The sequence below is a fragment of the Leucoraja erinacea genome, chromosome 24, assembly GCF_028641065.1.
Source record: "Leucoraja erinacea ecotype New England chromosome 24, Leri_hhj_1, whole genome shotgun sequence".
In the NCBI taxonomy this organism is placed as follows: domain Eukaryota; kingdom Metazoa; phylum Chordata; class Chondrichthyes; order Rajiformes; family Rajidae; genus Leucoraja; species Leucoraja erinaceus.
Window position 1 is genome coordinate 32,863,085 of NC_073400.1, and position 70,809 is coordinate 32,933,893.

Genomic DNA, 70,809 nt, shown 5'->3' on the forward strand with positions numbered 1-70,809 from the left:
TCGTGGTGATTTAAGTTTGTGGGAGTTCGTCCTCGGTGGAGCCGGACGTGTAGACTTGGTGTGTACAGCGCCCGCCATTCACTGCTCTCTGTCTCTGTGTGCCTGCCTGAATCACACATGCGTGATGCCATTGTGTCGTCAGGGTCTGTGGCGAGAAGGACCTGACGACTCCCCGCCTGTCCCATCCCTTCCCCTCTGCTTGCCTGACCCAGCTGAGTTCCTCCAGCACTTTGTGCTTTGCTCAAGATTTCCGCCCCGTCAGGTTTGGTTGTGTTCTCTGTTATCTGCCTGGCGGTGCAGGAGATGACACTTAACTGCCAGAGGCATTTCGCGTCCAGATTCCCTTCAGGAAATTCCCTCCGGCCCTGACCATCGCCATCCACTCCTCATCGCAGACCTTTGAACTATCCATCAGATCATTGTGACAGGAGCAGAATTAGGCCAGTCGGAGCCATCGATTCTACTCCTCCATTCATCATGGCTGAATCATCTCTCCCGATCCTAACCCCCCCTCTCCTGCTTCTCCCCATAACCCCTGACGCACCCCGCACTAATCAGAATCTATCTATCTCTGCCTTAAAATTACCCCACTGACTTGTGGCCTCCACAGGCCGTCTGTGGCAATGATTCCACAGATTCACCAACCACCCTCTGGGCTAAAGACACATTTTTTAATTAATCTGTGTTTTCAGTTTAGTTTGGTTGTCCCGTGTAGCAATGTACACAGTGAAAAGCTTTTGTTGCGTGCTAATCAGTCATCTGGAAAGACATACATGATTACAATCGAGCCATCCACCGTGTACAGATGAGCATGAACGTTTAAGAGGAATAACGTTTAGTGCAAGTAAAGTCCGATCAAGGATAGTCCTGAGGGTCTCCAATGAGCTTAGATAGTAGTTTCAGGACCGCTCCTCAGTTGGTGAAGTTACGGTTGCAGTTGGCCATATACACAGCGGAAGAAACCTGTCCCTGAATCTGGAGGTGTGTGCGTGTGTTTTCACACTTCTGTACCTCTTGCCCGATGGGAGAAACATAGAAAATAGGTGCAGGAAGAGGCCATTCGGCCCTTCCAGCCAGCACCACCATTCATTGTGATCATGGCTGATCGTCCCCAATCAATAACCCGTGCCTGCCTTCTCCCCGTATCCCTTGACTCCACTAGCCCCTAGAGCTCTATCTAACTCTCTCTTAAATCCATCCAGTGATTTGGCCTCCACTGCCCTCTGTGGCAGGGAATTCCACAAATTCACAATTCTCTGGGTGAAAAAGTTTTTTCTCACCTCGGTCTTAAATGGCCTCCCCTTTTATTCTAAGAATGTGGCCCCTGGTTCTGGACTCGCCCAACATTGGGAACATTTTTCCTGCATCTAGCTTGTCCAGTCCTTTTATAATTGTATATGTTTCTCTAAAACTTCCCTTCATCCTTCTAAACTCCAGTGAATACAAGCCTAGTCTTTTTGGTGGGAGAGGGGAGAAGAGGGAGTGGCCGGGGTGAGACTGGTCCTTGATGATGCTGCTGGCCTTGTCGAGGCAGCGTGAGGTGTAGATGGATCCTGTATCTGTACACTGTGGACGGCTCGATTGTAATCATTGATAGTCTAGTCTTTGACTGGATCGCTTGCAAACAAATGCTTTTCACTGTACCTCAATACACGTGACAAGATTAAACAATTCTAAACATAGAGGTGTATAAAATCATGAGAGGAATAGATCGGGTGGCCTGCACAGAGTCTTTTGCCCAGAGTAGGGGAATCGAGGACCAGAGGACACAGGTTTAAGGTGAAGGGGAAAAGATTCAATAGGAATCTGAGGGGTAACTTTTTCACACAGTGTATGGAACGAGCTGCCAGAGGAGGTAGTTGAGGCGGGGACTATCCCATTGTTTAAGAAATAGTTGGACAGGTACATGGATAGGACAGGTTTGGAGGGATATGGACCAAGTACAGGCAGATGGGACTAGTGTAGATGGGGCATGTTGGCCGGTATGGGCAAGTTGGGCCGAAGGGCCTGTTTCCACACTGTATCACTCTATGATTCTATCCCAACTGTTAGCAGTTAGACGAGTGTAGGAAGATAGACAAGACACAAAATGCTGGAGTAACTCAATGGGACAGGCAGCATCTCTGGAGAGAAGGCAGGAGAATGGGGTTGAGACCCTACATGGATAGAACAGGTTTGGAGGGATATGGGCCAAACGCAGGTAGTTTGACTCGTGTAGCTGGGACATGTCGGCCGGTGTGGGTCAGTTGTTTCCGTGCTGTGACCCTCTGTGACCCCGTTAAGGGGCTGTCCCACTGTACGAGTTCACCCAAGAGTTCTCCCGAGTTTTAAAAAAAAATCAAACTCGTGGTAAGGAGGTAGAATGTACGTCGGAGCTCGGGACGTCTCTTAGCGGCTCGTAACGCTAACGGCAGGTACTCGGGAAACGCGTGAAGTTTTTTCGACATGTTGAGAAATGTCCACGAGAGCCCCGAGTACCCACAAGCGGCCATTACCGTAATTCCCCGAGTTCGAATCAGGGGAAACTCGGGCGAACTCTTGAATTAGCTCGTACAGTGGGACAGGACCTTTACTCTGTGTGTGTGTCTCTCCCCGTGTCTCCGTGTGTCCAAGTTGGGGAAGCCCAGAACAAGGGGTCACACAGTTTAAGGATAAAGGGGGAAATCTTTTAGGACCGAGATGAGAAAAACAATTTTCACACAGAGAGTGGTGAATCTGTGGAATTCTATGCAACAGAAGGTCAGTTCATTGGCTATATTTAAGAGAGAGTTAGATGTGGCCCTTGTGGCTAAAGGGATCAGGGGGTATGGAGAGAAAGCAGGGATGGGATACCGAGTTGGATGATCATATTTAATGGCGGTGCAGGCTCGAAGGGCCGAATGGCCTCTACTCCTGCACCTATTTTTCTATGTCTCTATGTGTGTGTCTTCCTCTCCCCTCAGTGACTCTGTGTCTCCGTATCCGCTCCCCGCAGTGTGGCCGTGTGCGTGCGTGCGTGTGTCTGTGCGGGGGGGAGGGGAGTTGATGCGGTACAACCCACGTGAGGTGTACCGCCTGAACGCCGTGGCTCATGGCCCAGTTTGACGGTGGGCTCTTCCCGGCCTGTGGTTTGGCTCCATCGAGAGAACAAACGCTTCCAGATTCCTTGAAACACCCACCACCCGCCACAGCCACCACATGCGATGAGAACACCATCTTCAAGGTGAGTCTCCACGTGTAACCCCGCTCACTCTGATGTGGCCCGCAACTCCTACTCACCCCACCGTTCCAATAGTGGTCAGGATTAGAGGCCCATTCGTGCCTTCAAACCAGCACTCGCCATTCAATGATCATGGCTGATCTCCCCCAATCATACCCCATTCCTGCCTGTCCGCCATATCATCGCTCCTTACTCCCGCTATCTTTAAGGCCCTATCTAGCTCTCTCTTTGAAAGCATCCAAGAACCGGCCTCCACCCTGCACTCAGCATCGAACTCCACAGACTGCCCAACTCTGGAATTACTCTGGTGAATCTCTGGAATTCTCTGCCACAGAAGGTAGTTGAGGCCAGTTCTTTGGCTATATTTAAAGGGAGTTAGATGTGGCCCTTGTGGCTAAAGGATCAGAGGTATGGAGAGAAGCAGGTACGGAATACTGAGTTGGATGATCGCAGCCATGATCATATGAATTGGACACGGTGCAGGCTCGAAGGGCAATGGAACCCTCTGCACCTAATTTTCATTGCTTCTATGTCCAGAAACAGAACCTTTCCCGAAAATGCTCCGTTCAAACTTTGGTGCTATCCACGACCGAACTCTGCACATCCTTCCTGCCCCTTTTTCTCAGAAACCTTTTAATCTTCCCCTGTGATAGATGGCCTCTCAGTGCCTTTCTGCCCTACCCTCCCTCCTTCTCCCGTCGTTCATAATCCCACCACTCTTACTCCTTCCCAGTGCCCTTCTCCCATTCAAAACCATCCCTCCTCCCACCCCTCCTTCTCTGGAGTGTGCCACTCCCTGAAACCCCTTTGACCACAATCCCTCTCACTCTTCCTATTAGCTCTCCCTGTGATAGTGGCCCTCTGTCCTCCAGAATCGACCTCCTGGGTCTCCGGCCCTGTTCTCCCCTACGCTGCGACCACGCGGTGACTCTACACTCTCTTGGCGTGTGCACCTCTCCCTTCTTTCTCTTTCCAGATCTTTCCACCCCTCCTTGTCCCCATTTCCTTGTTCGACCCTGAACCTCTCTTCTCCCGCCATCAACTTTCCATAGTGGTCTCTCCTTCCTCCTCTCTCCCCTCCAAAGTGTGTTCGATCTCAGATCCCTTCTTTTACTGTGAGTCGTCTGCTTCTCGACGGATTCTCCCACTTCCGTTTGGGACCTAACTCTCGCTCCAACTTTCTCATCCCCCTCATCCCTGCTTTCTTTGCCTCTGCAGAAGCTGTGGGCCACAGCACCCCAAAAGGTATAGTTAGAACCCGCCTCTTCCCTCAATGCTGTCCTCTCCTTCAGGGTTTCTCCTCCCGATTCTTCCCCTTTTCCCTCGGCCTCCATTCCTAGTAGCTTTGCCCACTAGAGCCCTCATCTAGCTCTCTCTTGAAGCACCCAGAGAGCAACGCCTCCACCCGCCCCCAGCATGCAGAGAATTCCACAGACTCACCACTCTCTATGACTAAGAGGAAAGTGTTGCCTTCGTCTCCGTTCTACCATGGCGACCCCCTTATTCATAAACTGTGTGCCCCTGGTTCTGAGTTGCTCCCAGCTTTTTTCGGGTCCAGGCAGCATTTGAAACCAGCAATTCTGCAGTTCCTGCCCACCCCACAGCGTAGAAAACCTAGATGCAGGAGGCCGGCCATTCGGCCCTTTAGACTGCAGCCCATATCCCTGATTTGCCTTCCCAGGCCCCCTAGTTTCCTTAAGTCAACTAAGAAATCTAAACTTCTCTCTTGAAAACAATCCAGTGAATTGTCCTCCACTGCCTTCTGTGGCAAGAGAAATCCACAGATTCAGCAACTCTTTGGGTGGAAAAAGTTACTGTCACTGCTGCTGGTTATTGGCAGCACAGCCCACAATGTCCGTGTTGGAGTAACTCAGCGGGTCAGGCAGCATCTGTGGAGAACATGGATAGGTGACGTTTCACAGAGTGCTGGAGTAACTCAGCGGGTCAGGCAGCATCTGTGGAGAACATGGATAGGTGATGTTTGGATCGAGACCCTACTTCTGAGGAAAGGTTACAACCCAAAACGTCACCTATCTATGTTCTCCACAGATGCTGCCTGACCCACTGAGTTATGGTGCAGCAGCATCTATGGAGCTAAGGAAATAGGCAACGTTTCGGGCCGAAACCCTTCTGGAAATAGGCAACGTTTCGGGCCGAAACCCGGAAGGGTTTCGGCCCGAAACGTTACCTATTTCCTTAGCTCCATAGATGCTGCTGCACCCGCTGAGTTACTCCAGCACTCTGTGAAACGTCACCTATCCATGTTCTCCACAGATGCTGCCTGACCCGCTGAGTTACTCCAGCACTCTGTGTCTATACGTGGTCTTGCCACTGTGTTTGGCATGGACACTGTGGGCTGAAGGGCCTGTCCTTGTGCTGTTCTATGGTCTGGGGAGTTGGCGAGCGGTGGGGGGGGGGGGGGAGGGGGGTGACTCTGGGTCGCCGGGGGTTAACGGTTCTGGGTGGGACCTGCAGGCGTGGGCTGTGGAGACAGGGAAGTACCAGGAGGGCATTGACGAGCCCGACCCGGCCAAGTGGAAGGCCCAGCTCCGCTGCGCACTGAACAAGAGCCGGCGAGTTTAACTGGTATACGATGGCACCAAGGAGGGTGCCCATGAACCCACTGAAGATCTACCAGTTGTGTGATATCCCCCACAGCGGTGCCCAGCGGGGCCCACGTCCCCCCAATAAGCAACCCAGGTGGTACTCAATTCACTCACTCCCCCTCCTCCCCTCTCTCCCTCCCCCTCCCCTCACTCTCCCACCTCCTCACTCCCCCTCTCCCCCCCTCACCTTCCCATCCCCCTCCCCCCTCCCCTCCACCACCTCCCTCCCTCCCTCCCTCTGCCCCACTCTCCCCCCCTCCCCCAAGATGAACTCCCACCTCTCCCCTCCACTCCCCCAACCCCCCCCTCCCCTCTCCCTCTCCTCCCCTCTCCCCCCTCTCCCCCCTCACTCTCCCACCCCCTCCCTTCCCCCTACACGTACCTGTCCAGTGTCCGTCCCCTCCACTGCCCCCCTCACTGACCTGTTGCCGTGGGCCCCACAGGGTCGGTTCCCTGGGAGGACAATGACGTGGACCTGGAGGACGAGGAGGACGAGGACGTGGGATCATCGCCGCCCCAGGTGGAGGTGAGCGACGGGAACGTTGCGCAGAGCTCGGCCCAGCCCGTATGCCCCAATATATGCCCCATTTCTGCAACTGGGTTAGCACCGGCAAGATGGGCCGAAGGGGGTCCCTGTATATGTGTGTGTGTCTCTGTGTGTGTCCCTGTGCTGATCTGCCCTTTCTTTTACACAGATGCAAGAGAGTTTCCCCTTTCTCAACTTAAATGGTAAGTTTCTGCGTTATTGCCGTGACTCTAATCTGTGGCCGTGCCCTCTGACCCTTGAACTAATGCAGGGTCTCGGCTCCAAACATTGTCATTCCCCCTCCCCAGATGCTGCTTGTCCCGCTGAGTCTCACCTGCAGATAGTGTTGTGTTGCTGTTGACTGAGGTTAGAATGGAACTGTCAGCGGGTCAGGCAGCATCTGTGGAGAACATGGATAGGTGACGTTTCACAGAGTGCTGGAGTAACTCAGCGGGTGCAGCAGCATCTATGGAGCTAAGGAAATAGACAACTTTTCGGGATGAAACCCTTCTGGAAATAGGCAACATTTCGGGCCGAAACCCAGAAGGGTTTCGGCCCGAAACGTTGCCTATTTCCAGAAGGGTTTCATCCCGAAAAGTTGTCTATTTCCTTAGCTCCATAGATGCTGCTGCACCATAACTCAGCGGGTCAGGCAGCATCTGTGGAGAACATGGATAGGTGACGTTTCACAGAGTGCTGGAGTAACTCAGTGGGTCAGGCAGCATCTGTGGAGAACATGGATAGGTGACGTTTCACAGAGTGCTGGATAAACAGAGATAGAATGTAGTCGGAGACAGTCAGGCTGGTGGGAGAACAAGGATGGGGGAGGGATGGAGAGAGGGGGAAAGCAAGGGCTACTTGAAGTTAGAGAAGTCAATGTTCATACCGCTGGGGTGTAAGCTGCCCAAGTGTAATATGAGGCGCTGTTCCTCCAATTTGCGCTGGGCCTCACTCTGACAATGGAGGAGGCCCAGGACAGAGAGGTCAGTGTGGGAATGGGAGGGGGAGTTGAAGTGCTGAGCCACGGGGAGATCAGGTAGGTTAAGGCGGACTGAGCGGAGGTGTTCAGCGAAACGATCGCCGAGCCTGCGCTTGGTCTCGCCGATGTACAGGAGTCCACACCTGGAACAGCGGATACAGTAGATGAGGTTGGAGGAGGTGCAGGTGAACCTCTGCCTCACCTGGAAAGTCAGTCGGGGTCCTTGGGATGGAGTCGGGGGTGGGGGGGTGGGGGTGGGGTGGGGTGGGTGTTGTGGGGGAGGTGGGGTGGGGGGGGGGGGGGGGAGAGTGGGGGGGGAGCAGTTAGCGTTGGCTTCAGCTTCTCGCAAGTTGTATCAACGATTTATCCACGGAAAACAACTGTGGCTTACACTGGCCAATGGCAGGCAGCAAGAGTGGGCAGTTCTAGGACTAGAGGTCGCAGCCTCAGAATTAAAGGACGTTCCTTTAGGAAGGAGATGAGGAGGAATTTCTTTAGTCAGAGGGTGGTGAATCTGTGGAATTCTTTGCCACAGGCGGCTGTGGAGGCCACAAGTCAGTGGATATTTTTAAGGCAGAGATAGATAAATTCTTGATTAGTACGGGTGTCAGAGGTTACGGGGAGAAGGCAGGAGAATGGGGTTAGGAGGGAGAGATAGATCAGCCGTCATTGAATGGTGGAGTAGACTCGATGGGCCGAATGGCCTAATTCTGCTGCTATATCACTTATGAAGATGGTGCGACGTGTCTGCGGGGAGCGAGGAGCAGACATGATGATGAAACTCTTGTAACGTCAGCTCGCCCCGTTATGGGAAGGGTCGACACAAAACGCTGGAGTAACTCAGCGGGACAGGCAGCATCTCTGGGGAGAAGGAATGGGTGACGTTTCTTTAGACGCGAGTCTGGACCTGAAGGGCCACCCATTCCTTCTCTCCAGAGATGCTGCCTGTCCCGCTGAGTTTTCTTCCTGGTGTGTCTACAAATGGGTGAATGGGAGGTAAACTAGGCGGTGTTGTGATGTGTCGGGGTCGGCTGCCAGAGCCACGGTGGGTGCAGGGGTCAGTGAAGGTTCATGTTGAGCGGTGTTGGTGACTTGTTGTCACGTTCCTGTGTCCAGACTCCCCGATGCCCCCAGCGAGTGAGTCCAGCTGTTCCCCCAGTGAGTGGATCAAGGCCGACCCTGACCTCATCCTCCACCAGGATCCACCCCTGCTCACAGAGATGTTCAGCACCCCAGAGACATGGCATCAGCTCGCTGCCCAGTAAGTACCGCAATGGACCCCCCCCCCTCCAACACTACCCCCCCCCCCACTGCCCCAGCCCACTGCCCCCCCTCCCACTACTCCCGCCCAGCCCCCCCCACTACCTCAGCCCACCCCCTCAAAAAAAAAAAAACCTCCCACACTACCCCCCCCCTCATTGCCCCAGCCCACCCCCCCCCTCACTCCTCACTGCCCCCCCCCCCTCACTGCCACAGCCCACCCCCCCCCCCCTCACTGCCCCATCCAACCCCCCTCCACTACCACACTACCCCCCCCCCCCCTCCCCCCCTCACTACCCCCCCACCCCCTCCACACTACCCCCCCCCCCCCCCTCCACTGGCCCCCCAGGCCCCCCACCCTCCACACTACCCCACCCCCCCCCCCTCACACTCACTGCCACAGCCCCCCCCCCCCTCACTGCCCCCCCCCCTCACTGCCACAGCCCCCCCCCCCCCCCTCACTGCCCCAGCCCACCCCCCCTCCACACTACCCCCCACCCCTCATCTGCCCCCCCCTGCCCCTCCCCCCCACTGCCCCAGCCCACCCCCCCCTCTCACACTGCACCCCCCCACCCCCCTCCCACTACCCCCCCCCCTCACTGCACCAGCCCACCCCCCCCCCCCCCACTGCCCCCGCCCACCCCCCCTCACTGCCCCAGCCCACCCCCCCCCCACATGCACCCACCACCCCCCCCCCCCCCGCACCCCCCCCCCCCCCCCCCCCAGCCACACTACCCCCCCCCCCCTCACTGCCCCCCCCCTGATCCACACAACTACCCCCCCCCCCTCACTGCCCCCAGCCCACCCCCCTCCCCCCCCCCACACACTACCCCCCCCTCACACCACCCCCCCCCCCCGCCCACAGGCCACCCCCCCTCCACACTACCCCCCCCCCCCCCCCTCCACCCCCCCCCCCCCCCCCCCCCCCCCCCCCCCACCCCCCCCCCTCCCCCCCCCCCCCCACACTACCCCCCCTCACTGCCCCCCCCCCTCAACCACTACCCCACCCCACTCCCCCTCCACACTGCCCCCCCCTCACTGCCCCCATCCCACCCACCCTCCACTCATTGCCCCAGGCCAACCCCCCTCCACACTACCCCCCCTCCACACTACCCCACCCCCCACCCAGCCCACCCCCCCTCCCCACTACCCCCCCCCCTCACTGCCCCAGCCCACCCCCCCTCCACACTACCCCCCCCCCCCCTCACTGCCCCAGCCCACCCCCCCCTCCACACTACCCCCCCCCCCCCCCCCCTCCCCTCCACACTACCCCCCCCCCCCTCTTGCCCCAGCCCACCCCCCCCCCTCCACACTACCCCCCCCCCCCATTGCCCCAGCCCACCCCCCCTCCACACTACCCCCCCCCCTCCACCACACTACCCCCCCCCCCCACACTACCCCCCCCCCTCCACACTACCCCCCCCACCCAGCCCACACTACCCCCCCCTCCACACACTACCCCCCCCCCTCCACACTACCCCCCGACCTAGCCCACCCCCGCACCCAGCCCCATCCTGCATCCCCCCCCACCCAACCCCCCCCTCCACACTACCCCCCCCCCCCCCTCACTGCCCCAGCCCAACCACCCTCCACATTACCCCACACCCAGCCCCACCCCCATCCTGCATCTACCCCCCACCCCGCACCCAGCCCCACCCCCATCCTCCCCATCCACCCCCCACACCCAGCCAACTCCCGCCTCCCAGCCCACCGTCTGTACAGAGTTTGTACGTTCTACCCAGGACCACGTGGGTTTTCTCCAGGTGCTCTGGTTTCCTCCCACATAGAAACATAGACAATAGGTGCAAGAGTAGGCCATTCGGCCCTTCGAGCCAGCACTGCCATTCAATGTGATCATGGCTGATCATCCCCAATCAGTACCCCGTTCCTGCCTTCTCCCCATATCCCTTAATTCCGTTAGCCCTAAGAGCTAAATCTAACTCTCTCTTGAAAACATGCAGTGAATCGGCCTCCACTGCCTTCTGTGGCAGAGAATTCCGCAGATTCACAATTCTCTGGGTGAAGAAGTTTTTCCTCAACTCAGTCCTAAATGGACTATCCCTTATTCTTAAACTGTGTGGCCCCTGGTTCTGGACTCCCCCAACATCGGGAACATGTTTCCTGCCTCTAGTGAGTCCGTGCCGACCAGCGATCCCCGCACACTAACACTATCCCACACACACTGGGGACAATTTACAATTTTACCGAAGCCAATTAATGAACCTACAATCCTGCACGTCTTTGGAGTGTGGGAGGAAACCGGAGCACCCGGAGAAAACCCACGCAGGTCACGGGGAGAACGTGCAAACTCCGTACAGACAGCGCTGGTAGTCGGGATGGAACGCGGGTCTCTGGCGCTGTGAGGCAGCAGCTCTACCCGCTGCTGCCTACACACTTGAGCCCCGGGGTGGAAGCTGTGATCTGATTGTCCTCTCGTTGTTGTTGCCGCTAGTGACGGACCTGGAGATCCAGTTCCAATACCGAGGCAAGGAGCTGGGACCCCCCCTCACCGTCAGTAACCCTCAGGGCTGCCGCCTGTTTTACGGTGACCTGGGCCCCATGCTCAACCAGGAGGAGCTGTTCGGCCCCGTCTCGCTGGAGCAGATCCGCTTCCCGGCCACGGACCACATCGTCAACGAGAAGCAGCGCCTCTTCACCAACCGCCTGCTGGACGTGATGGACCGCGGCCTGATTCTGGAGGTCAGCGGGCACGCCATCTACGCCATCCGTCTGTGCCAGTGTAAGGTGTACTGGTCAGGTCCCTGCGCTGGGGGCAGCGCCATCCCGCACGTTATCGAGCGACAGAAGAAGGTCAAGCTCTTCTGCCTGGAGACATTCCTGAGCGGTGAGTTTAATCTATCATCATCTTGCGAACAGCGCGCACAGTCTAAAGATGCAGCACAACTTGGTATACAACGCTAGGTTGATTGTATCCGGCAAAACCACGTGGAGGTTGCAATCTCCCACCCCAGTCTAGTCCATGAGGGATAGGAACAGAATTAAACATAGAAGCATTCAGTAGTCAATAGACAATAGGTGCAGGAGTAGAGGCCATTCGGCCCTTCGAGCCAGCACCGCCATCCAATGTGATCATGGCTGATCATCCACAATCAGTACCCCGTTCCTGCCTTCTCCCCATATCCCTTGATTCATATAAGATTGTTAAGGGCTTGGACACGCTGGAGGCTGGAAACATGTTGGGAGAGTCCACAACCAGGGGCCACGCACAGTGTAAGAATAAGGAGTAAGCCATTTAGAACGGAGACGAGGAAACACTTTTTCTCACAGAGAGTTGTGAGTCTGTGGAATTCTCTGCCTCAGTGGGCGGTGGAGGCAGGTTCTCTGGATGCTTTCAAGAGAGAGCTAGATAGGGCTCTTAAAGATAGAGTCAGGGGATATGGGGAGAAGGCAGGAACGGGGTACTGATTTTGGGATGATCAGCCATGATCACATTGAATGGCGGTGCTGGCTTGAAGGGCCAAATGGCCTCTACTCCTGTACCTGTTGTCTATTGATTCCGTTAGCCCTTAGAGCTAGTTGTTGTCTCTGTTGGAGTCAATGTCTGCCAGGCCCTGACACAGCTCCATGTGGTGGGTGGGTAGAGCGGGCACCCAGAGATGACATGGTTGGCTGTGTGTTGTTCTGCTCCACATTCACAGGCTGGGCTCTGGGGGAGGGAGTCCCCATCTCCACACGCGGGCACTGAAACGCCCAACTCCAGGACCAAGTCTGTTGAGCTTCACCCACCCACGCTCCTCTGGGGAAGTCACACCCGGGACAGCGTTTATCTGGTGATTAGATGTAGCTGTGTAATGGAGATGAGGTTGCCTTCCACTCCTGTGGCCACCTGTCTCTCCCTGAGTTTGCCCTGATTTGAACTCGGGGATTTACAGTAATGGCCACTCAACAATACTCGGGACTCTCATGGACATTTTTCATCATGTTGAAGAATCTTCACGAGTCCTCCCGTGCTTACCTGCCGTTAGCGCTAGGAGACGTCCCCGAGCTCCGACGAGCTCTTGGAATGAACTCGTACCGTGGGGCAGGGGTTTGACACCATATAACAATGACAGCACGGAATCAGGCCATCTCGACCCTTCTAGTCCGTGCCGAACACGTATTCTCCCCTAGTCCCATACACCTGCGCTCAGACCATAACCCTCCATTCCTTTCCCGTCCATATAACTATCCAATTTATTTTTAAATGATAAAAACGAACCTGCCTCCACCACCTTCACTGGAAGCTCATTCCACACAGCCATCACTCTCTGAGTAAAGAAGTTCCCCCTCATGTTACCCCTAAACTTCAGTCCCTTAATTCTCAAGTCATGTCCCCTTGTTTGAATCTTCCCTACTCTCAGTGGGAAAAGCTTTTCCACGTCAACTCTGTCTATCCCTCTCATCATTTTAAAGACCTCTATCAAGTCCCCCCCTTAACCTTCTGCGCTCCAAAGAATAAAGCCCTAACTTGTTCAACCTTTCTCTGTAACTTAGTTGTTGAAACCCAGGCAACATTCTAGTAAATCTCCTCTGTACTCTCTCTATTTTGTTGACACGTTGAGTATCTCCAGTATCTGTGATTCGGTTACAAGCCACTCTGTGATTTAAAAGCCGCTCTGTATAAAACCTCCGGTGTGTTTGATTGCGTTTGTCCGATTGCAGATCTCATCGACCTCCAGAAGGGCCAGAGCAACAAGGTGCCCTCGTTTGAGATCTACCTGTGCTTCGGTGAGGAGTGGCCGGATGGCAGACCCAAGGACAGGAAGTTGATAATGGTGCAGGTAACAAAGAAACAGCTGCTGACCCAATTGATTTTGCAACTAATTCATGTGGTCAAGGTCACGGTGTTGCAGCGGGTAGAGCTGCTGCCTCACAGCGCCAGAGACCCGGGTTCCATCCCGACTACGGGTGCTGTCTGTACGGAGTTTGCACGTTCTCCCCGTGACCTGCGTGGGTTTTCTCCGAGATCTTCGGTTTCCTCCCACACTCCAAAGACGTACAGGTTTAGAAACATAGAAACGTAGAAAATAGGTGCAGGAGTAGAGGCCATTCGGCCCTTTGAGCCTGCACCGCCATTCAATATGATCATGGCTGATCATCCAACTCAGTATCCCGTACCTGCCTTCTCTCCATACCCCCTGATCCCTTTAGCCACAAGGGCCACATCTAACTCCCTCTTAAATATAGCCAATGAACTGGCCTCAACTACCCTCTGTGGCAGAGAGTTCCAGAGATTCACCACCAATTTGTAGGTTAATTGTCTTGGTGTAAATGTAAATTGTCCCCAGTGTGTGTGTGTAGGATAGTGTTAGTGTGCGGGGATCGCTGGTCGGCACGGACTCGGTGGGCCGAAGGGCCTGTTTCCGCGCTGTATCTCTAAACTAAACTAAACTGCAGGCATGTTGTTGAAGGCCGAGCTAGGTCGAACACTGGGATGTTCAATAACGCTACGCGACTTCACAAGTTATAGGAGTAGAATCAGGCCATTCAGCCCATCCACTCCACCATTCAATCATGGCTGATCTCTGCTTCCTAATCCCATTTTCCTGACACCCGTTCTAATCAAGAATTTGTCTATCTCTGCCTTAAAAATATCCACCGACTTGGCCTCCACAGCCGTCTGTGGCAATGAGTTCCACTGATTCACCACCCACCTCCTTTCTAAAAGAACGTCCTTTAATCCTGAGGCTGTGACCTCTATTCCTAGACTCTCCCACCAGTGGAAACATCCTCTCCACATCCACTCTATCCAGGCCTTTCACTATTGGGTAAGTTTCACTGAGGCAACATGTATAAGGGTGTAAATCCCCAATGCTAGGTTTAGTTGAGTTTATTGTCCCGTGTAGCGAGGTGCAGTGAAAAGCTTTTGTTGCGCGCTAACCAGTCAGCGGAAAGACAATACATGATTACAATCGAGCCGTCCACAGTGTACAGATACAGGATAATGGATAAGTTATACCTTGTAAACAGTCTCAGTTGGTGAATTCCATCATTCCACTTACAAAGATAGACACAAAATGCTGGAGTAAGTAACCCAGCAGAACAGGCAGCATCTCCAGATAGACGAAATGGGTGACATTTCGGGTCGAGACTCTTCTTCAGACAGTTTGATGAAGACCTATTCCTTCTTCGCAGGGATGCTGCCCGTCCCGCTGAGTTACTCCAGCACTTTGTGTCTATCTGCAGGGCTTTCCTACACATTCCACTTACAAAGCTGATTTAACCATTGACCTGACCATTATAAATGCTCGGTGCTACGATCAACGAAAGTGTCCGGTGTATCCTGGTAACACAGAATTGAAATATCCCACTGGCAGCGCCAGAGACCCGGGTTCCACCCCGACCTCGGGTGCTGTCTGTGTGGAGTTTGCATGTTCTCCCTGTGAACTAGAGCTCCAGCTTCCGCCCACATCCGAAAGGTGTGCGCATTTGTAGACAGAGTTGTGAATCTGTGGAATTCTCTGCCACAGAGGGCAGTGGAGGCCAATTCACTGGATGTTTTCAAGAGAGAGCTCTTGGGGCTAACGGAATCATGGGATATGGGGAGAAAGCAGGAACGGGGTACCGATTGTGGATGATCAGCCATGATCGTATTGAATGGCGGTGCTGGCTTGAAGGGCCGAATGGCCTACTCCTGCTCCTATTGTCTATGTTTAATCGGCCCTCTGTAAATTGTCCTTGTGTGAAGAGAGTGGATGAGAAAGTGGGAAAACATAGGACTAGTTCCTTTGTCCCTCATCATGTATCTGTACACTGTGGACGGCTCGATTGTAATCATGTGTTGTCTTTCCGCTGACTGGTTAGCACGCAACAAAAGCTTTTCAATGTATTTGTCGGAAAAGAACTGCAGATGCTGGTTTAACTCGAAGTGAGACACAAAATGCCGGAGTAACTCAGCGGGACAGGCAGCGTATCAGACTGCAGAAGGGTCTCGACCCGAAAAATGCCGCCCATTCCTTCTCTCCAGAGATGCTGCCTGTCCCGCTGAGTTCATTGCACCTTGGTACACGTGACTATAAACTGAACTGTAACTAGATGGTCAGTATTGACCCTGTGGGCCGAAGGGCCTGTTTCCGTACTGGTCTTCCCTGCCTGACTTGTGCATCTTCTGCAGGTTGTACCGATAGTCGCACGGATGATCTACGAGATGTTTACCGGGGAGATTACTCGCTCGTTTGACAGCGGCAGCATCCGGCTGCAGATCTCCACGCCGGACATCAAGGACAACATCGTGACCCACCTGAAACAGCTGTACCACCTGCTGCAGACCCCGCAGGGGCACGAACCCTGGCCCGTGCAGCCCCCAGTCATGCATATGGCAGCCCCACTGCCAGTGCAGTAAGCTGCACTGCTCCTCCACACAGCAGCATTGCATCTGTTTTTGCAGCGTTGCATCTGTTTTTGATGCATCGCACGTTTTTGATGCATCGCACGTTTTGCAGCGATGCACCTGCCTTGCAGCAATGCAGCTGCCTTGCAACGAGTCGCAAGTTCCAGCAAGTGAACTTTCTGCATTTCATCCACCGTGGTTGACAGGTTTGCCGTACCAGTGCCGTATCCCAGACTGTGCCAAAATGATTCCAACATTCCATTCGGCCGAGCTCCCAGAGAACGCTTAGTTCCACGTTTTGTGTACCTGTTCTCTATGCACCTCCAACCTTGGTGGGCAAGTCCATGCGTGACTGCCCAGCCCTGCAACAAACTAATTCCCATTCCGACAGTCCAAGCTAACGAGATTGGACTTTGTTCTTATAAAAAAAAAAACCAGCCCAACTAGAGAGCAGGAGAGAGCATTTAACGTTGAGAACTATTAACATTCGTGTTTAACTAACGTGAACGCACTCATTGAGTGTCGTTTATTGACGTGCTCCTGAATAGAATCCTGTTAATGGAATCCTTTTTTATTTTCTTCTTTTACCAGTTCCAGCCTGTTGTGCCTCGAATATTTTCTATCTTCGTTTTTTTTACCATAATACCAAAATAATGAAAGAATGAGAAGGTAAAACGATCAAGAAGGAACTGCAGATGCTGGCAAATCGAAGGTAGACAAAAGTGCTGGAGTAACTCAGCGGGTGCAGCAGCATCTATGGAGCGAAGGAAGGAAATAGGCAACGTTTCGGGCCGAAACCCGTAAGGGTTTCGTCCCGAAACGTTGCCTATTTCCAGAAGGGTTTTCGTCTCGAAACGTTGCCTATATCCAGAAGGATTTCGTCCCGAAACGTTGCCTATTTCCAGAAGGGTTTTCGTCTCGAAACGTTGCCTATATCCAGAAGGGTTTCGTCCCGAAACGTTGCCTATTTCCAGAAGGGTTTCATCCTGAAATGTTGCCTATTTCCTTCGCTCCATAGATGTTGCTGCACCCGCTGAGTTTCTCCAGCATTTCTGTCTACCTTCCAGAAGATAAAACGGTCTTGGTTGTACAATTCAGATGCTGCTGTCGTTTTTGTTTTTTTAATTATGCAACTGAAAGTTGACCCCCTTTAAGTTTTACAAGATTTTGGTGGAGGGACTTTAATTGTTATTAACTACATCGTGAGTCGCTCGGTATAACGCAGTGTTGCAGCGGGTAGGACCACTGCCCCGCGGCGCCAGACACCCGGGTTCAATCCCGACCTCGGATGCTGTCTGTGTGTGGTTTGCACGTTTGCCCCATGACCGTGTGGGTTTCCTCCGGAAGCTCCGGTTTCCTCCCACATCCCAAAGACGTGCGGGTTTGTAGGTTAATCGGCCCCTCTGTAAATTGCCCACTAGTGCGTAGAGAGTGGATGCGAAAATGCTATTAGCAATTCTATCAACGGTCAGCATGGACTCGGTGGGCCGAAGGGCCTGTTTCCATGCTGTATCTTTCAATCAATCTATAGACACGAGTTTTACACCTGTGGTACTGACCACGGTTCTTCTATACACAAGGATTTATTTTGTGCTTGGAGTGTGTGTTTGCATCGAAGATAGGCACAAAATGCTGGAGTAACTCAGCGGGACAGGCAGCATCTCTGAAGAGAAGGAATGGGTTGAGACCCTTCTTCAGTCTGAAACGTCACCCATTCCTTCTCTCCAGAGATGCTGCTTGTCCCGCTGAGTTACTCCAGCTTTTTGTGTCGATCTCCGGTTAAAACCAGCATCTGCAGTTCACTTCCTACACGTGTATGTTCGCATGTTGTATAATCTAGTGTGTGGCCAGAAGACTAGAAACAGTTGCCTCCACTCTTGTATCATTAGGGCCCTGTCCCACTTACGTGACTTCTTCCTGCACCAGTCACAGTCGCAGCAGGTCGCTGAATATCCAGCGGCGACCAGAACAAGGTGCGACTCTTTGGGGCGACTACTCACCACCGTACAGGCGTCACCCCTCGACGTGGCGAATTTCCAGAGACCTGCTGCGACTATGTCGGGTGCTGGCAAGTCGCCGAAAAAACTTGCGTAAGTGGGACAGACCTTTAGTGTGTTACAGCCGCTGTTTACCGAATTCCAGCTCGTGTTTAACTATCGACTACAAACACTAATATATCGTCTGGATGAGCCCGTTATGTTCTGAGAAGATTTTACAGTCAGGAATGTTTCAGGATTACATTGTAACCTGCAGAGACAACACTCGAAGCAAGAATACTAAACAATTATCTTTTAAGTTGCAGATTTTATTTTAGCAAATTATATAACTATATAAAACTACTGTGTGTAACACTGGGATTTAACTTTAATAAGCACATTTAAAAAAAGTGATTTTTATGGATTCCAGTACTTGCTGTCTATCTGAAAGTACTGTCGTATTAAATTGTAACTTTTAAAAATCTTTTTATTGTACTGTGATTATTTACTGTAAGGTTTCAGTGGGTTCAGAATGCTCAGTGTGTGGACTGTCATGTTTTCCCACAGCTAACAGCGGCCAGTATCATCATTCCATATAACCATATAACAATTACAGCACGGAAACAGGCCATCTCGGCCCTTCTAGTCCGTGCCGAACACGTATTCTCACCTAGTCTCATCTACCTGCACTCAGACCATAACCCTCCATTCCTTTCCCGTCCATAAAACTATCCAATTTATTTTTAAATTATAAAATCGAACCTGCCTCCACCACCTTCACTGGAAGCTCATTCCACACAGCCACCACTCTCTGAGTAAAGAAGTTCCCCCCTCATGTTACCCCTAAACTTCTGTCCCTTAATTCTCAAGTCATGTCCCCTTGTTTGAATCCACGTTCCTTGTTTGCATATCTTTCATTAATTTGTTCTTTATCTCTCTACATCACTGTCTGTATCTCTCGTCTCCCTTTCCTCCGACTCTCAGTCTGAAGAGAGGTCTCCACCCGAAACGTCACCCATTCCTTTTCTCCACAGATGCTGCCTGACCCGCTGAGTTACTCCAGCACTCTGTGAAACGTCACCTATCCATGTTCTCCACAGATGCTGCCTGACCCGCTGAGTTATGGTGCAGCAGCATCTATGGAGCTAAGGAAATAGGCAACGTTTCGGGCCAAAACCCTTCTGGATGGATTTAAGAGAGAGTTAGCGTTCACACAGAGGGTGGTGGGTGTATGGTACATAGAAACATAGAAAATAGGTGCAGGAGGAGGCCATTCGGCCCTTCAAGCCAGCACCGCCATTCATTGTGATCATGGCTGATTGTCCCCTATAAATAACCTGTGCCTGCCTTCTCCCCATATCCCTTGAATCCACTAGCCCCTAGAGCTCTATCTAACTCTCTTAAATCCATCCGTGATTTGGCCTCCACTGCCCTCTGGCAGGGAATTCCACAAATTCACAACTCTCTGGGTGGAAAAGATTTTTCTCACCTCAGTCTTAAATGGCCTCCCCTTTATTCTAAGACTGGCCCCTGGTTCTGGACTCGCCCAACAATGGGAACATTTTTCCTGTATCTAGCTTGTCCAGTCCTTTTTATAATTTTATATGTTTCTATAAGATATCCCGTCATCCTTCTAAACTCCAGTGAATACAAGCCTAGTTTTTCAATCTTTCCTCATATGACAGTCCCGCCATCCCAGGGATCAATCTGGTGAACCTACGCTGCACTGCCTCAATCTCAAGGATGTACGTCTTCAAATTAGGAGACCAAAACTGTACGCAATACTCCAGATGTGGTCTCACCAGAGCCCTATACAACTGCAGAAGAACCACCTTACTCCTATACTGAAATCCTCTTGTTATGAAGGCCAACATTCCATTAGCTTTCTTCACTGCCTGCTGTACCTGCATGCCAACTTTCAGTGACCGGTGTACAAGGGCGCCGAGGTCTCGCTGCACTCCCCCTAACCTAACCCCATTGAGATAATAATCTGCCCCCTTGTTTTTGCCACCAAAGTGGATAACCTCACATTTATCTATATTATACTGCATCTGCCACGCATCTGCCCACTCACTCAACCTGTCCAGGTAACCCTGCAACCTCCTAACATCCTCTTCACAGTTCACACTGCCACCCAGCTTTGTGTCATCCGCAAACTTGCTAGTGTTGCTCCTAATTCCCTCTTCCAAATCATTAATATATACGGTAAACAGTTGCGGCCCCAACACCGAGCCTTGCTGCACTCCACTCGCCACTGCCTGCCATTCTGAAAAGGACCCGTTCACTCCTACTCTTTGCTTCCTGTCCAGCTGCCAGAGGAGGTCTTCTCTAATTTCAGGTAGTCCTTGCTTTCTCCCCTCTTCCCCTCCCCCTTCCCGGCTCTCCCACACAGCCTACTGTTGCCGCCACTTCCTTTCTTGTTACTGCCCCGCCAACATCAGTCTGAAGAAGGGTCTCGACCCAAAACGTCACCTACTCCTTTTCTCCATAGATGCTGCCTCACCCGCTGAGTTTCTCCAGCATTTTTTGTCTACTGCCAGAGGAGGTAGTTGAGGCTGGGACTATCCCAACGTTTAAGAAACAGTTAGACAGGTACATCGATAGGACAGGTTTGGAGGGATATGGACCAAACGCTGGCAGGCGGGACTAGTGTAGCTGGGACATTGTTGGTTGATGTGGGCAAGTTGGGCCGAAGGGCCTGTTTCCATGCTGTATCTATGACTGGTGTAGCTGGGACATTATTGGCCGGTATGGGCAAGTTGGGCCGAAGGGCCTGTTTCCACACTGTATCACTCTATGACTCTGTCTAAGATTTGACCTACACCCAGAAGTGTACAATGTTGAAATTGCTTTTACTGGAAGTGGTGTTTTGGCATTTGGGTAGCAGCCTGATCGAGCTATTGATTAACTAGATATTTGCGGTAAATAAAACCAGTGGCCTCACTGACAAAATATTGATCAGCATCCGTTTCAAAACCATTCCTCGCGAATCCTCCGTCGTCTTTCACAGCCCGAGGAAAAGATTGAGGAATGAACATGAATTCAAGGGTGAAAAGCAGAGAAGTCATCGTCCTGCTTTACCTGTGTGGACAGGTGAACTGCTGTAAGTAACTGTAAACACCATTTAAGGTAGACAAAAATGCTGGAGAAACTCAGTGGATGAGGCAGCATCTGTGGAGCGAAGGAATAGGTGGCGTTTCGGCCCTCCAGCCTTTGACCTCATTGAAACATATAGAACAGTCTTCTTGTTCAAGAAGGAACTGCAGATGCTGGAAAATCGAAGGTACACAAAAATACCGGAGAAACTCAGCGGGTGCAGCAGCATCTATGGAGCGAAGGAAATAGGCAACGTTTCGGGCCGAAACCCTTCCGGGTTTCGGCCCGAAACATTACCTATTTCCAGAAGGGTTTTGTCCCGAAACGTTGCCTATTTCCTTCGCTCCATAGATGCTGCTGCACCCGCTGAGTTTCTCCAGCAATTTTGTGTACCTTAGAACAGTCTTCTTCTTGTGTATGGCGTGCACAGCCTAAAGTTGTCGGACAACTTGTTCTATTTGATCTTATTTGATTGTGCACACTGAGTTGATTGCATTCGCCGAAACAGGGCTGACCAGGTGAAGATTGCAATCTCCCACCCCATATAGTATAGAAACATAGAAATTAGGTGCAGGAGTAGGCCATTCGGCCCTTCGAGCCTGCACCGCCATTCAATATGATCATGGCTGATCATCCAACTCAGTATCCCGTACCTGCCTTCTCTCCATACCCCCTGATCCCCTTAGCCACAAGGGCCACATCTAACTCCCTCTTAAATATAGCCAATGAACTGTGGCCTCAACTACCCTCTGTGGCAGAGAGTTCCAGAGATTCACCACTCTCTGTGTGAAAAAAGTTCTTCTCATTGTAATTGTAATTGTAATTGTAATTGTAAATCTTTATTGTCATTTCCTGAGTATTCGCATACTCAGAGGAAACAAAAAAACGTTTCTCAACCAGTGTCCATTCAGTTTTCGTTACAAAATAAAAGCAATTAAAATTAAAATACATGTCATGAACAATCTAACCCTCTAATAACATTCAATAACATTCAACAGCCGTTCTGACCGGCAGCGGCACAACAGTGGCTCTGCTGCAGTGTGGGGTGTTTGTGCGCGATACTTGGCAGGGGGGAAAGTTCATTTAACAGTCTTATAGCCTGTGGGAAGAAGCTGAGGAGCATCCTGCTGGTTTTGCAGCTGATGCTCCTGTACCTCTTCCCAGATGGGAGGATGGTGAAAAAGTCATGCGATGGGTGGTAAGGGTCTTTGATGATGGAGATGGCTCTGTTGATGCATCTCTTCTTGTATATGTCCAGCAGGAAGGGGAGTCTCGGTTTTATCTCACCTCATCTCGGTTTTAAAGGATTTCCCCCTTATCCTTAAGCTGTGACCCCTTGTCCTGGACTTCCCCAACATCGGGAACAATCTTCCTGCATCTAGCCTGTCCAACCCCTTAAGAATTTTGTAAGTTTCTATAAGATCCCCTCTCAATCTCCTAAAATCTAGAGAGTATAAACCAAGTCTATCCAGTCTATAATGAAAGGCCTGGATAGAGTGGATATGGAGAGGATGTTTCCACTATTGGGAGAGTCTAGGACTAGAGGTCACAGCCTCAGAATTGAAGGACGTTCCTTTAGGAAGGAGATAAGGTGGAATTTCTTTAGGGTGGTGAATCTGTGGGACTCTTTGCCACAGACGGCTGTGGAGGCCACAAGTCAGTGGATATATTTAAGGCAGAAATAGATAGATTCTTGATTAGTGCGGGTGTCAGGGGTTAGGGGGAGAAGGCAGGAGAATGGGGTTTGGGAGGGAGAGATAAATCAGCCGTGATTGAATGGCGGAGTAGACTCGATGGGCCGAATGGCCTAATTCTGCTCCTATCCCTTCTGACCTTTCCTCCCTCAGTGTTCGTGCAGAAGCCGGTGGCCAACAGCTTCCTGTCGCGGGTACGCAGAGCTAACGCTGGTCTGGAGGAGATACTAGGCAACAACCTGGCGAGGGAATGCTTCAAGGAGACCTGCTCCAAGGAAGAGGCCCGGGAGGTTTTCGAAGATGATCAAAAAACGGTGAGACACAGAGCCATACAGCGTGGAAACAGGCCCTTCGGCCCATCTCTCTCATGTACACGGCTCTCAGAAATGTTGCTATGGTCACAAGGAATAGGTGTAGAATTAGGCCATTCGGCCCATCAAGTCTACTCTGCTATTCAATCATGGCTGATCTATCTCTCCTAATCCAATTCTCCTGCCTGCTCCCCATAAACTCTGACACCCGCACTAATCAAGAACCTATCGAGTTGTAGAGTCATAGAGTCATACAGTGTGGAAACAGGCCCTTCGGCCCACCTTGCCCATGCCGTCCAACATGTCCCAGCTACACTAGTCATTGAGTGGTGCAGTGTGGAAACAGGCCCTTCGGCCCAACTTGCCCACACTGGTCAACATGTCCCAGCTACACTAGTCCCACCTGCCCATGTTTGGTCCATATCCCTACAAACCTGTCCTATCCATGTACCTGTCTAACTGTTCTTAAATGTTGGGATAGTCCCAGCCTCAACTACCTCCTCTGGCAGCTCGTTCTATACACCCACCACCCTCTGTGTGAAAATGTCACCCCTCAGATTCCTATTAAATCTTTTCCCTTTCACCTTGGACCTATGTCCTCTGGTGCTCTGGTTTTCTCCCACATTCCAAAGGGTTGTAGGTTAATTGGCTTCTGTAAATTGTCTCCTTAGTGTGTGTAGGACAGTAGGTAGTTAGTGTAGGTGGTGTCATGATGTATGGGTGATCCTTTGGCCATAAGGAATAGTAGAATGAGGCCATTCGGCCCATCAAATCCACCACCATTCAATCATGGCTGATCTATCTCTCCCTCCTAACCCCATTCTCTTGTCTTCTCCCCATAATCTATGCCACTTGAACTAAACAAGAATCTATCTATAGTAGACACAAAATGCTGGAGTAACTCAGTAGGACTGGCAGCATCTCTGGAAAGAAGGCATGGGTGACATTTTGGGTCGAGACCCTTCTTCAGTCAGCGGAGTGGGTGGGACAGAGATAGAATGTAGTCGGAGACAGTCAGACTGGTGGGAGAACTGGGAAGGGGGAGGGAATGGAGAGAGAGGCAAAGCAAGGGCTACTTGAAGTTAGAGAAGTCAATGTTCATACCTCTGGGGTGTAAGCTGCCCAAGTGAAATATGAGGTGCTGTTCCTCCGATCTATCTATCTCTGGTTGGCACGAACTCGGTGGGGCCAAAGGCCTTGTTTCGATACTACATTTAGGAAGAACTGCAGATGATGGAAAAATCGAAGGTAGACAAAAATGCTGGAGAAACTCAGTGGGTGAGGCAGCATCTATGGAGGGAAGGTCTCGTCCCAAAACATAGAAAATAGGTGCAGGAGTAGGCCATTCGGCCCTTCGAGCCTGCATCACCATTCAATATGATCATGGCTGAACATCCAACTCAGTATCCTGTACCTGCCTTCTCTCCATACCCCCTGATCCCTTTAGCCACAAGGGCCACATCTAACTCCCTCTTAAATGTAGCCAATGAACTGGCCTCAACTACTTTCTGTGGCAGAGAATTCCAGAGATTCACCACTCTCTGTGTGAAAAATGTTTTTCTCATCTTGGTCCTATTCCTTCGCTCCATAGATGCTGCCTCACCCGCTGAGTTTCTCCAGCATTTTTGTCCACCTTCTGTTTCCATGCTGTATCATTCAACTCAACTAAACTGGCTCTGGGGCAGTCGGTAGGAGGCTGCCAACCAAGGAATTCACATGAGGGATTAAACACTCCGATGCACAGTTTCATATTATCCGAGCTTCCAGCAACATGCAGGTCTCCTGCATAACCCAGCGAGACTGCTTCTTCATGTATCATAAATGAAAAGTTTGTTTTTTTTGCAGGAGAACTTCTGGAAATGGTATAAAGGTATGTGTGTTTATTGGTCGCATTCAACACACAGGTTAGTTATTAATGATCCTCACAGTCTGAAGTGGACTCGTGCATTCATTAAGATAACAGGCTGTGAAACACGGGGCATCATATTAATGTGCTCGTTACTGATTGTCATCGTTTTGAGGCATCTGTCGGGAGCGGATGGGAAAGTGGGATAACATAGAACGGGCGATCGCCGGTCGGCGTGACATCGATGGGCCGAAGGGCCTGTTTCTGTGCTGTATCTCTAAACTAAACCAAACTTAATTAAATCACAGAACGATACTATATCGATTCGGTGGGCCGAAGGGCCTGTTTCCATGCTGTACCCTTTCAATCAATCAGTCTTGCTATTGAGGGAGTGCAGCGTAGGTTCACCAGGTTAATTCCCGGGATGGCGGAGCTGACATATGATGAAAGAATGGATTGACTGGGCTTGTTTTCACTGAAATTTAGAAGGATGAGAGGGGATCTTTTAGAAACATACACAATTCTTAAAGTATTGGACAGGTTAGATGCAGGAAAAATGTTCCCGATGTTGGGGGAGTCCAGAACCAGGGGTCACTGTTTAAGAATAAGGGGTCGGCCATTTAGGACTGAGACGAGGAAAAATGTTTTCACCCAGAGAGTTGTGAATCTGTGGAATTCTCTGCCCCAGAAGGCAGTGGAGGCCAATTCACTGGATGTTTTCAAGAGAGAGTTAGATTTAGCTCTTTGGGCTAAAGGAATCGAGGGATACGGGGAGTAAGCAGGAACGGGGTACTGATTGTGGATGATCAGCCATAATCATATTGGATGGTGGTGCTGGCTCGAAGGGCTGAATGGCCTACTCCTGCACCTATTGTCTATGTTTCTAACCCTCCAACCCCTGCCTGTTCCAGTATCTGTCCCAATGCCACCTCTACTGTTCCTGCAGGTTCCCCACTGGTGGAAAATGTTCCAGATGAGCATGGTGCCCATGCCAAGCCAGCGCTAAACTCCACACTGTCGACAAACACCACAGAGGAAGGGGGCGGACCGACCGTGTCCCCTCCGCCTGAGCGGGGTGAGTCTCCCACACTGATTCACACAAACACACACAGAGTGCTGGAGTAACTCAGTAGGTCAGGCAGCATCTGTGGAGAACGTGGACAGGTGACTTATCAGGTTAGCATCCTCTTCAGAATGGGCCGTTTGAGTCTGAAGAAGGGTCCTGACCCTGAAATATCACTGTGAAACGTCACCTATCCATGCTCTCCACAGATGCTGCCTGACCCGCTGAGTTTCTCCAGCACTCTGTGAAACGTCACCTATCCATGTTCTCCACAGATGCTGCCTGACCCACTGAGTTACTCCAGCTCTCTGTGAAACGTCACCTATCCATGTTCTCCGCAGATGCTGCCTGACCCGCTGAGTTACTCCAGCACTCTGTGAAACGTCACCTATCCATGTTCTCCACAGATGCTGCCTGGCCCACTGAGTTATGGTGCAGCAGCATCTATGGAGCTAAGGAAATAGGCAACGTTTCGGCACAAAACCCTTCTGGAAATAGGCAACGTTTCGGGCCGAAACCCGGAAGGGTTTCGGCCCGAAACGTTGCCTATTTCCTTAGCTCCATAGATGCTGCCTGACCCGCTGAGTTACTCCAGCACTCTGTGAAACGTCACCTATCCATGTTCTCCACAGATGCTGCCTGACCCGCTGAGTTACTCCAGCACTAGTCATTGTTTGGTTTGATGTTTAGTATTATCTGATCGGATTGGATCGAATGCAAAACAAATATTCTCGCTGAACCTTGGTCCACAATCACAATCATACTTTATTAGCCAAGTATGTTTTGCAACATACGAGGAATTTCATTTGCCGTACAGTCATACCAATAAAACGCAACAGAACGCACAAAACACATCCACCACAGTGACTCCTCCACATTCCTCACTATGATGGTAGGTGAAAAAAAAACAACCTAACCAACAACAGTAAACGTGATATGAATAAACTTAAACCTAGTTTGGAAAAAATGCAACAATTGTGTTAGTACAATAATGGTTTAACATTGCAAATTTGGTCTTTAATTGTTGCCTGTAAAGATTCTGACTTCCATCTTTCATCCCGCCACCAGCTTTCTCCTGCAGTGAACGTGATGTGAAGTTCATCCTCGCGTTGGGAAAGCAAGTCCTTGAAATGCAAGAGCAAGACATCGAGTATCGCCGGAAACGAATTGATCACAAAGAGAGACTGCTCAACACAGTACAGGAATTCTTACACGATTCAGCCTGATCGCATTAGAAACATAGAAACATAGAAATAGGTGCAGGAGTAGGCCATTCGGCCCTTCGAGCCTGCACCGCCATTCAATATGATCATGGCTGATCATCCAACTCAGTATCCCGTACCTGCCTTTTCTCCATACCCTCTGATCCCCTTAGCCACAAGGGCCACATCTAACTCCCTCTTAAATATAGCCAATGAACTGGCCTCAACTACCCTCTGTGGCAGAGAGTTCCAGAGATTCACCACTCTCTGTGTGAAAAAAGTTCTCCTCATCTCGGTTTTAAAGGATTTCCCCCTTATCCTTAAGCTGTGACCCCTTGTCCTGGACTTCCCCAACATCGGAAACAATCTTCCTGCATCCAGCCTGTCCAACCCCTTAAGAATTTTGTAAGTTTCTATAAGATCCCCCCTCAATCTCCTAAATTCTAGAGAGTATAAACCAAGTCTATCCAGTCTTTCTTCATAAGACAGTCCTGACATCCCAGGATCAGTCTGGTGAACCTTCTCTGCACTCCCTCTATGGCAATAATGTCCTTCCTCAGATTTGTATTGATCAAACTGATTCCATATTTACACCACTATGTAATTAGAATGCAAACTACATCAACATATTCAGTTTGGAGTTAACTGAAACATTAAAATGTCACCTTTGCTATTAAAAGCTCAGCACTGTGTAACATTCCAGTCAATCAGTCACATTGGAATAATACTTGTCACACTTGGTGTACAGGACATAGTTTGTGTCACAGAAATTAAACGGCAATCATATATCATGAAATACAGACTTGTTTATTTTGTGATGTGAGGTGGTGGTTTGGGCATTTCCCACTGTCCATCTCTCAGTGGCTTTGAGTGGTGGTGGTGGTCAAAGATTTTTGGTGATGGTGATCCTTCAACCCCAGCTGTCCATCAACAGCTTGCCGATGCTCAAAGTCTGAAATAAAAATAGTTCTCCTTGCCAGGAGGTAGTGATCCATGTCAAATCAGATAGCCTGGCCATTACTGTCATCGCTGACCAACCAACCACAGTATGGTCCTGACCTCCTATCCACCTCATCGGAGACCCTTGGAATATCTTCAATCAGACGTAAAAAGCCGGAGTAACTCAGCGGGCCAGGCAGTATCTCTGGAGAGAAGGAATGGGTGATGTTTCGGGTCGAGACCCTTCTTCAGACCCAGTCTGAAGAAGTGTCTCAACGCAAATCATTCTGTCTGAAGAAGGGTCTCATCCCGAAACATCACCCATTCCTTCTCTCCAGAGATGCTGCCTGTATTTTTGTGTCGATCTTCAACTTAAACCAGCATCTGCAGTTCCTTCTTACACACTTCAATCATACTTTACCTTGCAATAAACGTTATTCACTTTATCCTGTCTCTGAACACTGTGGACGGCTCGATTGGAATCACGAACAGCCTTTCTGCTGACTGGATAGCACGCAACAAGAAAGTCCTGGGATGTCAGGACTTTCATATGAAGAAAGACTGGATAGACTCGGCTTGTACTCGCTAGAATTTAGAAGATTGAGGGGGGATCGTATAGAAATTTACAACATTCTAAGGGGTTGGACAGGCTAGATGCAGGAAGATTGTTCCTGATGTTGGGGAAGTCCAGAACTAGGGGTCACAGTTTAAGGATAAGGGGGAAATCTTTTAGGACTGAGATGAGAAAAAACATTTTTCACACAGAGAGTGGTGAATCTCTGGAATTCTCTGCCACAGAATGTAGTCGAGGCCACAGTTCATTGGCTATATTTAAGAGGGAGCTAGATGTGGCCCTTGTGGCTAAAGGGATCAGGGGGTATGGAGAGAAGGCAGGTACAGGATATTGAGTTGGATGATCAGCCATGATCATATTGAATGGCGGTGCAGGCTCGAAGGGCCGAATGGCCTCTACTCCTGCACCTGTTGTGTATTGTCTGTCTGTCTGAGACACTGTGTCTGAAGAAGGGTCTCGACCAGAACCGCCCCATCCCTTCTCTCCACAGACGCTGCCTGTCCCACTGAGTTACTCCAGCACTTTGTGCCTGTATCAGTTTAACCCAGCACCTGCAGTTCCTTCCCACACCTGGCGCAGAGATGATTTGTGCGGCCATTGGCCGGCCTGAGCCTCTGGGGGAGGGGAGGGGCGCATGCGCCGGGCCCGTCCCTGCCCACAATGCCCCGCGCCCAGCGGCGGCTCCTGGACACGGTGAGTCGTAGCCCCGCCCCCCCCGGGTAATGGACCCCGTCACCATGGAGACGGCCCCCTCCTCACCCCCCCCCCCCCCCGTCACCATGGAGACGCCCCCCCCCCGGGTAATGGACCCCCGTCACCATGGAGACGGCCCCCCTCCCCCTAATGGACCCCGTCACCATGGAGACGGCCCCCCCCTCCCCTCCCCCACCCCCGTCACCATGGAGACGGCCCCCCTCCGGGTAATGGACCCCCCCCGTCACCATGGAGACGGCCCCCCTCCCCCTCCCCCCTCACCCCCCCCCCGTCACCATGGAGACGGCCCCCCCCCCCTCATGGACCCCCGTCACCATGGAGACGGCCCCCCCTCCCCCCCCCCCCCCCCCCGTCACCATGGAGACGGCCCCCTCCCCCTCACCCCCCCGTCACCATGGAGACGGCCCCCTCCCCCTCACCCCCCCGTCACCATGGAGACGGCCCCCCCCCCCCTCCCCCCCCGTCACCATGGAGACGGCCCCCTCCTCCTCCCCCCCCGTCACCATGGAGACGCCCCCCCCCCCTAATGGACCCCCGTCACCATGGAGACGGCCCCCCCCCCCTAATGGACCCCGTCACCATGGAGACGGCCCCCCTCCCCCTCACCCCCCCGTCACCCCCCCATGGAGACGGCCCCCCCCCCCCCCCACCCCCCCCCCCCCGTCACCATGGAGACCCCCCCCCCTCCCCCCCATCACCCCCCCTCACCCCCCCGTCACCATGGAGACGGCCCCCCCCCCCCGTAATGGACCCCCCGTCACCATGGAGACGGCCCCCTCCCCCTCACCCCCCCCGTCACCATGGAGACGGCCCCCCCCCCTCACCCCCCCGTCACCATGGAGACGGCCCCCCCCCCCCTCACCCCCCCGTCACCATGGAGACGGCCCCCCCCCCTAATGGACCCCCCCCGTCACCATGGAGACGGCCCCCCTCCCCCCACCCCCCCGTCACCATGGAGACGGCCCCCTCCCCCTCACCCCCCCCCGTCACCATGGAGACGGCCCCCCCCCCCTACCCCCCCCGTCACCATGGAGACGGCCCCCCCCCCCCTCCCCACTCACCCCCCCGTCACCATGGAGACGGCCCCCCCCCCTCCCCCCCCCCCCCCCCGTCACCATGGAGACGGCCCCCCCCCGTCACCATCCCCCTCACCCCCCCCCCCGTCACCATGGAGACGGCCCCCCCCCCCCAATGGACCCCCCCCGTCACCATGGAGACGGCCCCCCCCATCCCCCTCACCCTCTCCCTCCCCCTCCCCCTCCCCCCCCCCCTACCCCTCACCCTCACCCTCACCCCCCCCCTCCCCCTCACCCCCCCCCGTCACCATGGAGACGGCCCCCCCCCCCCCTCACCCCCCCCGTCACCATGGAGACGGCCCCCCTCCCCCCTCACCCCCCCCCCGTCACCATGGAGACGGCCCCCCTCCCCCTCACCCCCCCGTCACCATGGAGACGGCCCCCCTCCCCCTCACCCCCCGTCACCATGGAGACGGCCCCCCCCCCCCTCACCCCCCGTCACCATGGAGACGGCCCCCCTCCCCCCCACCCCCCCCCCCCCCCCCCCCCCCCCCCAACTCCTCTCCCCCGCCCCCCCCCCCCCCCCCTCACCCCCCCCCTCACCATGGAGACGGCCCCCCTCCCCCTCACCCCCCCGTCACCATGGAGACGGCCCCCTCCCCCCCACCCCCCCACCTCCCCCTCCCCGCCCCACCCCCCCCCCCCCCCCCACCCCCCACCCCCCCCCCCCCCCCCACCCAACCCCCCCCACCCCCTCCCCCCCCCCCCCCACCACCCACCCCGCCCCCCCCCCCGCACACCCCCTCCCCCCCCCCCCCCTCCCCCCCCCCCCCCCCCCCCCCCCACCCCCCCGTCACCCCCCCCCCCCCCCCTCACCCCCCCCGTCACCATGGAGACGGCCCCCCCCCCCCCCCCCCCCCCCGTCACCATGGAGACGGCCCCCCTCCCCCCCCCCCCCCCCCCCCCCCCCCGTCACCATGGAGACGGCCCCCCCCCCCCCCCCCCCCGTCACCATGGAGACGGCCCCCCTCCCCCTCCCCCCCCCCCGTCACCATGGAGACGCCCCCCCTCCCCCACCCCCCCCCCCCGTCACCATGGAGACGGCCCCCCCCCCCCCCCCCCCACCGTCACCATGGAGACGGCCGTCCCCCTCCATGGAGACGGCCCCCCCCCCCCCCCCCCCCCCCACCATGGAGACGGCCCCCCCCCCCCCCCCCCCCCCCCCCCTTCACTCACCATGGAGACCCCCCTCCCCCCCTCCCTTCACCATGGAGACCCCCTCCCCCCCCCCCCCGTCACCATGGAGACGCCCCCCTCCCCCCTCACCCCCCCCCCCCACCATGGAGACGCCCCCCCCTCCCCCTCACACCCCCCCTCACCATGGAGACCCCCCCCTCACCATGGAGACCCCCCCCTCCCCCTCACCCCCCCCCCTCACCATGGAGACGCCCCCCTCCCCCTCACCCCCCCCCCCCTCTCCGTCCCTCTCCCTCCCTCCCCCCCCCCCCCCCCCTCCCCCCCCCTCCCCCTCCCCCCCCCCCCCGTCACCATGGAGACGGCCCCCTCCCCCCCTCACCCCCCCCGTCACCATGGAGACGCTCCCTCCCCCCCCCTCACCCCCCGTCACCATGGAGACGCCCCCCTCCCCCCCTCACCCCCCCGTCACCGTGGAGACGGCCACCCCTCCCCCTCCCCCCCCTCACTCCCCCCCCCGTCACCATGGACTCCTGCCCCCCTCCCTCCCACCCTCTACCCTCTCCCCCCCACTCCCACCCCTCCCTCCCCCTGTCCCCCCAACCAGGGGGGGGGGGGGAGGCCCCTGAAATGTCACCTATTCATCGCTCCAGAGACGCTGCCTGTCCCGCTGAGTTGTTCTAGCATTTTGTGTCTGTTGCCGGGGAGAGGAGAGGGTGGTGGAGGTGCTTGTTCGTCAGTTCTAGAGTCAAAAGTCTTTAATTGTCATATGTACACATAACGGAGCAATTAGCCTCTTACTTGCAGCAGCACAACAGGCCTGCAAATACAATACACACATAGAGTGTATAACAGTAAAAGGAATTCAATTAATAGAAGATGGGCACACAATGCTGGAGTAACTCAGTGGGTCAGGCAGCGTCTCTGGAGGTGTTCAGGGTTATAGGCTGATTCTGTATAATTGTATTCACTGGAGTTTAGAAGGATGAGGGGCAATCTTATAGAAACATATAAAATTATAAAAGGACTGGACAAGCTAGATGCAGGGAAAATGTTCCCAATGTTGGGCGAGTCCAGAACCAGGGGCCACACACAGTCTTAGAATAAAGGGGAGACCATTTAAGACTGAGGTGAGAAAAAACTTTTGCACCCAGAGAGTTGTGAAATTGAGGAATTCCCTGCCACAGAGAGCAGTGGAGGCCAAGTCACTGGATGGATTTAAGAGAGTTAGATAGAGCTCTAGGGGCTAGTGGATTCAAGGGATATGGGGAGAAGGCAGGCACAGTTTATTGATTGGGGACAATCAGCCATGATCACAATGAATGGCGGTGCTGACTCGAAGGGCCAAATGGCCTCCTCCTGCACTTATTTTCTATGTTTCTATATCCCTGGTGTGTGGAGGATTGTGCGGGGATCACTGGTCGGTGCGGACTCGGTGAGCTGTAGGGCCCGTTTCCGAGCTGTGTCTCCATACTAATCTAAAACTAAATAAGGAATAGGTGACATTTTGTGTTGGAAACCAGCATCTTACAGTTCCTTCATACACTCAATAAATTAATAATCGTATAACTAGTGCAAGAATGCTAATGTCCTTGGTGCAAGCAAAAACAACAGTTTGCTTTTCCGAAAAAGTTATGAATACAGAGGAACTGCATAAAATTCTGACTTCATTAGTTCTACCATTGATGTTTAAGAAAGAACTGCAGATGCTGGAAAATCGAAGGTAGACAAAAATGCTGGCGAAACTCAGCGGGTTAGGCAGCATTTCTAGAGCAAGGGATTGGAGACGTTTCTGGTCGAGTCCCTTCTTCAGTCTGAAGAAGGGTCTCAACCCAACGTCGCCTATTCCTTCGCTCCATAGATGCTGCCGCACCCGCTGAGTTAGTTCTACCATTGAGACCATTTTCATTTAGTTAGCCACTGTGATCGTCACATTAGATATTTTGGAAAAAACATAATCAAATATCTCCTTAAATTTTCCTGTCAATTGACCAGATGATTTTTCCTTGGCTGTTTATATCTATATTTTGTATTTTAGAGTGATTGTCACCAGAATGGAGGCGGTCAGGAAGGAGCAACTGGTCTTTATGACGCAGAAGTATTTAAGGATGAACCGAAAGAAAGGTTTTTCTAAGTCTCGCTGCTTGCAGCTTGCCGCTGAAATCCTAGCTGTCGACTCCGGGCTGAAGCCTTCCTTCTTGTTTGATTATTGTGCATCAAATGCAGAACAGATCCAGAACTATGTCCAGGAGCTGTGGAAAACTGGGCTTCTCTCCGAACATCTACACGTCCTCAGCATACAAGACAACATCTTAATAACAAACTTGAACAGAACCATCAGACACTTGGAACGAACACTGCAGGGAGATGGTGTCCCAGTCATTGATGTTTCATTGCACAGGAAGACCCCACAACTGGCAGAGTCCTGGGTGACACAGCAGGTCGAGGCCCAAGTGGACATTATTTGGAAGCACCTGAAATCACAGGTAATTCATGCAGAGATGAGCACACCAGGTGTTGTTACCACCAGTGAGATTTTCTCACCCGAGTGGAATCTGTGTACAGTGTTTGGGTTTCTCCTTGGCTTCCCTGCTTCATACTGGTTTGATTTTAACCAGAGTTTTGAGAACTGTCTGGGCATGACTCAACTTCGGGCTTTCTCTGTCTCTGCTATTTGCCCCAGAATCACTGAGAACCTTAAGCATCGGATGTACTCATTCAGTGTCCCCGAAAACCTTTATTTGGATTTACAGAGCATGCTGGAGACTTGGCGGAGGAATCTACAATCAGACTTTAACAAGCAGTCCTCATTCTCTGATCTCTGCATCTCCACAGAGGTAGTCTGTCTGCCGGGGATTACCCTGTAAATATTCTGTATAACAACACGTCTTTAATTAAAAACATAAAATCCCCCTTAACAAAGATAGACTCGGCTTGTACTCGCTAGAATTTAGTTTGAGGGGGGATCTTATAGAAATGTACAAAATTCTTAAGGGGTTGGATAGGCTAGATGCAGGATGTTGGGGAGGTCCTCCCGATGTTGGGGAGGTCCAGAACTAGGGGTCACAGTTTAAGGATAAGGGGGAAATCACACTGAATTTAGGACCGAGATGAGAAAAACATTTTTCACACAGAGAGTGGTGAATCTGTGGAATTCTCTGCCACAGAAGGAAGTTGAGGCCAGTTCATTGGCTATATTTAAGAGGGAGTTAGATGTGGCCCTTGTGGCTAAAGTGATCAGGGGGTTATGGAGAGAAGGCAGGTACAGGATACTGAGTTGGATGATCAGCCATGATCATATTGAATGGCGGTGCAGGCTCGAAGGGCCGAATGGCCTACTCCTGCACCTATTGTCTATGTTTCTAACTGCATGACAGAGTACAATGAAGAAAAATAACACCTAAAGAAATATTAAGTTTGCTGTTGAAACGTGGTCATAGAATCATAGAGTGATACAGCACGGAAACAGGCCCTTCAGCCCAACTTGCCCACACCGGCCAACATGCCCCAGCTACACCAGTCCCACCTGCCTGCGCTTGGTCCCTATCCCTCCAAACCTGTCCTACCCATGTACCTGTCTACTTGTTTCTTAAACGTTGGGATAGTCCAGACCTCAACGATCTGCTGTGGCAGCTGGTTCCATACACCCACCACCCTTGGTGTGAAAGTTACCCCTCAGTAACCTATTCCAGGATGTCACTACACCCACTGCACTAGCAAGCAATAAATTTGTGGTTGCTTGTGAGAAAACTGCCTTCCAAGAAACCAAAGATACATAGCACAGGAACAGGCCCTTCAGCCCACAATGTTTGTGCCGTACATGATGAGAAGTTACAATGTTTGTGCCACTTCATGCCTGTCTAAAAGCCTCTTAAAGGATGAGCCTTCCAAGTTTTTAATCCAATCACCTCTTTTGGGCCTCCACTTCCATGAAAGAGAATGAAACTGAGATGGGCTTGTCAGCCCAAACCACTCCTAAACACCTTCTGGACGAGGTCTTGACCAGTTTCCTCTCTTCTTCCCGCCTGTCCCGTTGAGTTACTCCAGCATTTTGTGTCTATCATCGCAAAATAAATATTTATGTTGCAGACATAGGTTGCAAGGGGTAGGCTGGCCATCGGCCCTTCGAGCCAGCACTGCCATTCAATGGGATCATGGCTGATCATCCACAATCAGTACCCCATTCCTGCCTTCTCCCCATATCCCTTGATTCCGTTAGCCCTAAGAGCTGAATCTAACTCTCCCTTGAAAACATCCAGTGAATCGACCTCCACCGCCTTCTGCGGCAGAGAATTCCACAGATTTACAACTCTCTGGGTGATTATATAGACACCAGCCAGTATCTCATAAAATATTCATTTTATTTGCATCTTACAAATAAACGTACATGAAATTTCAGTTGCCGTTTTTAAAGTCAGTAAATGTTCAATGTGAATACTGTCACTGCTTTGTCTACTTTAACAGTGAACATAATCTACAGCCGTGATAATATTGTGAGTTTAATCATATGCCGTATTTACTGCGAGCGCATCACTACTTCACTACTTCAATGTGGAGAATATGGATAGGTGACGTTTATCAGAGTGCTGGAGTAACTCAGTGGGTCAGGCAGCATCTGTGGCGAACATGGATAGGTGACGTTTCACAGAGTGCTGGAGTAACTCAGCGGGTCAGGCAGCATCTGTGATGGAGCTAAGGAAATAGGTAACGTTTCGGGCCGAAACCCTTCCGGGTTTCGGCCCGGCAGCATCTATGGAGCTAAGTGCCTATTTCCAGAAGGGTTTCGGCCCGAAACGTTGCCTATTTCCTTAGCTCCATAGATGCTGCTCAGCGGGTCAGGTAGCATCTGTGGGGAACATGGATAGGTGACGTGTCTTTTACAGTAAAATGAGTCACCCCAGGACTTTGTGTCTTTTTCGTATGGGTAAAGAAAGCTGGCAGAGAGGAGGGGCAGGACAGAACACGGCAGGAAATAGATGGATGCAGGCAAGGTTTGTTTTGATGGGCAGATGATCGGAACTTGGGGCAGAGGTAAAAACAGAAGGTGTGAGCCAGACCGATTGAATAGTTGCAGATTGTGAAGCCGGAGAAAGGAATGGAGGGGGAAGGGGAGGAGAGAAATAGGTGCTGGTCCAGGAGGAGCATGCGAGAGGGTGGGGGGGAGATGGGGAAGAAAGCGGAGGGGGTTGTTAGAGGTTAACTACAAAAGGACAATTCAATGTCCACACCTTTGGGTTGTAAGATGACGAACTTCTACCCGTAGGTGTCGCTGTTCACCAACATTCCTCACTGCTCCACCATTCACTGTGAATTGAACGGAGACGAGGAAACACTTTTTCTCACAGAGAGTGGTGAGTCTGTGGAATTCTCTGTCTCAGTGTAGGGAGGTGGAAGCAGGTTCTCTGGATGCTTTCAAGAGAGAGCTAAATAGGGCTCTTAAAGATAGCGGAGTCAGGGGATATGGGGAGAAGGCAGGGGAGTCAGGGGATATAGAAGCTGGGATGTAATGTTAAAATTGTACAAGGCATTGGTGAGACCAAATCTGGAGTATGGTGTACAATTTTGGTCGCCCAATTATAGGAAGGATGTCAACAAAATAGAGCGAACAGAGGACAGAGGAGATTTACTAGAATGTTGCCTGGGTTTCAACAACTAAGTTACAGAGAAAGGTTGAATAAGTTAGGTCTTTATTCTCTGGAGCGCAGAAGGTTAAGGGGGGACTTGATAGAGGTCCTTAAAATGATGAGAGGGATAGACAGAGTTGATGTGGACAAGCTTTTCCCTTTGAGAATAGGGAAGATTCAAACAAGACATGACTTCAGAATTAAGGGACAGAAGTTTAGGGGTAACATGAGGGGGAACCTCTTTACTCAGAGAGTGGTAGCGGTGTGGAATGAGCTTCCAGTGGAAGTGGTGGAGGCAGGTTCGTTGGTATCATTTAAAAATAAATTGGATAGGCATATGGATGAGAAGGGAATGGAGGGTTATGGTATGAATGCAGGCAGGTGGGACTAAGGGGAAAAAGTTGTTCGGCACGGACTTGTAGGGCCAAGACAGCCTGTTTCCGTGCTGTAATTGTTATATGGTTATATGGGGAGAAGGCAGGAACGGGGTACTGATTGTGGATGATCAGCCATGATCACATTGAATGGCGGTGCTGGCTCGAAGGACCGAATGGCCTCCTCCTGCACCTATTGTCTATTGAAATTCTATCTGCCAATGTTCCAGTATCCTCACTATCCACAACACCAACAAAATCATTGTCTGATAAACGTCACCTATCCATGTTCTCCACAGATGCTGCCTGGCCCGCTGAGTTACTCCAGCACTCTGTGAAACGTCACCTATCCATGTTCTCCACAAATGCTGCCTGACCCGCTGAGTTACTCCAGCACTGTGTGAAACGTCACCTATCCATGTTCTACACAGATGCTGCCTGACCCGCTGAGTTACTCCAGCACTCTGTGAAACGTCACCTATCCATGTTCTCTCACAGATGCTGCCTGACCCACTGAGTTATGGTACAGCAGCATCTATGGAGCTAAGGAAATAGGCAACGTTTCGGGCCGAAATCCTTCTGGAAATAGGCAACGTTTCGGGCCGAAACCCTTATGGGTTTCGGCCCAAAACATTTCCTATTTCCTTAGCGCCATAGATGCTGCTGCACCCGCTGAGTTACTCCAGCACTCTGTGAAACGTCACCTATCCATGTTCCCCACAGATGCTGCCTGACCCGCTGAGTTAATCCAGCACGCTGTGAAACGTCACCTATCCATGTTCTCCACAGATGCTGCCTGACCCGCTGAGTTACTCCAGCACTCTGAAACGTCACCTATCCATGTTCTCCACAGATGCTGCCTGACCCACTGAGTTACTCCAGCACGCTGTGAAACGTCACCTATCCATGTTCTCCACGGATGCTGCCTGAGTTACGCCAGCATTTTGTGTCTTCGAACAAATTGAAGGCCACCCACAAATTTATCAATCATACCTCACATACAAGTGTTCACGTTTCACAAAGAGCAAAGCTGCCAGCATCAATGCGTGCAGCAATTTACAGTGTACCCGCTTTTTGCCACCTTATCACCAAGCTCATTTTGGATCTTAAATGTAAACATTTGTGTACATTGGATGGACACGTGGGCACCAGACCCAAGGATAAAATTATAGCTTTGTCAGTTAAACATCCATCTAACCCAGAATCAGCGTCCAAAGATATAAAGCCTCAAACCAACCCTATTTTGGATCAGATCCCAGCTCAGCATTTAAAATGATATTTTACAAATGTTATATAACACAGTAAAACACATTTTCTCTCAAAACAGGGACATATTCTTTGAGTAAACTGTTTCATTGACTTGAATTTGACTCCTTGACTGAGTTTCTGTGCCATTCCTGGCCTGACTTCAGTATCAAACTATTTTTAATTGTTCTAGCCCCTCAGTCTTTCATCAGAAGCTTGAAACTCAGGTGTAACTGAGCGGTGATCTGTAAATATTCAGCACATAGGCTGTGAGATTAGCCCGACACTTGTGTGTGGGCGGCAAACTTGCTCCAGCTTCTTGTGTCTATCTTCAGTGTAAATCAGCATCTGCAGTTGCTTCCCACACACCGTGTAGGGCAAGTTATGTTCAAATATATTTGATTGTCACATTTGAGCAAATATATCCTTTCTATTGACAATAAGGTGTGTTCGTCGCTGTAACACCCAACATAAGGCATTTGCCCTTTCTGCCAAGCCTTGGAACGATGTCTCCGAGACAGGAAAGTCAGGAAAGCTGCATCCGGTGATGCTCTCTTATCAGTTAAATAAAACACTTTATTATTGGAATAACTCACTGGGATAGGCAGCATCTCCGGATAAAAGGAATGGGTGACGTTTCGGGTCGAGACCCTTCTTCAGACTCCCCATTTCTTCTCTCCAGAGATGCTGCCTGTCCCGCTGAGTTACTCCAGCATTTTGTGTCTTATCTTCGCTGTAAACCAGCATCTGCAGTTCCTTCCTACACCTTTATTGTATTTACAAATAGGATGTGGGTATCCACGGCATTGACACCCTGACATTTGGGTTCTGACAATAAGGTGTTAATGAAGGTGGACAAAAGTGCTGGAGAAACTCAGCGGGTGCAGCAGCATCTATGGAGCGAAGGAAATAGGCAACGTTTCGGGCCGAAACCCGGAAGGGTTTCGGCCCGAAACGTTGCCTATTTCCAGAAGGATTTCGGCCCGAAACGTTGCCTATTTCCTTCGCTCCACAGATGCTGCTGCACCCACTGAGTTCCTCCAGCACTTTTGTCTACCTTTGATTTTCCAGCATCTGCAGTTCCTTCTTAAACAAGGTGTTAATGCACTTCCTTAAAACTGAGTGGTGAACTGAACCAGATCAGATGTAGGTCAGGAGACACAGAGGCAATGTTAAATATTGATAGAAGATAGAACAGTCCAGCACAGGAACAGGCTCTTCGGCCCACAATGTCCCTGGCGAACATGATGCTAAGTAAAGGGCCTGTCCCACTTACACAATTTCTTTTCGGCGACTTGCCGCCAACACCCGGCACAGTCACAGCTGGTGGCTGAAAGTTTTCGACATGTTGAAAATCCAGCGGCAACCAGAATAAGGTACGACTCTTTGGGCGACTACTCACGACCATACAGGCTTCACCACACGATGTCACGTAAGTGGGACAGGCCCTTAAACTAATCTCCACTGCCAGCATGTGATCTGTATCTTCTCCGTCCCTTTCATCAAATATTTGAAACTCAAGTGCAACACCTATCTGCCTGCCTGCCTATCTAAAAGCCACGACCATATCTGCAGATTTGTGTCCCTGAATGTATTATTAAACCAGATTAGGGCTCCCAATAACTTGATCGATTACCTGGAGTGAATGTACACCTGAATACCTAAAGATTTTAAAATACATCAGTGTTTCTTTTTTGATGGAAATTCCATGTTCAAGTACAGTTACAAGTTTGTGTTGGTGACACGTTGTCATTTCATTCATTCAGCTTCTTAAAAAGGAACTTTGTCCATGTTTGCCCAAAGTACTGCCAGCGCTGCTCCCACTGCAGCCACCAGGAGGAATGTCCAACATCGACTATAGCGCCTCTAGAAAAGAGGGGATAGAGAGCTCTAAATCAGCAATCCATTACATAATATAACTCCAACGAAAATGTCCCTACCCACCCGCCCCCGGTATTTATATGTGTAAAACGGGCTGCGTTCTCTGGATCTCCCTGTTGGATTGCAACCTTGTCGTGGTCGGGGAGCTTGTGTGTCTCAGTGACCCCTAGAGCTATACCAGTGGGAGGTTCGTCTCCTGTTAGGGTCTCCCATGCTGGACAGGTGGAAGGGTAGAGGTGAGACAAGGAGCGATCCACTGGTCCTCCAGGCTGGAGGTTGAGCACAGGGCTAACAACCCTGCCTCGTAATACACATATGTTACGGGAACAGCAACTGAAGGAATCAACACTGCTGGGCATGATGGACCTCCAGGGCCATCAACAGATGCTAGGATGGCTAGGACCAGACAGCATCCCAAGAATAGCCTTGCACTGGACACCGGATGGGAAAAGGAAAAGAGGGAGACCCAGAACCACCTGGCATCGAACTGTAGAGGAGGAAATGAAAACATTGGAGCTGCCCTGGGGCAGTGTCCAGAAGCTAGCCCAGAACACACAGGAGTGGAGGCCCTTCCTTGCTGCCCTACATGCCAGGAGGCATCATAGGCAGTTCTCTGGATACATTCAGCAGTGGCAACTTCAGATCACATCATTTGTCTGCAGGAAGTCTTCATCCCATCTTAGATCATAAGATATAGGAGCAGAATTAAGCCATTCGGCCCATCTACTCTGCTCCGCCATTCGATCATGGCTGATCAATCTCTCCCTTTCAACCCCATTCTCCTGCCTTCTCCCCATAACTTTTGGCTCCCTTAATAATCAAGACTCTGTCAATCTCCCACTGCCGTCTGTGGCAATGAGTTCCACAGATTCACCATCTTCTATTTCTGACACATTGAGGAATATTCAGTGTGTATAAATGACGTATAAGTCTTATGATCGAACATTCTGATGCCCAAATCTTTTTCAGAAGCTGGGAATAGTTTTCGATTTTAATTTCAATGGCGTCTAAAGTGAACGGAGTAACCAGGGTTATGTTGCTGGATATTGTGCAAGAGATAGATGAAGGCGGGTGCTTGACATGGATGTGGGGTCCTGGGAGACCCTTGCAGCCGACCGCACAAGGTGGAGAGTTAACCTGAACCAACATCTCAAAACGGGGGAAGAGAAACTGTTGAACGCAGCGGCAGACAAGCGGGCGCGCAGAGAGGGGCACGGCAACTTCAACAAACCCGAGACCACACACACACGCACACACACACACACACACACACACACACACATACCCACACACGCACACACACCCACACACACACATATACACACGCACACACGTACACTCACACACACGCACGCACACACACACATATATACACACACACATACACACGCACACTTATACACACACTCACACACACACGCACACACGCACACACATACACACGCACACACACACACACGCACACACACACACACACACACACACACACACACACGCACACACACACACACACACACACACACACACACACGCACACACACACACACGCACACACACACACACCACGCACACACACACACACGCACACACACACGCACGCACACACACACACACACACACACACACCACGCACACACACACACACACACACGCACACACACACACACGCACACACACACACACACACACACACACACACACACGCACACACACACACGCACGCACACACACACACACACACACGCACACACACACACCCCACGCACCCCCACGCACACACACCCATACACACCCACACACACACACACACACACGCACACACACACACACACGCACACACACACACACACGCACACACATATAAACAGACACACACAGAGGTACACACATACACACATAGACACACACATACACACCTACACACACACACACACACACGGACACACACGGACACACACACACACACGTGACCTTTGCCACAGAGACTGTCACTCATGCATTGGTCTCTTCAGCCACAAGTGACGCTGCTCCAGCTGAGTTTTGTAGTGAGCGGCCAACAACTAGGATGCATCACGCATGGTCAGCCATGACCGAGGGCTTCAGTCTCTTACGAGAGTGGAGTTTAAACCCTCATGGCCGCAGAGATTTGATGCAATCAACTGAATATTCTCCAATTAAAAACTAGTATCCGTAATGGTGACTAGAACACCATACTGTGGATCACATGGACACATGGATCTCTGGAACTCTCTGCCACAGAGGGTAGTTGAGGCCACAGTTCATTGGCTATATTTAAGAGGGAGTTAGATGTGGCCCTTGTGGCTAAAGGATCAGGGGGTATGGAGAGAAGGCAGGTACAGGATACTGAGTTGGATGATCAGTCATGATCATATTGAATGGCGGTGCAGGCTCGAAGGGCCGAATGGCCTCCTCCTGCACCTATTTTCTATGTTTCAATGTTTATACGATTGGTGCAGAAGAGAAACTGCTAGAGTTGCTCAACGGGTAAGGCAGCATCTGGGGTGGGAAATGGACAGGCGACTGTGAATGGGGATGTGTGGGAAGGAGATACAGCTGCTGGTTTAAAACAAAGTGGGACCCTTCGAATCGGGACCCTTCGAATCGGGACCCTTCTTCAGACTTGTGATAGCAGCTTTAATTGTCACTGGCAGATGTTATGGAAATCTATATTATATAAACAATGGATGTAAACTAAACTCTACAACTTATTTGGAACATGATCAAGAAAAAATGAACTTGACAGGCCAATAAAAGTTTAAAATGTTAGTTATAGGAACTGTACATCCTGGTTAACCTAAAAAAGACACAGAGTGCTGGAGTAACTCAGCGGGTCAGGCAGCATCTGTGGAGAACATGGATAGGTGACGTTTCACAGAGTGCTGGAGTAACTCAGCGGGTGCAGCAGCATCAATGGAGCTAAGGAAATAGGTAACGTTGCCTATTTCCAGAAGGGTTTCGGCCCGAAACGTTGCCTATTTCCTTAGCTCCATAGATGCTGCTGCACCATAACTCAGTGGGTCAGGCAGCATCTGTGGAGAACATGGATAGGTGACGTTTCACAGAGTGCTGGAGTAACTCAGCGGGTCAGGCAGCATCTGTGGAGAACATGGATAGGTGATGTTTTGGGTCGGTCCCTTTAGATGGGGAGGAGAAGGGTCCCCTCTCCAGAGATGCTGCCTGACCTGCTGTGTCGCCATATCTATTTTTTGTAAATCAGAATCTGCAGTCCCTTATTTTTTAATATATCATTTTAATTGGGTTAATTTTCTGATCAAAATAGTTAATGATGACAGAAAAAGCCGGTTCGTATGAAGTGTATTCTTAGGCAAGCAGTTTCCTAGTGATTTCATGCACACATGATGGTGGTTTGTTGCTCATTCATTGTAAGTGTGGTATTTCCTCACCTGAGACAGGAGGTGGTTTCAGAATCTCACCTGGGCAGGTCTCTTCTGCAGTCTGTCTGTCTGGTTGCGGGAGGCTGCTGGGTGTGTGAGCTGGGCCTGACGTCCTACCCACACCGTGGCGAGCTGGGATTGGAGGCCGTTGCACTGGAGGGTGGGTGAGGAAGAGGAGGTAAATAGGGCATGGCTTAGACACAGGTAGAAAAAACCTTCCAATGGGCCCCAGTCATCATGTTCAACCTCCAGTAATACTGAGGGACAAATCAATGGCCAATGTACCTCCTGCCAATGCATCAATCCGTCCACGAGGCCTTGACTGGACACTATCTCACCCCCAGGGTAGTATTTGGCCTGGAGCTCCTGTCAAACCCAGCCAATGGGCATCAAAGGGGTTCACTTGTCACACATGGTATGGGAGTAGGACCTTGCGTCCGGATGGCATTAACATTGAATTCTACATTGAACATTGCTAGCCCTTGCTGTCTCCTCCCCTTCCTTAACCCTCTAGCTGTCTCCTCCCACCCTCCTATCCACCCGCCCTCGGGCTCCTCCTCCTCCCCTTTTCTCGACTTGAAACGTCACCCATTCCTTCGTTCCACAGGTGCTGCCTCACCCATAAGGGTCTTGACCCGAAACGTCACCCATTCCTTCGCTCCACAGATGCTGCCTCACCCGCTGAGTTTCTCCAGCATTTTCATCTACCTTCGATTTTCCAGCATCTGCAGTTCTTTCTTAAACATAGATGTTGTAATGGTACCTGCCTCAACTACCTCCCCTGGAGCTGTGGCTACATGAGATTATTGACGGGACATTGCCACTATGGGATGCCACCTCACATCAGGGGCAAGGGATTTCTGCCACCTTCCCTCACCTCCTCCTGTTTGGCATGGAGCTGGCACGACTGCCCTTCCAGTTGCTCAGCCAGTTGTCTGACCTCCTGCTGAAGCGTGGCCTCCCGCTGTGCTGTCCTGGCACGGAACTCATCTGCAATGAATCACAGTCCATGTTTGCCATGGGGAACAGAGAGGGCAGAAGTTGATTTACAAAATTCTTAAGGGGGTTGGACAGGCTAGATGCAGGAAGATTGTTCCCGATGTTGGGGAAGTCCAGGACAAGTGGTCACACAGTTTGAGGATAAGGGGGAAATCCTTTAGGACCGAGATGAGAAAAAAAAAATTTTTTCACACACAGAGAGTGGTGAATCTGTGGAATTCTCTGCCACAGAAGGTAGTTGAGGCCACACAGTTCATTGGCTATATTTAAGAGGGAGTTAGATGTGGCCCTTGTGGCTAAAGGGATCAGGGGGTATGGAGAGAAGGCAGGAACAGGATATTGAGTTGGATGATCAGCCATGATCATATTGAATGGCGGTGCAGGCTCGAAGGGCCGAATGGCCTCTACTCCTGCACCTATTGTGTATGTTTCTATGATTTGCCGTGCCGTTAAGGCCCTGTCTCACGGTGCAAGCCCACCCAAGAGTGATCCCGAGTGAAAGAAAAAAATAAAACTACGAGATTCCAAGTTTATATTCAGGAGTTTAAATGAGTTCCCACGTGTATGTCTAAGTTTGCCGTTTACTTCTCATTTCTGCGAGTTACCAAGTTCCTCTTCCCAGTTACTCTTGAGCCAACAACGACTACCGACGTGTGGAAAGATCATCGCATGGTAAAAACAATGTCATGCAGTTTATTTCTCACTGGTGGCCGATTGGGAAAGGGGGAGATGCAGCGAGACCTGGGTGTCATGGTACACCAGTCATTGAAGGTAGGCATGCAGGTGCAGCAGGCAGTAAAGAAAGCGAATGGTATGTTAGCATTCATTGCAAAAGGATTTGAGTATAGGAGCAGGGAGGTTCTACTGTGGTTGTACAGGGTCTTGGTGAGACCACACCTGGAGTATTGCGTACAGTTTTGGTCTCCAAATCTGAGGAAGGACATTCTTGCCATAGAGGGAGTGCAGAGAAGGTTCACCAGACTGATTCCTGGGATGTCAGGACTGTCTTATGAAGAAAGACTGGATAGACTTGGTTTATACTCTCTAGAATTTAGGAGATTGAGAGGGGATCTTATAGAAACTTACAAAATTCTTAAGGGGTTGGACAGGCTAGATGCAGGAAGATTGTTCCCGATGTTGGGGAAGTCCAGGACAAGGGGTCACAACTTAAGGATAAAGGGGAAATCCTTTAAAACCGAGAGGAGAAAAACTTTTTTCACACAGAGAGTGGTGAATCTCTGGAACTCTCTGCCACAGAAGGTAGTTGAGGCCAGTTCATTGGCTATATTTAAGAGGGAGTTAGATGTGGCCCTTGTGGCTAAGGGGATCAGGGGGTATGGAGAGAAGGCAGGTACGGGATACTGAGTTGGATGATCAGCCATGATCATATTGAATGGCGGTGCAGGCTCGAAGGGCCGAATGGCCTACTCCTGCACCTAATTTCTATGTTTCTATAAAAAGACCCAGCCTGAAGAACGATCTCGACCCGAAACATCACCAATTTCTTTTCTCCAGAGATGCTGCCTGACCAGCTGAGTCATTTTGTGTCTGTCTTTGGTTTAAACTAGTATCTGACTCACGGTACAGTCGCGCCGATCTCTCCTGCTCAGCCGCCTCTGCAACCTTCTTCTGTAACATTTCTGCAGGTTGAAGAAATGTTGTAACGAGTTACTGTTGGGCAGAGTTGGTATCCGATCCACTGAGTCTCATTTTCACTCCATAAGTTAACTTCTGTTTCAAATAGTTTAGTGTGTCGGAAGGAACTGTGGGCGCTGGTTTATACCGAAGATAGACACAAAACGCTGGAGTAACTTAGCGGGTCAGGAGAAATGGAACAGGTGACGTTTCAGGTCGGAACCCTTGTTCAGTCTAAAGAAGAGTCTCGACCCGAAACATCACCTGTTCCTTTTCTCCAGAGATGCTGCCTGATCTGCTGAGTTACTCCAGCATTTTGTGCCTGTTTTAGTTTAGTTTAGTTTTTAAAAAATGGTAATTAATTAGAGTATACCGTTGCAATTATTTACAATGAAAATTCACACAGCAGCTGATTATGATACAGCAATAAGAAGTGAAAGGGCTAGAAAAATTGGTGTAGGAGTAGGCCATTCGGCCCTTTGAGCCAGCATTGCCATTCAATATCATCATGGCTGATCATCTAAAATCAGTACCCTGCTTTTTCCCCATTTCCCTTGATTCCCTTGATGCCCCCTCTACCCCCCCTCTGCCCCCCCCCCCCCCCTCTCTCTACCCCCCCCCCCCCCCCCTCTATCCCCACTGCTACTACCCCCCCTGCCTCCTCTATCCCTCTAGTACAGAGAAGGTTCACCAGACTGATTCCTGGGATGTCAGGACTTTCATATGAAGAAAAAGACTGGATAGACTTGGCTTGTACCCGCTAGAATTTAGAAGATTAAGGGGGGATCTTATAGAAACATACAAAATTCTTAAGGGGTTGGACAGGCTAGATGCAGGAAGATTGTTCCCGATGTTGGGGAAGTCCAGAACAAGGGGTCACAGCTTAAGGATAAGGGGGAAATCTTTTAGGACCGAGATGAGGAAAACGTTTTTTCACACAGAGAGTGGTGAATCTCTGGAATTCTCTGCCGCAGAAGGTAGTTGAGGCCAGTTCATTGGCTGTATTTAAGAGGGAGTTAGATGTGGCCCATGTGGCTAAAGGGATCAGGGGGTATGGAGAGAAGGCAGGTACAGGATACTGAGTTGGATGATCAGCCATGATCATATTGAATGGCGAATGTGCAGGCTCGAAGGGCCGAATGGCCTCTACTCCTACACCTATTGTCTATGTTTCTATGTTTCTACCCCCTGTGCCCTCTACCCCCTGCCCCTTGAGCAGGGTTCTAAATATCCGCCAGGTCTGGGAGGCAACAAGTTGGCGGGTTGTCTTCAATGTTTCTGGTCCTGGATTCTCCCTCAAGAGAAAACATCTTTCACATCTTAGCGTTGAGCTTAGAGATACAGCACGGAAACAGGCCCTTCGGCCCAACTTACCCACAGCAGCCAACATGCTCCAGCTACACTAGTCATAGAGTGATACAGCACGGAAACAGGCCCTTCGGCCCACCGAGTCTACGCCAACAATCAATGGGCTGTGTATTTGGTTTCAGCTTGGTGTGTGTTGAGCCCTTTTCAAGGGTGTCGGTGGATACGGGGAGAAGGCAGGCGAATGGGGTTGAGAGGGAGAGATAGTTCAACCATGCTGGAGTAGACAATGGGCCGAATGGCCTAATTCTACTCCTACGACTTATGGAACTTTTCCAATTGCAAGACACATGAACTTGGTGTCAGGAGATATCTGTACTCACCCTGCAGTTGACTGATCATACAACCCAGTCCTTGCTTTTGCTCCTCGGCGTTTTGTATTTCAGCTGGGGAGAAAAAGCAATCAGTGGTCATTTTACAGTCCACGATGTAATGGGGTCATCTGAGGCTCAAAGGGCCACACACGTGACTCTTGTAGTTTGCATTATTTTCTCTGCATTGCCAGAGGCTGAGGAGAGAGACACGGTGGAGGTGTATAAGACCATGAAAGCCACTGATGGAGCAGATGGTCAGAGCCGCGTGTCCAATGATGGAAATATCAAATACTGGTGGTCAAAGCTTTAAGGTGAGAGGGGCAAGGTTGCAAGATTTTTATGGTGCCTGGAACGAGCTTCTGGGGGTGGTGGTGGATAGCAGATACGACAGTGGTGTTTCAAGAGACCTTTGGATAGGCACATGGACACGCAAGGAATGGAGGGATATGGATTATGTCCAGGCACTTTAGAGTTGGCCTTGGAACCATGCTCAGCATAGACATTGTGGGCTGAAGTGCCTGTTGCTGCACTGAAGATAGAGACAAAACGCTGGAGTAACTCAGCGGGTCAAGCAGTATCTCTGGAGAAAACGAATAGGAGACATCACCCATCCTTTTCTCCAGAGATGCTGCCAGACCCACTGAGTTACTCCAGCATCTTGTGCCTGTCTTCGGTATAAACCAGCGTCTGCAGTTCCTTCCTACACTGTTCCCGTGCTGTATTGTTCCACGTTCCACGTTGCTCCACAGAATGTTATTGGCAGAGCACGCATTCTATCATAACCTCAACGCAGCTTGGAGCTGGTGAAAGGGCTCTGGGGTGTTGGACAGTGAACTGCTCACTGCAGCTCTGGCCCGCTGCTATTCCAGCCACGGTTTAGATATGGTTAGCAGTGACGCCCAGATACTGATTTTAGATGATCAGCCATGGTCATATTGAATAGGTGCAGGAGGTGCATAAAAATACAGGAGGCCTCAACTACCTCCTCCCGCAGCCCGTCCCATACACCCACCACCCCTTGCGTGAATATATCACACCTCAGGTTCCTATTAAATCTTCCCCCCACCCCTCACCTTAAACCTATACACTCTGGTTTTCGATTCCCCTACTCTGCCCAATCTATTCCTCTTGTGATTTTGTCCACTATAAGATCAATTCTCATCCTCCTGCATTCCAAGGAATAGAGTCCTCGCTTGCTCAAACCCTCTCTATAACTCAGGCCCTCAAGTCCTGGCAACATCCTTGTAAAGTCGGCATGGGCCAGGTGAGCCGTGAACAACTCTGTGTGTACATCTCAGCTGTGGCGTACCTCTGCCCATTTGAAGCTGCTTTTCCTTGAGCTCGTTGTCTTCTTTAAGGGCATCGATCTGGTCCAAGAGTGTGTGCGTTTCATTTTCCACAGCCTCCAGCTTGCTTTGTAAACTTCTCAGCACCTCACCATCACTTTCTGCTCTCTGGGAAAAATATAGACGAGGGGGAAAAAGTCAGCAACGTTGCATAGAAAGCTGGCCGTCCATGCTGATGTAATGTGAGAAAAAGCTGGAAATACAAATTAAAATAATGTCCCGGCAGCATCTGTGGAGAGAAATCCGTCAACTGAAACATCCGACCACAACTAGAGAGCGGTCCTGAACTACTATCTACCTCATTGGAGACTCTCGGACTATCTTTGATCTTAACTGGCTTTACCTTGCACTAAATAACAATAATAAAAATAATAATACTACTGATAATAATAATAATACTAATAATAATACTAATAATAAAAATACTACTAATAATAATACTATAATAATAATAATACTACTAATAATAATACTAATAATAATACTACTAATAATAATAATACTACTAATAATAATACTAATAATAGTACTACTAATAATAATACTAATAATAATACTAATAATAATAATAATAATACTAATAATAATACTAATAATAATACTACTAATAATAATAATAATAATAATAATAATAATAATAATAATAAATACTTTATTGATCCCCTCAGGGAAATTCAGATATCCAGAAGCCCCCAACCAACAAACCCACACATTCAAAATGAATGCAGACAGAAAATACATACAATACCAGGTGGACACTACCTGAGAGCAATAAATACTTAAAAAGACCAATAATTAACAATTAAAAATTAAAAAATGTAAAGACTGCATCCCCCTCCAGCCTAGCGGTCCGTATTATAAAATCTAATGGCTGCAGGGGTGAAGGATCTCCTGAACCGCTCCGTTCTACAGGGCAGGGAGAGGAGCCGGCTGTTGTTCCGAGTGTTCCTTTGACTCTCCAGAATTACATGGAGGGGATGCCCGGGGATGCTACATGGGAGACCCCTTCATGGGATCATCGGAGACCCCCTTCCACCCCTGCAACGGACTGTTCCAGCTGCTACGGTCAGGCAAACGCCTCCGTTGCCATGCTGTGAGAACGGAGAGGATGAGAAGGAGTTTCTTCCAGAGGCCATTCGGACTGTAAACTCCTATCTCACCAGGGACTAACTCTACTGAACCACTCTACTGCTTTTTTTTTTAAATTGCCGTTTTTTCCCCTTTGTCCTTCCTCCCACAATATGTAATATGTGATTCTGTTCCATTCTGTCTGTAGTTTGTCTGTCTGTTTGTTTTTTGGCACAAAGTCCGCGAGCATTGCCACTTTTCATTTCACTGCACATCTCGTATGTGTGTATGTGATGAATATACTTGACTTGACTACTTGTCAATGATGGATTCTCTCAATGGAACATACAGTATTTCCGAGTGACGGCATCAGGAGCAAGGTACCTGCAGCTTGCTCTCGGCTATGTGCAGTTGATCCGTGGTGTACAAGTGTTGGCTGTCCATCTCCGCACTGTGGGCCACGGCTCCATGATAGGCCTCTCTCCAGTGGGCAGCCTCTCGCTCTGCTTCCTGCAGCGATCTCTGCAAGCACAAACACCCAGCTTCACTCCCCACTTACCTGTCTCCACTCCACTAAGCATAACTCTATGACTCTACCAGTCCAAACATGTTCTAGATGTTGATATTAAACAAAAATGCTGGAGAAACTCAGCGGGTGAGGCAGCATCTATGGAGCGAAGGAATAGGTGACGTTTCGGGTCGAGACCCGGAAGGGTCTCGACCCGAAACGTCACCTATTCCTTCGCTCCATAGATGCTGCCTCACCCTTAAGGGTCTCGACCCGAAACGTCACCTATTCCTTCGCTCCATAGATGCTGCCTCACCCTTAAGGGTCTCGACCCGAAACGTCACCTATTCCTTCGCTCCATAGATGCTGCCTCACCCTTAAGGGTCTTGACCCGAAACGTCACCTATTCCTTCGCTCCATAGATGCTGCCTCACCCTTAAGGGTCTCGACCCGAAACGTCACCTATTCCTTCGCTCCATAGATGCTGCCTCACCCTTAAGGGTCTCGACCCGAAACGTCACCTATTCCTTCGCTCCATAGATGCTGCCTCACCCTTAAGGGTCTCGACCCGAAACGTCACCTATTCCTTCGCTCCATAGATGCTGCCTCACCCTTAAGGGTCTCGACCCGAAACGTCACCTATTCCTTCGCTCCATAGATGCTGCCTCACCCTTAAGGGTCTCGACCCGAAACGTCACCTATTCCTTCGCTCCATAGATGCTGCCTCACCCGCTGAGTTTCTCCAGCATTTTTGTCTACCTTCGATTTTTCCAGCATCTGCAGTTCCTTCTGAAACGTTAACCACTTCACCCCAAAACCCTTGACGCCCGTTCTAATCAAGAACTTGTCGATCTCCGCCTTAGAAATGTCCACTGACTTGTCCTCCACAGCCCTGTGTGGCAATGAGTTCCACAGATTCACCACCCTCTGACAAAAGAAACTCCTCCTCACCTCCTTTCTAAACGAGCGCCCTTTAATTCTGAGGCTGTGGTCCTAGACTCTCCCACTAGTGGAAACATCCTCTCCACATCCACTCTATCCAGGCCTTTCATTATTCTGTAAGTTTCAATGAGGTCCCCCCCTTCAACCTTCTAAACTCCAGCGAGTGGAGGCCCAGTGCTGCAGCTGTTACTGAGCATGCAATGCCCCTCACCTGGATCTTGTCCAGGCTGCGTTCTGCTGCCGTTTTCTCCTCAGTGGCTCTCTGTAGTTGTTCTTTAGCCACCTGCTCATACCGGAGCTTCTGCTGCTGCATATCCATCATGCTCTCCTTCACGCCATCCCGTGAGTGATTCTGTCAAAGAAACACCTGGCTGTTTTACAGAGCACCACAGGGGCCAGGTTAGAGGTACAGCGCGAAAACAGGCTTGTCAATGGCTGCATCCACTCTAACAAAATTTCATTAGGGTGCACTGTGAAGATTGTAATGAAATTTTGTTCAAGGTGCACTGTGTCTAGGTGTATATCTGAATGACAATAAAGTTTTCATTCATTCATTCATGCATTCATTCATTCATTTATTGTTGGCAGATGTAGCGGTAACTCAACCTCATAACATTTAGACAATAGACAATAGACAACAGGTGCAGGAGGAGGCCATTCGGCCCTTCATGCTACCACCGCCATTCAATGTGATCATGGCTGATCATCCCCAATCAGTACCCCGTTCCTGCCTTCTCCCCATATCCCCTGACTCCAATATCTTTAAGAGCCCTATCTAGCTCTCTCTTGAAAGTATCCAGAGAACCGGCCTCCACCACCCTCTGAGGCAGAGAATTCCACAGACTCACCACTCTATGTGAGAAAAAGTGTTTCCTCGTCTCCGTTCTAAATGGCCGACCCCTTATTCATAAACTGTGGCCTTCTTAAATTGTATGTATCGGTGGTGCAGCGGTAGAGTTGCTGCTTTGCAGCACACGCAGCGTTGGAGACCAGGGTTCGATCCCGACTACGGGTGCTGTCTGTACGGAGTTTGCACGCTCTCCCCGTGGGTATTCTGTTTGCCCCCAGTGTGTGTAGGATAGCGTTAGTGTGCGGGGATCGCTGGTCGGTGCTGACTCGGTGGGTCGAAGACCATGTTCTTGCACTTAGGCAGCTTACACCCCAGCGATATGAACATTAACTTCTCTATCTTTAAGTAAAACCCCTGTCCCACTGTACGAGTTCATTCAAGAGTTCTCCCCGAGTTTGCCCTGATTCGAACTCGGAGATTTACGGTAACGGCCACTCGTCGGTACTCGGGGCTCTCGTGGACATTTTTCATCACGTTGAAAAATCTTCACCAGTCTTCCCGTGCTTACCTGCCGTTAGCGAGTCTTCCCGAGTACCTGCCGTTAGCGTTACGAGCCGCTAAGAGACGTCCCCGAGCTCCGACGTACCCGCTACGTTCATTCTCCGTGCTTACCACGAGTTTGATTTTTTTTAACTCGGGAGAGCTCTTGGAATGAACTTGTACAGTGGGACAGGGCTTTCCCTCTCTCTCCATCCCTCCCCCTTCCCAGTTCTCCCACCAGTCTGACTGCCCCCGACTACATTTTATCTCTGTTTGCTGTCACCTTCTCCGAGGCAGATAGGATTGTTCGGTACTTTTGTAACTTTATACCACCTGGGTCGTATGCAAATCAAAGCATTTCACTTCACCTGGGTACCCGAGGTTCAGGTGGCAATGAAGTATCATTCAATTAGCTCATCAAACAAGTCATTCCCTACCTGTGCCCAGGTGTGTAGCTGAGCCTCAAGTGATTGGAGTTTACAGCGTAAGGCATCATCATCCAACTGCACCTGAAATGAAGATTCACAGGTGAGTGCGACAGGTGAGTGCGACAGGTGAGCAGAACAGGTGAACACAGAGCGTAGGAGGCAGAATTTGATTGAACATAGACTAGTACAGATACTGATAGAATCAGTAACGGGCTGTTTGGCCCATCTATGCTGTACATGAGCTCATCGACCCGATAACGGAGGAACATGATAAATACAAACAGCATTTTGTGCAATATTTAATTTTGTGAAAACTGTAATCCCTCTAAAACCTTTCCTATCCATGTACCTGTCTAAATGCCTTTTAAATGCTGTTGCAGCACCTGCCTCAACGGGTTCGATCCACGGGTGCTGTCTGTACGGAGTTTGCATGTTCTCCCCGTGACCTGCGTGGGTTTTCTCCGAGATCTTCGGTTTCTTCCCACACTCCCAAGACGTGCAGGTTTGTAGGTTAATTAGCTTGGTATAAGTATAAATTGTCCCCAGTGTGTGTAGGATAGTGTTAGTGTGCGGGGATCGCTGGTCGGCGCGGACTCGGTGGGCCGAAGGCGCTTTTTCCACGCTGTATCGCTAAAGTATAAAGGTGTACCATGCACACATGTGGATCGGTGATGTTTCCCCCTTGAATCTCTAAACTAAACTAAACTAAACCACCTCCTTCAGCTAGCTACTGTAACAGTATCTATCTCAACGAGGTGAGGAGGAAGGAACTGCAGGTGCTGGTTTTAACCGAAGATAGACACAAAATGCTGGAGTAACTCAGCGGGACAGGCAGCATCTCTGGAGAGAAGGAATTGGTGACTGTTCGGGTCGAGACCGTTCTTCAGCCTGATGAAGTCTTCTTCGATCTGAAGAAGGGTCTTGGCCTGAAATGTCACCCATTCCTTCTCTCCAGAGATGCTGCCTGCCCCGCTGAGTGACTCCAGCATTTTGTGTGTGTCTCAAGGAGGTGAGTCAGCTTGTGGAGGTAGGCATGGAGGAATGTTGCCGAGCTGACCCACAGCTACGGCAGGTTCAGCGAGCGGTCATGTCCGTGCTCTCTACCTTCCAGGACTTCTCCGCTGCCTGTAGCAGGGTTGCCAGCAGCTGCTGGAGGATGGCCATCTTCTGTTTCAGCTTCAGCTCCCGGTGTAATGCTTCCTGCAAGAGAGAGACGTCCAGTCATCAAACCCAGCCGACGGCAACACCTTCATCACAGCCAGCACACTGTAGCAGCACACCGACAGCATGTCTGCACGTCTACCTACATCTACCTCCATCTCTCTCCATCTCCTCCATCTCTCTCCATCTCTCCCTCACTCCGTCTCTCTCCTTCTCTCCATCTCTCTCCATCTCTCATCTCTCTCCATCTCTCTCCATCTATCTCTCCTCCATCTCTCTCCATCTCTCTCCATCTACCTCTCCATCTCTCTCTCCATCTCCTCCATCTACCTCCATCTCTCTCCATCTCTCTCCATCTACCTCCATCTCTCTCCATCTCTCTCCATCTCTCTCCATCTCTCTCCATCTCTCTCCATCTCTCTCCATCTCTCTCCATCTCCATCTCTCTCCATCTCTCTCCATCTCTCTCCATCTCTCTCCATCTATCTCCATCTCTCTCCATCTCTCTCCATCTCTCTCCATCTCTCTCCATCTCTCTCCATCTCTCTCCATCTCTCTCCATCTCTCTCCATCTCTCTCATCTCTCTCCATCTCTCTCCATCTATCTCCATCTCTCTCCATCTCTCTCCATCTCTCTCCATCTCTCTCCATCTCTCTCCATCTCTCTCCACTCTCCATCTCTCTCCATCTCTCTCCATCTATCTCCATCTCTCTCCATCTCTCTCCATCTACCTCCATCTCTCTCCATCTCTCTCTCATCTCTCTCTCCATCTCTCTCCATCTCTCTCCATCTCTCTCCATCTCTCTCCATCTCTCTCCATCTCTCTCCATCTCTCTCCATCTCTCTCCATCTCTCTCCATCTATCTCCATCTCTCTCCATCTCTCTCCATCTCTCTCCATCTCTCTCCATCTATCTCCATCTATCTAGAACAATGGGAACCCGGCGTGGGGGGGGGGGGGGCCACAATGAGGGAGGGGGGAGGAGGGAAAGAACCGGGGGGGGGGGAGGGGGGATTTGTAATTGTAAGCGCCCTTTATGTGCGACTCTTTGCATACCTTGTGTATCTACTTTGTGCAACAGATACATCTATCTACATCTACAAACAGGGTTATATAACATCAGGAAATTCATTCATAACAGGAATTGCCCTTTTTATTTGTATATTATTTGAATGTGGCACGGTGGCGCAGCGGTAGAGACCTGGGTTCGATCCTGACCTTGGGTGCTCTCTATACAGAGTTTGTACATTCTCTGGAATTCTCTGCCACAGAGGGTAGTTGAGGCCACACAGTTCATTGGCTGTATTTAAGAGGGAGTTAGATGTGGCCCTTGTGGCTCAAGGGATCAGGGGGTATGGAGAGAAGGCAGGTACAGGATACTGAGTTGGATGATCAGCCATGATCATATTGAATGGCGGTGCTGGCTCGAAGGGCCGAATGGCCTCTACTCCAGCACCTATTGTCTATGTTTCTATGCTTCTCCCCGTGACCGAGTGGGTTTTCTCCGGATGCTCCGCTCCTGCAGGTTTGTGGGGTTAATTGGGTTCAGTAAATTGTGAATTGTCCCTGGTGTGTGGGATAGTACAGGGTGATCGCTGGTCGGCATGGACTCAGTGGGCCAAAGGGCCTGTCTACACGCTGTATCTCTAAAGGAGCAGCATGCAGACTTGTGGATGGATGTTGACTTGTGCTGTTCCTTCCCTTCCTCATTATTAATATTATTGATATACCGAGCGACAGTGTAAAGCTGTTTGTTGCGCGCTATCCAGCCAGTGGAAAGACCACACACGATGACAATCGAGCCGTCCACAGTGTACAGATACAGGATAAAGGACAAACGTTTAGTGCAAGGTAAAGTCCAGTATTTATATTCAGGAACATGAGAGGAAGTACCTTCAGATACTCTGACAGTTGTTGGATCTCCTGCAAGACACAAGATACAAGTATTTCTTGAATAAGCCAACATGAAATGCTAAAGTAAATGCTTCAAGTTGTCAGGAACATCCATCCCACCATCAAGACGTGAGCCTTGATCTCCAACGTCTCATAGATCAGGGGTCAGCAACCTACGGCCCCCGGGCCGAATGTGGCCCATAACCCCAAATCATCCGGCCCGTAGACTTCCGTCATCTCTGGTCCCTCCCGGGCCAGAGGCCGAGGTGACGCAAGGAGGCCTGTGCTGGCGGCCACAATGGCGGAGACGCCGAGCAGCAGCGAGCAGCGAGCATTGGCCGTACCGCATCCTGCGCAAAGCTGCCAGCACGGCCACGCACCTTCTGTGTCTGGGCGTCACTGTCGGGATCGGGGTTGTCAATAGGCCGGGGTCGAGTGAGTGTGAGTATTTGAGCCACAGCCTTCAGGACAGAGACAATGGTCCGGCGCCATGTTGGTGATGGTCCGTAGGTACGCCATGTTGGTGAGGACCCGTAACTAGGGACGCCATGTTGGTGAGGACCCGTAACTAGGGACGCCATGTTGGTGAGGACCCGTAACTAGGGACGCCATGTTGGTGAGCGCTCGTAACTAGGGACGCCATGTTGGTGAACTAGGGACGCCATGTTGGTGAGCGCCCGTAACTAGGGACGCCATGTTGGTGAGGACCCGTAACTAGGGACGCCATGTTGGTGAGCACCCGTAACTAGAGACGCCATGTTGGTGAGCGCCCGTAACTAGGGACGCCATGTTGGTGAGGACCCGTAACTAGGGACGCCATTGGTGGCTGAGCGCCCATGTAGGACCCCGTAGGGAGAGACGCCATGTTGGTGAGCGACCCGTAACTAGGGACACCATGTTGGTGAGCATCCGTAACTATGGACGCCATGTTGGTGAGCACCCGTAACTAGGGACGCCATGTTGGTGAGGACCCGTAACTAGGGACGCCATGTTGGTGAGGACCCGTAACTATGGACGCCATGTTGGCGAGCACCCGTAACTAGGGACGCCATGTTGGCGAGCGTCCTGCAGATTTCTTGATTAGTTCGGGTGTCAGAGGTTGTGGGGAGAAGGCAGGTGAATGGCCTCATTGTACTCCCATTCCTTACACCTTTTGACGTCATGACTTTATATTTACAAAGCGAGCCCCACTTTCTCCCATGAGTGTGTCAGTCATGTCAAAGTGGTGTGCAGTTTGGGGCTATGCTGCATGAAGATAGATGTTTGGGTGAATGGTTCACTGTTACCCCTCTATCTTCATTTACAGACACAGCACACACAGTGATAGACTGGGGCACCGAGCACAAGGGGCAGGAAGAAGCCTGGTGGAAATGTTCTTCACCTGATCGAGAACGGTGACACCGCATCTGTGAAAAAGAGAAAAAGACAATTTCACTGAAGGTATTGGGCGGGCAGTGGGTGTTAACGTGGTGAATTCATAGCAATAGGATTTGAGTATAGGAGCAGGGAGGTTCTACTGCAGTTGTACAGGGTCTTGGTGAGACCACACCTGGAGTATTGCGTACAGTTTTGGTCTCCAAATCTGAGGAAAGACATTCTTGCCATAGAGGGAGTAGAGAGAAGGTTCACCAGACTGATTCCTGAGATGTCAGGACTGTCTTATGAAGAAAGACTGGATAGACTTGGTTTATACTCGCTAGAATTTAGAAGATTGAGGGGGGATCTTATAGAAACTTACAATATTCTTAAGGGGTTGGACCAGCTAGATGCAGGAAGATTGTTCCCGATGTTGGGGAAGTCCAGAACAAGGGGTCACAGTTTAAGGATAAGGGGGAAATCCTTTAGGACCGAGATGAGGAAAACATTTTTCACACAGAGAGTGGTGAATCTGTGGAATTCTCTGCCACAGAAGGTAGTTGAGGCCACAGTTCATTGGCTATATTTAAGAGGGAGTTAGATGTGGCCCTTGTGGCTAAAGGGATCAGGGGGTATGGGGAGAAGGCAGGTACAGGATACTGAGTTGGATGATCAGCCATGATCATATTGAATGGCGAATGGTGCAGGCTCGAAGTGCTGAATGGCCTCTACTCCTGCACCTATTGTCTATGTTTCTATGTACAGTGAAAATATTTTGTGGCGTGCTATCCAGTCAGTGGAAAGACAATATGTGATTACAATCGAGTTTAGTGCATAAAATGCGGTTGATACGGTAAAAGTGAAATAGATGCTGGAGTAACTCATGATAAGAGGAAGGTGACGTTTCACAGAGTTGGAGTAACTCAGGGCAAGCATCTATGGAGCTAAGGAATAGGTAACGTTTCACAGAGTGCTGGAGTAACTCAGCGGGTCAGCATCTGTGGAGAACATGGATAGGTGACGTTTCACAGAGTGCTGGAGTAACTCAGCGGTTCAGGCAGCATCTGTGGAGAACATGGATAGGTGACGTTTCACAGAGTGCTGGAGTAACTCAGCGGGTCAGGCAGCATCTGTGGAGGCTGTGGATCGGTGATGATTCAGGTCTGAAGAAGGATCCCGACCGAAAACGTCACCCATCCGTGTTCTCCAGAGGGACGGCTGCCGAGGACAAGTGTCGGTGAACGAACTCGCTACTCACTCAGTCTGCTGGCTGGCATCCCTCCGCATGGCACGGCCAAGCTCCTGGCTCTGTGCTGGTGGCATCTGAGTAGCTGTTCACAGACAAAAGCAAACTCAATGCTAGCATCTATTTCAAGAGGGCTTGTATACAAAAACAGGGATGGAATGCTGAGGCTCTACAAGGCTGCATTTGGAATATTGTGAGCAATTTTGGGCACCATATCTGAGGAAACATAGAAACATAGAAACTGAAAATAGGCAGGATGTGGCCGGCTCTGGAGATTCAATATGATCATGGCTGTCATCCAGAGGAGCCTTCTCTCCATTGATCCCCTTACCACAAGAACATCTAGTGGGTTCAACTACCCTCTGATGAGAGTTCCAGAGATTTCTCTCTGCGTCCCGATCTCGGTTTTAAAGGATTTCCCCTTTAAGTCCCCCTTGTCCTGGACAATCGGGGCATCTAGCCTCCACAGTTTTGTAAGTTTCTATTAGATAAGGGGAGTAAAACAAGTCTATTTAGGACAGTCCTGACATCCCAGATGAACCGTCTCTGTAATCCCTCTATGGCAATAATGTCCTTCCTCAGATTTGGAGACCAAAACTGTACGCAATACTCCAGGTGTGGTCTCACCAAGACCCTGTACAACTGCAGTAGAAACTCTCTGCTCCTATACTCAAATCCTTTTGCAATGAAAGCTAACACACCATTGGGATGTGGAGAGGGTCCAGAGGAGGTTTACAAGAACGATCCCAGGAATGAGTGGGTTAACCTATGATGAGCGTTTGTCCCGATATTGGGGAGGTCCAGAACTAGGGGTCACAGTTTAAGGATAAGGGGAAATCTTTTAGGATAGAGATGAGGAAAACTTTTTTCACACAGAGCGTGGTGAATCTTGTGGCTAAAGGGATCAGGGGGTATGGGAGAGAAGGCAGGTACAGGATACTGAGTTGGATGATCAGCCATGATCATATTGAATGGCGAATGGTGCAGGCTCGAAGGGCCGAATGGCCTCTACTCCTGCACCTATTGTCTATGTTTCTATGTTTCAGCTCCAATTTTAACTTTTTAGCTTTGAGTTAGAGGAAAAGAAAGGAGAAAGAAGAAGAAAGAGAACGGGTGCGATGTGCAGAGATGGAACCCCTAGACTAGCGAAGCAGTGTTGCCACAGAGTGAATAAAAGAAAGAAACGAGAGAGGAATAGAAAAAAATAAAAGGACAAAAAGAAAAAGAGAAAGAAAAGTGTTGGTATACCTGCCTCTCATCCCTCCCTCCCACCCCACCCAACCCAGCCCATAGTTAGATTTAATAATAATAATAATTTATAATAATAATTTTATTTATAGAGCACTTTAAAAACAAACATAGCTGCAACAAAGTGCTGTACATCACTAATCATTGACAAAAAAGTGAATACACACCAAAAATAACAATCAAAAGTAGGAAAAGACATGTAAAATAAAGAAACATCAAAAACACCACAAACAGAAGCAAAGCCTCAGGCATGGTCAAAAGCCAGGGAGTACAAATGTGTTTTAACACTGGATTTGAAGATGTGTCGCACCATACTATCCTTGTAAAAAAATCAATGAAGTGTGTCCTCACCTTTATCTCTAGTGGGAACGTTGTGGGCGCTGGCTTTGTGTTGGGTGAGAGGGCTGATGGGGAGAGTGAGCCTGGTGCCTTCTGCTGCCCGCTGAGTGAGTTGCTTACTGAATGTCGGGCCGTCAGTGGAGGGGCTGAGCTGTGGAGACATCTGTACACAGAGAGAGAGAGAGAGAGAGAGAGAGTGAGCTTGCTATGTTATCAACCTCAGATTCAGATTCAGATTCAGATTCAATGTTAATTGTCAATGTCAGTGTACAGTACAGAGACAACGAAATGCATTTAGCATCTCCCTGGAAGAGCGACATAGCAAACGATTTGAATAAATAATAATAAGTGTCCGGGGGGGGGGGGGTGGTGATTGGCAGTCACCGAGGTACGTTGTTGAGTAGAGTGACAGCCGCCGGAAAGAAGCTGTTCCTGGACCTGCTGGTTCGGCAACGGAGAGACCTGTAGCGCCTCCCGGATGGTAGGAGGGCAAACAGTCCATGGTTGGGGTGAGAGCAGTCCTTGGCGATGCTGAGCGCCCTCCGCAGACAGCGCTTGCTTTGGACAGACTCAATGGAGGGGAGCGAGGAACCGGTGATAACCTGCGATACCATCTGGAGAAAGGAGCAGCAGCTTGTACGCCGAGGTCTCCGAGTTCACGAACAGCCCCACCCCCCCACCAAACAAACAAACCACCGGGTTCACCATCACCACAACACTAACCTCAACCACGAACTGTTACGGTCAGTATTTGGCTGTTCCAAGGACCATTATGGTTTACGAATAAGGGGTAATCCATTTAGAACGGAGATCGTGGCTGATCTATCTCTCCCTCCTAACCCCATTCTCCTGCCTTCTCCCCATAACCTCTGACACTAATCAATGCCCTGGTTGGCACGGACTCGCTGGGCCGAAGGGCCTGTTCCCGCACTGTATCTCTAAACTAAACTAAACTAAACATTGAAACATATAAGATTATAAGGGCTTGGACACGCTAGAGGCAGGAAACATGTTCCCGATGTTGGGGGAGTCCAGAACCAGGGGCCACACACAGTTTAAGAATAAGGGGTCGGCCATTTAGAACGGAGACGAGGAAACACTTTTTCTCACAGAGAGTTGTGAGTCTGTGGAATTCTCTGCCTCAGAGGGCGGTGGAGGCCGGTTCTCTGGATGCTTTCAAGAGAGAGCTAGATAGGGCTCTTAAAGATAGCGGAGTCAGGGGATATGGGGAGAAGGCAGGAACGGGGTACTGATTGTGGATGATCAGCCGTGATCACATTGAATGGCGGTGCTGGCTGGAAGGGCTGAATGGCCTCTACTCCTGCACCTGTTGTCTATTGACCAGGGGTTATACTGGCATTGTGGCCATTAATATATTTAACACTTACAACTAAAGTGAATCCTCGGTATAACGGACCTCCTTGTGATGGACCGTGGTTGTAGTGATGGCTTAGACTCCACCCCCCCCCCCCCCCCCCCCCCCCCCCCCCCACCCCACACCACCCCCCCCCCCCCCGCCTCCAGACCCTACTGCTACCACCACCACCACCGCTGACCCGTACCGGCACTGCGGCTGCCTGCGGACCGCGGCCATCGCCTCCGCCGACCTTCGCCTCTCCCACCACCGCCAGCCGGCCGGGCCAGACCGAGAATCCGAAGAAAGGTCTCGACCCGAAACGTCACCTATCCATGTTCTCCACAGATGCTGCCTGACCCACTGAGTTATGGTGCAGCAGCATCTATGGAGCGAAGGAAATAGGCAACGTTTCGGGCCGAAACCCTTCTGGAAATAGGCAACGTTTCGGGCCGAAACGTTACCTATTTCCTTAGCTCCATAGATGCTGCTGCACCCGCTGAGTTACTCCAGCACTCTGTGAAACGCACCTATCCATGTTCTCCACAGATGCTGCCTGACCCACTGAGTTACTCCAGCACTCTGTGAAACGTCACCTATCCATGTTCTCCACAGATGCTGCCTGACCCACTGAGTTACTCCAGCACTCTGTGAAACGTCACCTATCCATGTTCTCCACAGATGCTGCCTGACCCGCTGAGTTACTCCAGCACTCTGTGAAACGTCACCTATCCATGTTCTCCACAGATGCTGCCTGACCCGCTGAGTTACTCCAGCACTCTGTGAAACGTCACCTATCCCTATTCTCCACAGATGCTGCCTGACCTGCTGAGTTATTCCAGCACTCTGTGTTCTGTTATCACAAGGGTTTACTGTATACATTGTGTACATTTATTGCATTTATGGGTCTGTTCTGTAGGAATTTTATTTTCCATTTTCCTTGAGTACATCTGACACTTAAACTCATGTGATAGGAGCAGAATTAGGCCATTCGGCCCATCGAGTCTACTCCACCATTCAATCATGTCTGATCTATCTCTCCCTCCTAACCCTATTCTCCAGCCTTCTCCCCATAACCCCTGACACCTGGACTCTTGACGGGAGCACCTGGCCTTACCTGAGTGAGTGAGATTGAGTTGTGTTGGGCTGGCACTGGGCCCACACCTGAGTGGATGTAGGTGAGGTTGGAGAGGTCGCCTGGTGCAGAGTTCTTGCCCCCGTTGGGCTTGTTCTCGTCCTCACCCAGGGCCAGGTTCCTGCGCTTGAGGAAGGCCTGCTGCCGAGGGTTCTGCTGGGCGCTGCGCTGCCGTGGGGAACTGCGGCACAACGTCACGTTGTTTCGGCCGAAGAGGCTGTGGCGGTTCTCGAACCTGCGCTCCACCTTCTGCTCGTAGCTCTCGGTGACCAGTCGCCGCTTCTTGGCGGAGTCAGACCCCCCCTGACCGGACCCCCGCTTCGGGGTGAGACCCTCCATGCCCGCAGCCGGGCTGGCCGGAGGTCCTGCTGGTGACCGCTGGCCACCGCCTTGGCTAGCCAGCATCGGCGAGCTCTGGACACAGTGACCGGCAGTGACCGGGACCAGACCTACCCCCGACATCCACTCAACCCTCTCACAGCAGGGGCGGCACGGTGGTGCAGCGGGTAGAGCTGCTGCCTCACAGCGCCCGAGAACCAGGTTCAATCCTGACTACGGGGGGCTGTCTGTACGGAGTTTGCACGTTCTCCCCGTGACCTGTGTGGGTTTCCTCCGGGAGCTTCGGTTTCCTCCCACACTCCAAAGACGTGCAGGTTTGTAGGTTAATTGGCTAAACTCGGTAAAGAATTGATAAACTCGGTAAAGAATCAAAAAAGATAGTGCAAGTGTGTGGGGTGATCGCTGGTCGGCACGGACTCGATGGGCCGAAGGGCCTGTTTCCACCCCCTGTATCTCTAAAGTCTAAAGTGTGGAGTTTCAATTAGATATTTGCAAAGACGGCAGAGCAATGTTTCCGGTTGTGAGCTGAATTAGACGCCTCCTGGTGTGTTGTCTCTTAGTTTAGATTACAACGTCTTCTACAAGAGACTCGGTGTGCCACGTGAGGTCCAACTGGGGTGAGGAAGAGTGTCCACAGATCCCTCTAGTCCACACACAAACTGTGTGACAATCCAGAGATGATTCAGGCCAATGTGATCACTCACTCACTGAATACTCGATGTTGCCTCTTCCATTTGTGTCTATGACGTTCCCTCTCTCTTTCTCTCTCTCTCGCCCTCCGTCTGAGCAGCGTAGGGACAAAATGTTGGTCTGTGAAACTCAGGAGCTCAGGGCTTCATCAGAGCAGCCAGCCAAAGATGAGTGGTCCTTACCGCAGGCCTGCTTCCTGTTTGTAACCCACACACCAGTCGGAAGCTGAAGGTACGGTCAGATATGGAGGTAGACACAGAGGTGAATGGAGTTAGTCCCCCCTCACGCCCACGATCACTGGCTTCTTCACAGCTCCCCTCGTCCCCACAAACTCCAGCTCCAACCAGAGTCTCCCTCAGCTTTGAGCTCCAGCCCAGAGTGGGGACAGGCTTTCCCCTTCACCGCCAAGTTGTCCTCTCAGCTCTCCTCACCTCCACGCTGAGCTCACACACCAACAGGAAATGTCAACCACCTCCTTTCTAAACTCCTTCCTGCCTCTCGAGCGAGCGGACTGACAGCGCGGTTTATTTCCCCCGCTCTCAGTTGGGCCACCGTTAGCTGTTCCTCAAAGAGAAAAACATTCTGAAGAAGAGTCGCAGCCCGAAACGTCGACCGTTCCTTCTCTCCACAGAGACGCTGACTGACCCGCTGAGTTACTCCAGCACTCTGTGACTATCTCCAGTGTGAACCAGCACCTGCCGTTCTTTCTTAACTCACTACAAAATAGGCATTGGCCAGACGTCGGGCTGTGTGTGTGTACGTGTGGCGGGCGGCTGCTTCTACGACCGGCTTGGTGGCCACGCGGAGAGCGAGTGTGTGGACATACAGGGTGGGTGTCTACAGCTCTCGCTGGCCCATCTGTCACACCCTAGTAGTGACATGTCGTATCTCAGCTGCACACAATCAGAGATAAGCCAGCCACAGCGGATGTGGTGTGTGTCGCTGGGCAACTCTCTGCCTCCTCTCCCACATCTCTGTCGCTCTTTGAAAGGCGGAAAGAATATGTCGGAGAGTGACTCGTGCAAAAAGACCGAGAATTGACAAAAACTCAAGTTTGGTCTCCGACGCTCAACACACACACACAACAACTTCTTTGACGATCGTTCCTTCTGCATTATTTTGTTACTTGTGGGGTCCGCCCTGGTTTCAGATCTTAAAATGGGTGGTTGCTTGCTAAGCAGGTTAAAAAAAAAACCCACTTTTTAAAATAAGTGTGGGTGTGTATGTGCGTGCGAGTACGTCACTGTCTTGTGAAGAGGAGCAGAGATGAACCTCATTTGCAAATGGAAGAAGGGTTTTATAGTTTGAAACACTTCCGCACAGTCAGGATGTAACAAAGAAACGCACAGGCAGGTTGTGGAGTCACAGAGCACGGAAACCAGGCCCTTCGGCCCGACATACCCATGCTGACCAAGATGCCCCATCTACGTAAAGAGACAAAGAACTGCAAATGCTGGTCTGTACCAAAGATAGACACAGAGTGCTGGAGTAACTCAGCGGGTCAGGCAGCATCTGTGGAGAACATGGATAGGTGACGTTTCACAGAGTGCTGGAGTAACTCAGCGGGTGCAGCAGCATCTATGGAGCGAAGGAAATAGGTAACGTTTCGGGCCGAAACCCTTCCGGGTTTCGGCCCGAAACGTTGCCTATTTCCAGAAGGGTTTCGGCCCGAAACGTTGCCTATTTCCTTAGCTCCATAGATGCTGCTGCACCATTACTCAGTGGGTCAGGCAGCATCTGTGGAGAACATGGATAGGTGACATTTCACAGAGTGCTGGAGTAACTCAGTGGGTCAGGCAGCATCTGTGGAGACCATGGATAGGTGACGTTTCACAGAGTGCTGGAGTAACTCAGCGGGTCAGGCAACATCTGTGGAGAACATGGATAGGTGACGTTTTTGAGTTGGGAACCTTCTTCCAAGCTAGATGATGATGATGATGATGATGATGATGATGATGATGATGATGATGATGATGATGATGATGATGATGATGACACTTTATTGTCACTTTAGGTCCTTGAAATTCTTTGTTTTGTCGACAATTCACAAAGTAGGCAAAGAGTCGCTGATAAAGTTACAAAAGTATTGATTGTAGCCCCCGGTGTTCCGGTCCCATTGATCAGCGACTCTTTGGTCCGTATCCGCCAGTGTAGACAGAGGAGTAAAGTAGAAAAGATGACAGAAAATCCATGCACAGCAAGATCCCACATGAATTAATACGTTGATTGGCCAAGTATTCACATACAAGGAATTTGCCTTGGTGCTCCGCCCGCAAGTGACAACATGACAGTTAGGAACGACACATAAAACATTAAACATTAATAATAAAACATTATGGATTAAACGTGTGAATTAAATTAAATACCAGAGCAAAAGGAGGCTACAGATGTTTGGTTATTGAGTAGAGCTACTGCTCGTGGAAAAAATCCGGAGTCGCCTTCCAGAGGGAAGTGATTCAAAGAGTTTAATAATAATAATAAATTTTATTTATGGGCGCCTTTCAAGAGTCTCAAGGACACCTTGTGGGCAGAATCATTAATTCCCTGCACAGATGCTGCCTGACCCAAAACTTAGAATATTGTGTTCAGCTCTGGGTTGATGTTGTCAAGCTGGAATGAGTGCAGAGAAAATTTACAAGGATGTTGCCCGGACTAGATGGTGCAAGGGAAAAATTAAGTAGGCTGGGTCTCTATTCCTTGGAGCGCAGGAGGATGAGGGGTGATCTTATAGAGGTGTATAAAATCATGAGAGGGAATAGATCGGGTAGATGCACAGAGTCTCTTGCCCAGAGTAGGAGAATCGAGGACCAGAGGACACGGGTTTAAGGTGAAGGGGAAAAGATTTAATAGGACCCTGAGAGGTAACTTTTTCACACAAAGGGTGGTGCGTGTATGGAACAAGCTGCCAGAGGAGGTAGTTGAGGCTGGGACTATCCCAACGTTTTAAGAAAGAGTTAGACAGGTACATGGATAGGACATGTTTGGAGGGGTGTGGATCAAATGCTGGCAGATGGGACTAGTGTGGCTGGTGTGGGCAAGTTGGGCCGAAGGGCCTGTTTCCACACTGTATCACTCTATGACTCTGTGCCCTGTGGAGCTCCTCTTGCAAGACACAAACACACAGTGCTTTCCTGCCTGGAGGTCTGAGACCAATGGTGCCCCACTAGGTACAGGGCTGGGGCCACTGGTTTTTGTGATTTAGTTTAGTTTACTTTAGTTTAGAGATTCAGCACGGACCATCGACCACCCGTTGACACTAGTTCTGTGTTAGCCCACTTCCTCTTTTATTCATCTTTTTATTTTTATTTATTAGAAACATAGAAAACAGGTGCAGGAGTAGGCCATTCGGCCCTTCGAGCCTGCACCGCCATTCAATATGATCATGGCTGATCATCCAACTCAGTATCCTGTACCTGCCTTCTCTCCATACCCCCTGATCCCTTTAGCCACAAGGGCCACATCTAACTCCCTCTTAAATATAGCCAATGAACTGTGGCCTCAACTACCTTCTGTGGCAGAGAATTCCACAGATTCACCACTCTCTGTGTGAAAAATGTTTTCCTCATCTCGGTCCTAAAAGACTTCCCCCTTATCCTTAAACTGTGTGACCCCTTGTTCTGGACTTCCTCAACATCGGGAATAATCTTCCTGCATCTAGCCTGTCCAACCCCTTAAGAATTTTGTACGTTTCTATAAGATCCCCCCTCAATCTTCTAAATTCTAGCGAGTATAAACCGAGTCTATCCAGTCTTTCTTCATATGAAAGCCCAGGAATCAGTCTGGTGAACCCCCCCTCAGTCTTCTAGCAAGTGTGTTAGAAGCAGGTATGCAAAAATGTAACCAGCGGCATATGACATGATACAGTTACCGTACAGCTTCAATCTTGACTTTTATTAGATTAGATTAGATTAGATTAGACAGCCTTTATTGTCATTCAGACCAAAGTCTGAACGAAATTGCAGCAGTCATACATATAATACAATAAGAACAACAATAAACACATACTAACATCCTCAGACAGAGGAATTATCTACAGTTAAGAGAAAATAAGAGAGAAAAAGCAGGAGACAGAAAAAGTGGAATGAGAGAAAAAAATCGAACCCCTCGACTACCAGTGGGGTGGCCAAGTAGTGAGTGAATAAAAGAACGAAGAAAGGAATAGAGAAATAAAAAGATAAAAAAGAAAGAAGAGAAAAGTGACGATATACCCCCCTCACATCCCCCCCCCCCCCCCTTCACCCAACCCGTAATTAGATTTAAATTGTGTTGCACCATGCTATCCTTGTAGTAAATCATAGTGTAACAATGTTAAATGGAATCAGGCTCTTCGACCAAAGCTAACCAGTTATCATCAGTTCACACTACTTCTGTTATCCGACTATCTCCTTCAGCTCCATATGAACCAGGGGCAAATGAGAGACCAATTAACCTACAATCCCACACATCTTTGAGACATGGTAGGAAACTGGAGAACACCAGAGGAAATTTTGTGGTCAGAGAGAGAACATGCAAACTCCACACAGACAGCAACCGAGGTCTGAATTGAATCTGGGTCTCTGGCGCTGTGAGGCAGCAGCTCTACCAGCTACGCCACTGTGCTGCCACAGTGGCGTGTTTCTAGAAGACGTCTAAGAAACAGGGCAGCCTAAAAAAAACGCTGGCTCCACAATCATACAAAAATGTTCTTGTAGAAGTGTTGAAATACGGGTTGACCGGTTAAGCACGGACTTGTAGGGCCGAGTGGCCTGTTTCCGTGCTGTAATTGTTATATGGTTAATTGTTATATGGAATGGTGTCCATGTCTTTGAAAAGTGATCTGTTTTTTCTGCTAATATTATCCCACATTCTCACCCACTCCCTACACACTAGGGGGCAGTTTACAGAGGGGCTGATTCACCTACAAACCCCCACGTCTCTGGGATGTGGGAGGAAACCGGAGCACCCGGAGGGAACCCACACGCTGTGAGGTTTGTGCTTTTCCATCGCCCCAGGGTCAATGGCAGCCTTCACAAACCATGGCAGCCAGCCCACGGAAATCATTCAATAACTCTACAGGCTGCACATCAAGTGTTTGATCAACAGCAAAGGTCTACCTGCTGCTGGCTTTTGGCAGGTATTGCCGATAGCATAGTTCATCTCCTGTGCAAACATTTGTTGCAGTGCAGAGTGTATCTGGAACGGCAAAGGTTCATCACATACTGTGTCAATGACTGCTGCAATCAGCTCCGTCAGCAGCCAAGCTGCCACAGCATGGAGTAACTGGGAGAGGGGTACGGGTGGGGGTGTGGGGTGGGGGGGGAGAGGGGTGGGGGGGGGTGAGGGGGGGGGGGGGTGGGTAGGGGTGTGGGTGGGGGGGTGTGGGTGGGGGGGAGAGGGGTGGGGGTATGGGTGAGGGGGGGGCTATGGGGGGGTGTGGGGGAGGAGTGGGTGGGAGGGGGGTGTGGGTTGGAGGGAACAAGGGTAGGAAGGGGATACAAGGAACATTGGTGACTGGGGAATGGGATTAGAGTGTGGGAGAGAGGACCAGGTGTGAGTGGGCGAGGGGGAGGGGGGAGGGGAGTTTAAATGGCAACCAGAGGGTCAATGTTTTTACACAAGGGGTGTCGGGTGTATGGAGCAGGTTGCCAGAGGAGATAGTTGAGGCAGGTACTATTATATTTAAAGTACATGGATAGGACAGGTTTAGAAGAATATTATAGTCATAGAGTGATACAGTGTGGAAACAGGCCCTTCGGCCCAACTTGCCCACACCGGCCAACAATGTCCCAGCTACACTAGTCCCACCTGCCTGCGCTTGGTCCATATCCCTCCAAACCTGTCCCATCCATGTACCTGTCTAGCTGTTTCTTAAAGATTGGGATAGTCCCAGCCTCAACTATCTCCTCTGGCAGCTTGTTCCATACACCCCACCACCCTCTGTGTGAAAAAGGTACCCCTCAGACTCCGATTAAATCTTTTCCCCTTCACCTTAAACCCGTGTCCTCTGGTCCTCGATTCCCCTACTCTGGGCAGGAGACTCTGTGCATTTACCCGATCTATTCCTCTCA

General features: G+C 50.7%; 4 protein-coding genes across 4 annotated transcripts; 3 read left to right on the forward strand and 1 right to left on the reverse strand.

Annotated features, from left to right (window-relative positions):
- Positions 1-5,792: 5,792 nt before the first annotated feature.
- LOC129709004 (interferon regulatory factor 6-like) lies at positions 5,793-17,095 on the forward strand. The gene is given in 8 exon segments (XM_055655133.1): positions 5,793-5,902; positions 6,229-6,331; positions 6,501-6,534; positions 8,427-8,554; positions 8,556-8,571; positions 11,023-11,415; positions 13,233-13,351; positions 15,685-17,095. Coding segments are annotated over 8 exon segments (1,131 nt in total). The 3' UTR covers positions 15,913-17,095.
- A 3,724-nt stretch (positions 17,096-20,819) lies between these two features.
- On the forward strand, positions 20,820-27,591 carry LOC129708967 (coagulation factor X-like). Its single transcript, XM_055655071.1, has 5 exons — positions 20,820-20,979; positions 22,820-22,980; positions 24,823-24,847; positions 25,770-25,898; positions 26,955-27,591. Exons 1-5 carry the CDS (start codon positions 20,907-20,909, stop codon positions 27,110-27,112), a joined length of 546 nt encoding a protein of 181 aa, XP_055511046.1. The 5' UTR covers positions 20,820-20,906; the 3' UTR covers positions 27,113-27,591.
- Positions 27,592-29,181: 1,590 nt separating this feature from the next.
- c24h1orf74 (chromosome 24 C1orf74 homolog) lies at positions 29,182-34,609 on the forward strand. The gene is made up of 2 exons (XM_055655060.1): positions 29,182-29,294; positions 33,564-34,609. The coding sequence occupies exons 1-2, from the start codon at positions 29,236-29,238 to the stop codon at positions 34,390-34,392; spliced, it is 888 nt and encodes a 295-aa protein (XP_055511035.1). The 5' UTR covers positions 29,182-29,235; the 3' UTR covers positions 34,393-34,609.
- A 5,183-nt stretch (positions 34,610-39,792) lies between these two features.
- Positions 39,793-65,588, reverse strand: LOC129708973 (TRAF3-interacting JNK-activating modulator). Its single transcript, XM_055655078.1, has 15 exons — positions 63,716-65,588; positions 61,257-61,407; positions 59,670-59,742; positions 58,437-58,461; positions 57,056-57,085; positions 55,105-55,200; positions 54,010-54,081; positions 52,454-52,594; positions 51,177-51,314; positions 49,688-49,832; positions 48,388-48,450; positions 46,645-46,704; positions 44,943-45,055; positions 44,105-44,218; positions 39,793-40,634 (listed from the first exon to the last, which is right to left on the reverse strand). The coding sequence occupies exons 1-15, from the start codon at positions 64,193-64,195 to the stop codon at positions 40,539-40,541; spliced, it is 1,797 nt and encodes a 598-aa protein (XP_055511053.1). The 5' UTR covers positions 64,196-65,588; the 3' UTR covers positions 39,793-40,538.
- Positions 65,589-70,809: the final 5,221 nt, after the last annotated feature.

What these genes read in the sequence shown, in the direction of transcription:
- LOC129708967 (XM_055655071.1), top strand. Translation starts at nt 20,907, where the DNA reads ATGAACATGAATTCAAGGGTGAAAAGCAGAGAAGTCATCGTCCTGCTT. An exon ending in TCGAAGATGATCAAAAAACG is followed by an intron (nt 22,981 to 24,822) that starts GTGAGACACAGA and finishes TTTTTTTTGCAG; the next exon opens with GAGAACTTCTGGAAATGGTA. An exon ending in CTTCTGGAAATGGTATAAAG is followed by an intron (nt 24,848 to 25,769) that starts GTATGTGTGTTT and finishes CTGTTCCTGCAG; the next exon opens with GTTCCCCACTGGTGGAAAAT.
- c24h1orf74 (XM_055655060.1), top strand. Translation starts at nt 29,236, where the DNA reads ATGCGCCGGGCCCGTCCCTGCCCACAATGCCCCGCGCCCAGCGGCGGC. An exon ending in AGCGGCGGCTCCTGGACACG is followed by an intron (nt 29,295 to 33,563) that starts GTGAGTCGTAGC and finishes TTTGTATTTTAG; the next exon opens with AGTGATTGTCACCAGAATGG.
- LOC129708973 (XM_055655078.1), bottom strand. Translation starts at nt 64,195, where the DNA reads ATGTCGGGGGTAGGTCTGGTCCCGGTCACTGCCGGTCACTGTGTCCAG. An exon ending in ACTCAATCTCACTCACTCAG is followed by an intron (nt 61,408 to 63,715) that starts GTAAGGCCAGGT and finishes CTCTGTGTACAG; the next exon opens with ATGTCTCCACAGCTCAGCCC. An exon ending in TAGCCGAGAGCAAGCTGCAG is followed by an intron (nt 49,833 to 51,176) that starts GTACCTTGCTCC and finishes TATTTTTCCCAG; the next exon opens with AGAGCAGAAAGTGATGGTGA.